A 71,436-nucleotide genomic window follows, 5' to 3' on the forward strand; every position below is an offset into this window, starting at 1 on the left:
CGCTGGGGGGACTCTGGCCGCCCTCCCTCCCTCCCTGGCCCTGGTGGACGGGGAGGGGCTGACAGGGGAGGAGCGCTCGGCTGGGAGGTCCTGCGGGGCGGTGGCTCCGTCGCTTACTGGGGGGCAGGAGGAGGTGGCAGCTGCTGGCTGGGGGCAGTTCTGGTCCCGGGAAAGGGAGGCGTGCATGGGGCTGCTCTGGTCCGCCCCTTTGCTCATTCCGCAGCAGGAGGAAGAGGAGGAGGCGTTTGGATTTATATCCCCCCTTTCTCACCTGCAGGAGACTCTAAGGGGTTTACAATCTCCTTGCCCTTCCCCCCTCACAACAAACACCCTGTGAGGTGGGTGGGGCTGAGAGAGCTCCGAAAAGCTGTGACTAGCCCAAGGTCACCCAGCTGGCATGTGTGGGAGTGCACAGGCTAATCTGAATTCCCCAGATAAGCCTCCACAGCTCAAGCGACAGAGTGGGGAATCAAACCTGGTTCCTCAGATCAGAGTGCACCTGCTCTTAGCCACTACGCCACTGCTGCTCAAGCATAGGGACATGGCGACTTCGGCCTGCGCTGCAAGTGTCTCGGCCATCTTGCGCTTCTTTTACAAGGGCCACGAATTTGTACCAGCTGCAATAAAGGCCTTTAATGCCAAGGTGAGCCAGCAATCACTTTATGGTGCCCCAATATGGATGGGTGTTTGGAATCAATCAGTTGAAAGGATCCAATCCTGCTTTCTATATGAGATCCTAGGTCTACCCCACTGCATACTCTATGCTGTCCTATGTTTAGAGCAGGGGTGTCCAACTCTGGCACTTCAGATGTCCATGGACTACAATTCCCATCAGCCCCTGCTCCATGGCAGCAGGGGCTGATGGGAATTGTAGTCCATGAACATCTGAAGCGCCAGATTTGGACACCTCTGGTTTAGAGACTGGCCAGCATCTAGAGACCAGAGCATGGCTGGCCACTTTCAGATTCTGGATTCACCTCTGCTTTAACCCAGAGGATACTAGTCTAACCAAGATTTAGCTACTTTGCAAGCTTCAGACTGGTGGGCTTGGATAGAGGAAAAAATATTATCTTTATGCCTCTCATTGGAATCTTTGGCTATGTTGCCTGCCAAAGAAATTCTGCAAACCCTAAAGCTGAGACTATTCAATCAGGAATATCAGAATCTAATTAGTGATTAGAACAGGTCTTGCTTTCCTCTTTTATTAAGAATCCCCCTTGGTGCAGCTAGCATGGCCAAATACTGCCCAATAGCCGCAGAGCGCTGTCGCTCCCAAGGGGATATGTTTTACCACCAGCACTTGTGCTAGGGAGATGTTTAGAAATTCCTTATCAGGAAAGAACATGTACTTGCAATGCAAGCCTTGTAGAAACTGTTTGTCATGTACTTTTATATCGTTCTTTTTCTAGCACAATTTGACATTTCTTGTTTACCTCTTTTTTGGCCAGCAAAGAAGGATGTATGGACCAACAGAAAATCTGCCTGTTACTAAATAACAAGTCTTGTGTTGTAACTGAAAAGGTCACAAGGTTCTTGTGTTTTGCTATGAAACAACATTCACAATTAAATACGTGAGCCCAATGTGTATTTTCAAAACAACTGATTCTTGGTTCAAACCACGCTGAGACAATATTGTATTTTAGATTATATATTTTATTAGTTTTGTTACTATATTATGTATTGTATAATAAGTTTTTTTTTACAATACCAATAAAAGGTATTTGGATTGGATTAAAATTCTTACTTATACTAATCTCAGCTCCTCGGGGCAGCTGAGCCTAGACCTGGGTATACCTGACAGCCTGTCCCAGGGTCTATCAAGAAAAAAAGCTCTTTCCGGTCTTGAGAATGGAGATCCCAACCTGGAACTGGACGTCTTCCAAGTGCACTGCATCTGCTCTACCCCCTTCATGGCCACTGCATCTGCTCTACCCACTTAATGGCCACTGCATCTGCTCTACCCCCTTCAAGGCCACTGCATCTGCTCTACCCCCTTCATGGCCTCTGCATCTGCTCTACCCCCTTCAGATGCACTGCATTTGCTCTACCCCCTTCATGGAGGCCAGAAATAATTCTCCCACCTGTCTGTTCTTTCATGCCTAATTTGGCACTAATTCCAAAAACAAGTATGCTGGAATCCAATGCTTGCTGGCATGCCAACAGCCTCTGCTCGCTTCCATTCCTACGGTATGCTGCAGTTTCTACCATTCACACTGAAATGGAGGAAGGGGCAGAGACCATCTTGGTCATCCCTGGAATGGGTAGGGCTCCATTCTCCAGCCCAGCATCACCTGCCTTCAGGTTAGAATTGTAGCAATGGCGTCTATGACCTCATAATTTAACTCTTATCAAAAAGGACTCAAAAGGGCAAGACGTGCCTTGCTGGAGGCTGCAGGGTTGCTCAGCAACTGACCAGCACCAACTCTTTCTATGGTAAAATTTCGTATGTCTGGGAAAATTTAGGGTGGGGAGGAGCCAGAACAGAATTTAGCTTTGGGTGGGGCAGGTTTTGTAATCGGGGTGGGGCAATCTGCTGCTGCCTCCCCTCCTCCATATCCACTCTTCTCTTCTATTTGACTTGGAGCTTCTCTTCACCATGGCGGCTTTAGTCTGTGCAAACCTCGTTCTCCATGATCACCACTGCTGGCTGTGATCACAGTTCTGCTTTTTCCTTTGTCTTGTTTCCGGTCAGCTTTACTGTAAAAAGACAAGCATTTTATATTTATTTGTTGATCGATTTCGAGGCCACCCTTCCCATCAAGACGGCTGACAATGGTCAAACAATGAAATCATCAATACTTCTAAAATGTTAAACACAAATTCTATTTCTGGCACCATAGACCAATAATCATAAAACCAAGTCAGGAGGGAGAGAGGCCAGCCAAGATGGATACGGCTGCTGCCCTCAACCACAGGCCCAGAGAAACAACTCAGTTTTACAGACTTGGAATTTAAAAAAAAAATAGAAGTAGGGAGTAGGAAAAAAATCCTGTTCTCCAAGTGGGCAGTAAATGTTTATGTGCAGAATGTATAAATTTGTTTTCTCTGGAGGGGGACTATGACTCCATCAGGGTCTCTGTACTATCTACAGTGATGGGCAGCAGCTTTCCACCAACCCATACCCACAGTTTCTTTGCAAGGGTAGCAGAGTTTTGTCAAAGGCTTTCACGGCCGGATTCAACTGGTTGTGGTGGGTTTTCCGGGCTGTGTGGCCGTGGTCTGGTGGATCTTGTTCCTAACATTTTGCCTGCATCTGTGGCTGGCATCTTCAGAGGTGTATCACAGAGGGAAGTCTGTTACACCCTGTTACATGCTGGACACAGTGTGTAACAGACTTCCCTCTGTGATACACCTCTGAAGATGCCCGCCACAGATGCAGGCGAAACGTTAGGAACAAGATCCACCAGACCACGGCCACACAGCCTGGAAAACCCACCACAATCGGTAGCAAAGTTGTTCAACAACTGCCTATGAGTAAGATGAATTAGAAAGGCAATTAAAAGTGTTGCATTTGTTATTAACATATACCTCTTGGAAGAGTTGGCCAGGTAGCAGTCATTTGCAAACAGGCAGCAACCTCTTGCTATTCAATTTCCATCCTTGCCTGAAGGAATATCATCATGATAGTTAAATACAAGTTTTTCAATGGGTTGTTTTCCCCACAGGCTATGATACTGTTCCAAGACCTAACAGCCACAGATTCTGTAGGGGAAGCCCTCAGTTTCCTCTTCTTCGTCATCCATAGTAACAAAGGCAAGTAATCTTTGATCATGCACTAAAGGCAAAGCAAGATCAATGTAGACTTAACAAGACAACGCACCCAGTTCTCTAGGCAACAACAAACCAATGAAGAATAAGAATAAGGAGCAAGCCTGCTTCTGGAGTCTCACGGGGAGTTGTGAAAATGGAAAGTTTACCCGCTGTTCAGGGGGGAACTGAATGTGAGCCGCCAGAGAGCCAGCTAGAACAAGTGCCAGAGTTGGCTGCTTTATCCAAAGCAACAGTAGAAGGGGAAGATGACCAACTTCCTGGGTCAGCACATTCCTACATCCTTTACGTTGGGAACTTGAACCCCAAATACTCAGGAGAAGTTATCTGCAGCATGATGAAGGACTTCTTAGGCCTGGCCAGCATCACCCTCCAGAGGCACAACATCGAAGTGATTCGGAAACGCAGGCAGGCCTACGCCTTTGTGCAGGTAGCAACCGAAGTGAGCTTGGAGCGTGTCCTAAAACAGTTGCTGCTCGCGTCGGAATCTGAGCACCACCTAGTCAAGGAGCTGGTGAAGAATGGCAAAAATCTGGTTGTGGGGCAGGGCAAGAAGTGTGGATTTGAAGCTGACAATAGCAGAGAGGTAAGGCTAGGACCCAGAGGTTGATTTTCCTGGACCTCGTGGCAGTATGAGTCTCTTGCCTATGGACAGCCCCAAGTTACGCACACATGGTCTCAGAAATCATGAAAGAGAATGTTCTATTTTATTTCCGAAATGACGAATGGACTTGTATCAAGGTAACAGCCCTGTGACCTGGATGGTCTAGACCAGGGGTCTGCAACCTGCAGCTCTCCAGATGTTCATGAACTACAATTCCCATCAGACTCTGCCAGCATGGCCAATTGGCCATGCTGATGGGGGCTGATGGGAATTGTAGTTCATGAACATCTGGAGAGCCGCAGGTTGCAGACCCCTGGTCTAGACTAGGCCAATATCAGTAGAACTCAAAAGCTAATCCAGGTCAGCCCTGGTTAGTATTCGGTTGGGAGACCACCAAAGAAATCCAGGGCCTCTATGCAGAGACAGGCAATGACAAACCACCTCTGAACACCTCTGGGCTTGAAATCCCTACAGCAATGATGGCGAACCTTTGGCACTCCAGATGTTATGGACTACAATTCCCATCAGCCCCTACAATTGGCCATGCTGGGTCACCATGACTCAACTGCAACTTGAGAGTACTTTAGTTTACACCAACAATGATCCTGTAGCAGGGCTGAAACTCTCAGATCCCACTGAGCCCTGGACAAGAGTAGGGGTAATATGACTTATTGTAGGGTTTCAAAAACACTAAGAGGGAAAACAACCACTCTGGCTTGGATGCCACCTGAAAGTTCTGGATGTGGCAATTTTTGCTGATTTCCATCCCACCTCTCACAGTTCACCCCAAACACACCCCAAACATATAATTCCTGGCAAGGAATGCCATCCAAGCAACAGGGCAGCCAGTGGGGGCTGCACCAGAAAGAGGAAAGAGGGGAAAATGCACTCTATGGATAGTATTTTAGGCAGACTCCAAGCACCTAGAAATATGTTACCATTGCACCAGCAGTCCATAATATATAAGAAAGTATTATGCAAATATTTTTCCTATAATGCTGAAGTGGGAAAAAACCAAGCAATCAAATCTGATTCCCTCTTTTGAAATTGAGTATTCTTTACTTGAGCATTCTCAGTCAACGACTGTGTAACGTTTCCTTTCAAATATTCTATGAAGGATAATCAACACCCTCTGCAATGTATTGTCAGAGGTTTTCATAGCCAGAATCAACTGGATGCTTCAGGGTGGGTGTTCCAGGCTGCATGGTTGCGGTCCGGTAGTTTTTGCTCCAAACATTTCACCTGCTTCTTTGGCTGCCATAAAGAGGTGATTGAAACGTTAGGAAGCAAAACCTGCCAGACCACAGACACACCACCCAGAAAACCTACAACACCTGGTCTCCCTCTACAACTCTGTTCTGTTGCTCTCACACAGTGCTAATGGGACGGGGCAAGTATGACGGTAGGCGGCGGCCATATGAGAGAAGGTGGACGAGATATGGTTATGCTCGTTCACTTTCTGACCTCCGACCTATCCCAAGGGACGAAGGTGGCTGGGTTCAGAGACACCCTGCTTCGTCTTTGGTGTTGATAAATGCCAGGTCCATAAATAATAAGACCGCTGTTCTCCGGGACTTTCTTGGAGTTCAGCAGATGGACCTGGCTTGTGTCACCGAAACCTGGGTGCGAGAAGGCGAGACTGTCGCCTTAGGTGAGATCCAGCCCCCAGGTTTAGCGTGCCTAACCGATAGCGAACACAGGGCCGGGGGAGTGGCATTGGCATTGTTAGTCCGAGATACCATCCCTTTTAGGGCTATCCCTGTCCCTGAGATCATTTGTATGGATTGTGACCGGCCTGGAGTGGTTGGCATTGGAGAGGTTGGCTGTCCTCCTGGTGTACCCGATTAAGCCTAAGCCCCAGGAGATGACCTGCCGCGGCTTTACTGGAGGTGGTGGCAGACTGGGCGTTGAGGTACCCCAGAATTATTGTTCTGGGGGACTTCAACGTCCATGTCGACACCGCCTCATGCAAACAACTCGCGGACCTGGTGTCATCAATAAGCGGCAGCTGGGCCTCTCCCTGGTAAATTCTGGCCCCCCCTCACGAGGCCGGTCACACACTGGATTTGGTCTTTGGGTCCGGGTGTTGATGTGGTCATATCCTCTACTGACAGAGTGCCATGGTCTGACCACTATGCCCTGAAGGCTCGGATGAGCATGCCGCAACACCCCCGTCTAGGCTGACGAGCGTGTTTATGCTTTCGCCAGCGGGCTGACTTATGGATCCTGATGGATTCCTGAATGCTCTGCGGGGATCCTGAACCCACCGGCACTCTCGATGGCCTAGCAGCGGACTGGAATGCCCGCCCTTTTCAGATGCCATCGAGATTATTGCTCCCCGGCGCCCTCGCCGACCCAGCTCTCGGCTGGCTCCGTGGTATACGGAGGAGCTACGCTGTTTGAGGCGGGAGCTTAGAGCTGACAGAAGCGAGAGTGTGGAGGAAGTCTCGTGGCGAATGCTTAGCGAACATCTTATAGGGCGCTTATGAAGGCCTATGAGATGATAGCGACGAAGGAGGCGAAGAGAGTTTTCTTCTCCCTCCCTCGCTTCCGGCGTCTACTGTAGCTCTCGCCCGGCACAACTGTTTCGCATCATTCGATCCCTTACCTCTTTATCAGAGGTTTGAAAAGCGATCAATTGGCCAATAGCTGTGAGGCTTTTATGAGCTATTTTGCAGATAAAATCAGCGTCGCTCCGCCAGGACCTTCACCACCCTTGGAGACAATTAGCGAACTGGAAACTCCCTTGCGATCTTCTGGCCCTTGCATGGCCCAGTTTTTCCCTGCTCTCGGAAGGCGATGTTGACAGAGCCCTAGCTGCTGTTAGACCTACTACCTGTCCTCTGGATCCGTGCCCCTCCTGGCTTATTAAAGCATGTCGGGAGGAGTCACGACCCCACCTGTTGGCTATTATCAATTGCTCCCTTGAGCAAGGAGTTTGTCCGGGTGTTAGGTTGAAGGGAGAACGATGGTCCGCCCACTCTTAAAAAGACCGTCGTTAGATCCTAGTGATCCGGCCAATTACCGCCCCGTTTCGAATCTTTCGTTTTAAGGGAAGGTAGTTGAGAGAATGATGCTGGAGCAGCTTCAGGGATTTCTGGAGGACGCACATCGGCCTTTGATCCCTTCCAGTCCGGCTTCCCGTGCTGGGCATGGGGCCGGAGACTGTTCTAAATTCGCTGTCCACAGATGCGCTCATTATGCAGCTTGACCCGGCCGGATGCGGCGCTGCTGGTGCTATTGGATCTCACCGCATGGCGTTTGATATGATAAAACCGCGACCTTTTGACCCACCGCCTGGCCGTTTCCGGAGTGCGAGGTACTGTCCTTCAATGGATTGCCTCGTTTCTCCGGGACGAGGAGTCAGCAAGTGTGGTCTGGGGACCGAGCTTCGAGGAGGTGCCAGCTTCATTGCGGCGTGCCTCAGGGAGCGTTATTGTCCCCGCTGTTATTTAACATCTATATAGACCCCTTGCTCAGCTGGTGCGGAGCTGTGGGCTGGAGTGCCATCAGTGCGCTGATGATACCCAGCTCCTTCTGTCGATGGAGGTGGGAGCAGACGCCGCCCCTGCAGCTCTGGCATTGTTTGGAGGCGGTTGCTGGTTGGTTGATGCAAGGCAGGTTAAAACTGAATCCAGCCGAGCCAGGAAGATCCACTGGCGATGTCGCCAGAGGGGGGGGGCGGAGGCTTTCCAGCGCCAGGTGTGGGAGGGGGCCTTATTGGCACCGGCCCCCTCAGTTCGCAGCCTGGGGGGCCACCTGAGATTCGTCTCTCTTTCTATGGAGACCCAGGTGGCCCATGTAACCAGGGTTGCGTTTTACCATCTTCCTTGAGCCCGGCGGCTGGCCCCCTTCCTCTCCGAGGCGGATCTGGCCGCAGTGATTCATGCAACGGTCACCTCCAGATTAGACTATTGCAACTCGGCTCTGGCGGAGGGCCTACCCTTGAGGCTGATCGGGAAACTTGAAACTGGTCCAGCATGCGGCGGCTTCGTCTGCTCTGGGTGAGGGTGCCTTTAGAGATCATATCACACCCGTGTTGCACCGCTATACACTGGCTCCCAGTTGAATTCCGAGGGGTTGTCTTCAAGGTATTGGTGTTAACAACTAAGGCCTTACGCGGTCTGGGACCCTCGTACCTTAGGGACGATCTGGCCCCTTATGTCCCACTGTCGGTCTCTGGGCCGGCGAGAGGCCAGCCCTACTGGAGATCCCTGCCCCCTCTGTAGTCGCGGCTGGCCTCCACCAGGGCCAGGGCTTTTACGGCCCCTGGCCCCTGCCTGAATGGAATGCTCTTCCTCCAGCTGTCGAGACCCTGCGGGACCTACAAAGAGTTCCGCAGGGCCTGTAAGACTAGGTTATTCCGCCCGGGCTTTTGGGGAGGCCGGCTGCTGATAGGTGCCCATTAATAACAACTAAGACCATGTTCCCCCCCCTCTTAGGGGAGGCGGGGAGCTAATAGCTGTACGCCATCTGTTTAATTGTTTTAACTGTTTAAATTAGGAGCGTTGCTTTTAACTATTATGAAGTTTTAGTATTTTATCTTGTTATTCACTTGTTGTACTATGATGTGAACCGCCCTGAGCCCCCTGGGGGAGGGCGGTATAAAAGTGAAACAAATAATAATAATAATAATAATAATAAAAAGTATGTCCTGCCATTCAGACCCTACCAGGGCCAGACCTAGCTAATTCTCACACATCTACAGTGAAACCTCGGTTTTCGTCAGTAATCCGTCCGAAAACAATCGGCGAAACCTGAAACTGACGAAAACCGAGGCAATTATTTCCATATGAATCAATGTAAATCCAGTGCCACACTGAGCAGGAAATTAGCAGCGAGGTCACATGGGCACGCTGACGAAATCTGAGGCAAATTTTTCATGGAAACAATCGACGAAAACCGAAACCGACGATAACCAAAGTCAATGAAAACCGAGGTTTCACTGTATATTGTGGAAACATGCAGGTTTGTTCAACAAAAGTTGTGTTGGAAGTTGAGTCTTTGCAGCTGTCATGGCAGAACCCACAGCAAAGTAGTTAGAAGGTTTCAGGCTGTATTACTTCATGCTGTGTGTGAACAGGAGGCCTTTTCTGTGGAAGTTGTTGTGTTAGTCTACTTGCTTGCCAAGTTTAACAAGCAGATGGTCACAAGCACACAAGCGCAAAGGCCAACAGGACTGGTACCCCCCACAAGGTACTGGAGAAACGAAAATGAAATCAGTCACTCCCAGAAGGATCTTAGCCTGTATATAAGACATTGGCCCGGTTAGTCCATTTCTGGCCCTCTCTAGGAACTTGTTTCTTTCAATGATGGCAAGGGGAAGGCCTTGAGTTTTATCCTGATGTACCCTGAAAGTGGAAGACTCTTTCCAGGAAAACTTATACAATTAGCACATAGAATTCTCGTTCGTCACCAGAAGTATTGGCCACAAATGAATTTCCAAATTCATATACAAATAATCATATAAGAATGAAGTGGGATAAGCTTCGATCTGTAGCCAAAAGAGAACCCACTTCTCTTTTGGCTACAGATTGAAGCTTATCCAGCTGACCCGCTTAAAATAATGGTCCGTTAAGGCTGGTATTTGTTGTGAGGATCTCAAAAATTTAATAAGTAAGGCAAGACATGACTGGAAGTATATCCATACAATTTATCCTGCATCCCCCTCAGAGGCGTATTGGGGGGAAATGGTGCCCTGGGCAATACCTGCTGGGGCGCACCCCCACCCCACCCTACGCATAGCCGGTGGAGGAGGGTGGTGGAGGACGGCGGCTGTACCAGGCAGGAGCAGCCTGGTGGGGGCAGCCCACGGCCAGCTCTCCAGGCGCCCCCCACGTGATCTAATGGATGGCGTCCAGGGTCAATTGACCCCCATGTTCCTTTGGCAGATATGCCACTGCCCCACGCCCAAATTATGCTGAACCTAATTGTGGGAGGGAGAAGCAAATGGTTTTACCCCATGCACACAATTATTGGGGGTTAAAGGCTGATTGGGAGAGAAAACGATATTGCATAGCCCAATCTTGCCAGATCTTGGAAGATGAGTAGAGCCAGTGGTTGGATGGGAAGAAGGCAATAGCAAACCATCTCTGCTAATTGCTTACCTTGAAAGCCCCTTGATGGAGTTGCTGTGTGGTGCAACTTGATAGCACAGACATACTTAAAGGCTGATTACTTGAAATTATCCCAGAATTCCACCTGATGAAAGCCTGGGTTAATTCCTGTCATTCGGTGTGCAGAAGTCAGAAACAGCCATTGTAGAGTCTTCACTACCCTGCTTGAGTGGCAGATCCACTTTTCTTGTGGCCATCGAGTGTTTTTAGGAAACCAGTGGGATTGGATGAGGCTTTTGCTTGGCAAAGTTTCTGATTGACTGCTGGGGATGTGATCGGCTGTGTGGATTGTTAAGTGTAGCTTCGGCAGCAGCTGCCACCGCAGCACAAGGATCTACACTGTTGCTGAAGTTAAGCTATGGCAATTGTTTTGTGGGTGTCTCTGCCTCCTGCAGCAGTTGTTTTGTGGCAGCGCTCTCCGTGCCATGTCAGAATTCCAAATATGCCTGGAGGCTCACAAAGATTAGGCACAACTCCCCCCCCCCCTCAGTCATAGACTATTACAATAAGGCTCTCCCTACATCTATGACATGTCAGGAGTGGTGCACCAAAGAGGGCCTGGTCCTAAACAATGTCTCTGAACTTGTTGCAAGGTTATCCACTTGAAGAAGAGTTGGATTTATATCTCCCTTTCTCTCCTGTAAGGAGACTCAAAGGTGCTTACAAACTTCTTTCCCTTCCCCCCCTCACAACAAGCAACCTATGAGGTGGGGATTTTTAAGATGAGAGAGTTCCAAAGAACTGTGACTAGCCCAAGGTCACCCAGCGGGCCTGTGTTGGAGTGCACAAGCTGATATAGTTCACCAGATAAGCCTCCACAGCTCAAATGGCAGAGCAGGGAATCAAACCCAGTTCTCCAGATTAGAGTGCACCTGCTCTTAACCAGTACGCCACGCTGCATGGTTTTATTCTGTCATATCTGCAGACTGACTCTAGAGGGAGCAGCTCAGAATCTCGTCTGGGAGGGTTGCAGGCACCTGAGAGGCGGAAGAAACAACCATCCAAGGAAACCCAGACTAACACTAGCAGAAAGTTTGCCCAACACACTTGGAGACTGACAAGCCGGCCGTCAGCTTTTCTGAGCAGCACTCGTTCAGACAGTGCCATTGTCCAGCAAGAGATTGTCGGCAAGGAGTGCCTGTTCTATGGTGCCTTCATGGGTAACGAGACACGGAACACGGAATTCAAACGCGGTGGTGGGGATTATTTGACAGTCACTCTGAAGCATCATGTGCGGAAATATGCATGCGCATTCCTCAACAGCGAAGGGGGGAGCCTTCTCGTGGGGGTAGAAGACAACGGCCTCGTGCTGGGAGTCCGCTGTGACCACAAAGATGAAGACAGGGCCCGCCTCCTCATCGACTCTGTTCTGAAGGGTTTCAAGCCACAGGTTTTCCCAGCGGCCTATACGCTGAGTTTCATCCCTGTTATCAAAGCTGAAGACACCGGCATTTTCCTAAAAGTTATCCGGTTAACTGTGCATCCTCCCAAACAGCATGCAGAACCTCTTCTTTACGAAACAGACCAAGGGGAAGTGTACATCCGGCGAGACGGTAGCATTCAAGGGCCTCTCTCGGGGAGCGCCATTCAAGAGTGGTGTCGACAGGTAAAAAATTTTTTTGCGTGGCTACTTACTTTTAAATTTTGGATAAGGTTATGCTTTCACTTAGATCCTGGCAGCATGTTACACAGGGCCTTAGCTGACCTGCAAGATTCAGAATGGTGGAACACAATCATGGGTAAACTCACCTTATTAGGTTTTTCCCTAGAGGAGTGGGTGATGAGGGAGCCCCAAGAAATATACAGTCTAATTAAAACTAGACTACTTGATCAGGAGCAACAATATTTAATCAGCCATGCAGCAACAGCGTGCTCCCCATTACACCTGGGTATCAATCCCGACATGGGCAAGATGGCCAATTATCTATTACAAATTTCAGATCCCGAACAACGCTGGGTTCTGACTACAGCCAGATGCAACGTCTTCTCCCCTGCCCTTTTACAAGGTCGGATTGAGAAACTCCCCCTACTGGACAGAGTATGCCCACATCGTCCTGCCATGGTGGAAACATTGGAGCATATTGTATGTTACGGTCCAAATATAATTTAGAGAGGGAAGCTCTAGTATCTTCAATTATGGGTAAAACCTCTCCCAAAGTTTGCATGGTAAAACTATTTAATAGTAACGATCCTCTCGTTTTTAGGAAAAACAGCTCACTATTTGTTGCAGGTCATGTCGCTAAGAGGGAAGCATATGTTATACCTTTTCTTGTTGTAATTTTATGTAGCACAAATATGCCTAATAAAGGTTTTTGTTGTTGTAAAAAAATTTTTTGCATGGTTTTTGCAGAATCGAGATTGCTTGCTTGCTTAACCAACCCATCCAGTTGCAAAAAGCAACATGACTGTGCTCTTATTTTCAGAGAAGTAAGCTGTATATACAGCCCAGGCTAGCCCAATCTGATCTGATTTTGGAAGTTAAGCAGGGTTGGTCCTGGTTGCGCTTTGGACAGGAGACCACTGAGGATGTCCAGTGGATAATCACCGGTTTGTCTCTTGCCTGAAAAGCCCTACGGGGTCACCCTAAGTTGGCTGTAGCTGGACAACACTCACACATTCGAGCTGTACATTGTTCCCTGTGAAAGACACTGTTCATTGTATCAACCCAGCACAAACGATTTAAAAACATCCCCTTTACATCAGTCAATTTTAAAGCCTTCTGTTTTTATTTTCGGAGCAAGGCTTTTGATAAACTCCAGGAAGTGAAATATTTGAAATGCTGGACCAAGGGAAGTTTAGGCACAGATTGGCATCTCAATATTTTTGATTTGTTGTCTGTCTCAAACGCTCACCCGCTGTTTGTACTGGCCGCTGTTGTGGAGGGGCCAATGGCTCATCTTTGCATGCAGGCTTGATGACCAATTCCCAGCACATCCACTTAAGGCAGTGGTTCTCAACCTGGGGGTCGGGACCCCTTTGGGGGTCGAACGACCCTTTCACAGGGGTCGCCTAAGACCCTCTGCATCAGTGTTCTCCATCTGTAAAATGGATAAATGATAGGGTTGGAGGTCACCACAACATGAGGAACTGTATTAAAGGGTCGCGGCATTAGGAAGGTTGAGAACCACTGACTTAAGAAGACCAGATGGTAGGTGATGTCAAAGTCAGCCCAAGACCCTGAGGTTGCTGTGGCTCAAAATAGAAAATATTAACCCTGAGTGACGAATAATCTGCTTGTAAGGCAACACCAGGTGTTCAGATAAGAAACTTGGCCCTTTGGATAAATATCCTCTATGGCTCCCATAGTACGAACACTGATAGCTAAAGAGTACAGGGGAAAAAAAATCTGACAACTTACTAGCTATTTAATCAGTGGAGTTTATTCAGTAGCTAGTGAGCCCCTCTGAAGTATACTAGGACTTGACTACTACCAAGGTGGGAAGGGGATGACTGTCCTTTTGTACATCCCCAGAAATGGACAGAGGAGATCAAGAAGCTAGAGGAGAAAATAGAGAATTTGTTGAAGGAGAAGGAGCTGCAGCAGCAAAGGCAACAGAACACCAGTCCACGATGCTGTGCCCTCATGTAACCACAGATCGTTATCAATCAGGTATGGATATCTGGATTCACCCCCCTGGGGGACTTATCTCAGTAGAGGGATGATCCCACCGGCATGTAGGTACCACCACTGCCCCACGCCTCTTAGTACTAGAACACAGTGCTGGATGTCACGCCAGAATCCCAGGAGCCCTACCACTGCAACAGTGGAGGTGAGCCAGGTGCATGGTCAGGGGAGGAGTCTATCTTGGTCAGCTCCCCCTCAGCCTTTGCCAGTGTTACGCCAGCGGGCCACAGTTCAGACTTAAGCACCCTTTTGGGTGGCATAGGTCCACTGCAGCCCATTGAGGCTTCTCAACAGGGGGGAGACTTCTGCACTTTGCGAGTCTCCCTGAGCTGCCAGCAAGCCCCAATGGGAGCTGCGGGGTGGCGCCATGGCTCGCCATCTCCCATTTGGATGAGGCTGCAAGCAACAAATCTCAGTTGGTCTATTTCTGGCCTCCTCCGCATGTCGGAACGGAAAGGTCATCTTTCCTGTCCTGCTGGTTCTGCAGCTAAACAGATCTGCACAGAAGGACTCGCTAAAAACTATGGCTCACAAATTCAGATGTTACCACAAACCACGATTATTGCACTGCAATTATTACACAGTAGTTAAACAAGCTAAAAAGCTTCATTTGAAATCCCAAGTTGGTTGCACGCACAGGCAACATTTGTTATGACTGTCTGAATTTATACATCACAACTGGAGCTCAGCTAATCTAGGAATGCTCCATTAGGCCTGTTCTACCAGAACACTGCAGAAAGGAGGGCTGCATCAGTACTGAATCAAGGAAGCCAAGAAAAAAGAACCCCAGTGCAGTGGGGAAGGAAATGTTATTGTGGGGGTCCTTGAGTCAAATAAAATGTATTTTCCCACTCTCTTATTCTCTCCCTCGTTTCGCTTCCTACAAGAGGACTGGCCAGGCAATTTGGGATCAATTCAGACAGGTATGCACAAATTGTGACAGTCTCCGTTCAAATGAAGTGATTGGCAGTCTAATAAGGGGTTCATAAGACTCCTAGTTTTGTCAAGTACAAGAACAAGGGGGTTGTGAATAACAGCAATAACAGCAATCAACAGCACGGCGGGTGGCTTAAGGTATGGCAGATCACACTACGGGCAGGTTTACTTTAGGGTACTCTCACGTGCAACATTCCCTGTAAGCACAGACACTGTATTGGTGCCATGCAGATTGGGAGGCAACCCAGCAGGGGGAGCTCTCACAGGTAGCTCAGTTCCGGCAGAGGTATGAAACAGTTAGAGGTACTATTGTTCACATGCATTTTTGCCTGGAATGATGACACTGCATCCCCCAATTACCTTTTTGTCCATAAAGTCACTATATCTAAAAGTAAACTGACAGGCCTCTCTGTGGACAGAAAAAGCTGCGAGCCTAGATAAGGTCTCTACCTTCCTCCCTCAGGTATGCAAAATAATGTGACACTGAAAGATCCTCCCCAAAAAGACCTTCGAGGAACAACCTGATAAGGATTCATTATGTTACATTCTAGAGAAGGGGTCTGCAACCTGTGGCTCTCCAGATGTTCATGGACTACAAATCCCATTAGGCCCTACCAGCATGGCCAATTGGCCGTGCTGGCAGGGCCTGATGGGATTTGTAGTCCATGAACATCTGGAGAGCCGCAGGTTGCAGACCCCTGTTCTAGAGGCAACAGGATGTAGCAGACAGCTCAGAATCACTTTTAAAAAGGGGGCTGAGGACAAAGCCTGTTCAAGCCTATGACAGCTTAGAAAACCCTGAAAGGAAGAGAGTTTTTATGGGGTAGGGCAGGATTGTCCCTCTCCCCCAACAATTCTTATCCAGCCTTGACAACCTGTTTGTTAGCAAAGAAGAAAAGACAACAAGAAGAGATGCTATACCAGTGGTGGCGAACCTATGGCACGCGTGCCAGAGGTGGAACTCAGAGCCCTCTTTGTGGGCACGTGCGCCGTCGCCCCAGTTTGGGCACTCGGCAGTGGCATAGCGCCAAGGGGGCGAGGGGTGCGCGATGCACTGGGCACGTTCCCCTGCAGGGGCATAGTGAGGGTGTTTCGGGGACGTGGCGGAGTATTTCAGGGCATTCCAGGGCAGGGTGGGGGTGGAGGGGTGTTGGCAGGGGCACAGGGTGCACGCATGCCCCGGTGGAGTTTCCCCTTGCTCCGCCCCGGCACTCAGTCTCTAAAAAGTCCGTCATCACTGTGCTATACTGTTAACTAGAAACAAACCCAAGAGAGCCATCAAGCCATCTGAAAGGCTGAGTGATGACCAGAACGGAGACTCAAGAAGTTTCCCCAAAATTTTAATGAACTGAAAAGGATATGGACAGACGGTACATTTGTATAGCAAAAGAAGTCCCCAATAATTTAGTGGTTCACACCGTTTACAAGCTATGTTGGCAAAAGGAGAGATTACGAACACTTGATGCCCCTCCACACACTCTTTTTTCTGTGTGTGGGGGACAAGCAAATACTGCAAATATATTACTGAACACCCCCTGCAGAAGCTGGCAGCATGTGTGGTATCTCACAAAACCCCTGGCATGACAGGGAAAAACAGGAAAGCCTTCCTTACAAAAATAAGGACTTCAGACCGTCCTGTTCAAGGCAGAGCTCTCAGTGAGAGTCTCAAAGGCATTGTCTGCTGAAGTCACTTTCTCACATATACAGCCCCCTTGATGCAAGGAGATCTCTCAAGTCCGGGAGGGGGATCTCAAATTTCTAAAGTGGGAAAATTTATACATTTTAATGTGTTAATTGCTTAAGAGCAACAATCCTAAGGTTTCCTACACAGGAAGCCTGGGGGGAAAAAGGTGGCAATGAATAACCAAACCCATGGCTTGGTTTTAAAACATATGCAGGTTTTAAGGACAGCCTCTCATCTCACATTCTACAAAGGATGGAAACGTCGCCATTTAACCTTCCTGTAACAGAAGTAACCAGAAAATGCCAATCTCTTCTTGGCAGAGCTCTGACTTCTTCAGAAATCCATGAACTATCCCAGTCTTCGGAAGTTCTCGTTTCAAAAATCACAAAGCGGGCGGGATGCTAGTCGCGGCAGGCTTAGCGCCACAGCCTCAACCAGACACGTGAAAGAACAGAAACAGGTTAAAAGAACAGCGGTGTGACATGATTCCTCAAAATTAAACATGATTTAAGGAACTCCATCCCAGCTATTGTGGAGAGAATGCCCACAGTGTCCACTATAAAGGGTCTTCTGATGGACAGCAAGGTGTATCCTGGTGGAAACAAGAAACAAAAAAAGGATTATTTACCTACCACCATAAAAGCATACAAGGAAACACACAATTTCACCATTAAAAAAAAAGCGTTCTCAGGAAGAACTCCCTGGATTGCCTCCTGCTGCTTCACTATTCATAGAATCTACCATAGTAATCAAGGCAGGTGTACAACAGGTGAAGACCAAAGTAATTACATCAGTGCGTACTTATACTCACAAAATGAGTAATATTTCAACCAATAATAAATTGGAATACAATTCTATTTTTGTTCTCTCAGTAACAACTCAAAATATTATTAATATAGTTCAACAGGTAAGCAGGTAGGCTGTTTGGCTATAAAACCTCCGGATTTGGTTTTTATTTCAATTATTCTTTTTCAAGCCATTATAATTCATGTAAAGTTTTTTCTTTCTCCTCTAGGAGTAAACCTATTTTCTTAAAGTTAATATTGCCCAATTTTCACTCCAAAAGGCTCTTCTTACAAAGGTTTGAAAAAGAATCATCGAAATCAAAACCAAATACAGAGGTTTTGTAGCCCAACAACCTAAATCCGTGGTGGCGAACCTATGGCACTCCAGATGTTCATGGACTACAATTCCCATCAGCCCCTGCCAGCATGGCCAATTGGGAATTGTAGTCCATGAACATCTGGAATCCCATAGGTTCGCCACCATGGGCCTACATGCTTACCTGTTGATCTCATAATAATATTACAGTTGATACTGAAAATTTACAAAGATAGAGCCAACATTCCAATTGTCAGTAGTTGAAATATTACTCGTTTTGTGAGTATAAGCATGCATTGGTGTAATTACTTTGGTCTTCACTATTCACTGAGGTAGGACACCAGGTTGCCAAACCCTGCTTCATCTGTACTTGCACCAGCACAACACAGCTTGGGACACGAGAGGTGGCATACTCCAAATTAGAAGGGATGAAAGGATCTAACTGGGCAAGAATAAGGAAGTCTTAGAGAGGGGTCGGCTCCCAATATGGAGCAGAGGGAGGGAGAATATAGGAAAGCCCAGAACATTAGAAAAGGAAATATTACCAGCAGTTATTCATGATTCACTGTTGTGAACTTCAGTTCCGTGATCTCAGAGTCTGGTGAACTGCTTCCACTTCTGTCACTGTACGTATCTCTGTGGAGTTCAGATTTCACGAGAAAAGGAAGGGTTTTGATCACAAATGCATCAAAACTGCCTCTGGCTCATTTGTTATGTTCATTCACGTCAAATGGGCAATCAAGGCATGTGTGGCCAAAACCTACAGCTTACTACAACCTGCAACACTCTGCCAAACCAATCACTAGACACAGATTTTCTCTACAAATTCACACATTTCATGTATTTATTTAGTAGATACCCTAAACAATGACTTTCAGATTGAGGCTTTTGAGGTAGATAGAACTGATATTAAAGTAATCAATAATTAACAAGGAATCACCACACTGAACGGATGAAAACCAGTAAGCCAGTATGGAGGTGTGGTTGGGGTGCCAGACTAGGATTGAATTCCCACTCTACCACAGAAACACATTGGTTAATGACCTTAAGTTGGTCACACGCTCTGTCTAATGACCTTAAGTTGGTCACACGCTCTGTCTAAACTACCTCATAGGATTGTTGTAAGTAAAATGGAGGAAGACATTATTTGCTTTTGGGCCCCAGCGTGGAGAAAGGCAGGGTACAAATTCAGAAATCAAGACAATTCATATCACATTATTTCCCATTACTATGTATGGGTGTGAAAGCTGGACAACAACAAAAGCTGACAGGAAGGAAAAGTGAAGGAAAGGAAGGAAGGGAAAGGAAGAAAAAAATTCATCTGAAAAGTGGTGTTGGAGGAGAGTTTTGCAGATGTGGTGGACCACCAACAGCTCAAATCAAGCCTGAACTTTCCCTAGAACAGAGGTCTGCAACCTGTGGCTCTCCAGATGTTCATGGACGACAATTCCCATCAGCTCCTGCCAGCATGGCCAATTGGGGTTGATGGGAATTGTAGTCCATGAACATCTGGAGACCCACAGATTGCAGACCCTTGCCCTGAAGCTAAAATGACTAAACTGAGGCTGTTGTTCTTTGGTCCCCTAAAGGGAAGACAACAGTCTTCTGGTGAGGTCCATGTGTGTAACAAATGAATCTGAATTTGTGTATATGATGTTACATTTGTTTGAGTTTTGAGTTATTGGTTAATTGTAAGATATCAATTAACGGGAATTATATTCTTTATTTTTAAGATCAATAAAACAGTGCTGTTCAAAGAAAAAAAGAAACCCTCATCATTATGTAAAATAAAACAGCAGTCCAACAGCACCTTAAAGACAAACCAAATGCATCCCACAAACTTTAAAGAGCCAAAGCTCATTTCATCAGAGGTGCCGCTAGAGTCCTGCTTTGTTTTGTTGCTACAGACTAACATGGCTGTGCATCTGGAATTACTGTAATTAGGTAGGATACTGCTCTCTAGCATCAAGGAAAACAGATACTGCATAACCTGAAAGCATTTGTGCCTAGCACGACATATCATATTTGAGTACCACAATCAACAGCGTGGAAATCACCTGCCAGCTAATGACACACTTGGCCAGGCAACTTATTTGAACTCACCTGGGGGAGAGTCTGCAACCTTTCTGCAGATAATGTGTGAGTCTCCCTGCAGATGCCAAGAGGAGGCCAAAATATGGGGGAGATGGCTTGATAGGTCTGGAAAGGAACTCTGGATGATACTGAACACCAACGAAAAATGGGTGCTCTGAGAAAGAAGGCAGTAAATACAGCAATAGGTGAATACTGTTAGAAAACTCAGGCCAAAGTGCATTATTCTATATAAAGCAGGTCCTAACATCTGTCTAATACTGACAGGCATCTGGGTTCATTTCTGGAATTTAAGGAAAGAACACAAAGATTCGAAGTATCATCTATATGCAAATTCTGAAACAACTCTCTTCACCATTGGCTGCTGCAATACTTGTCACTAATTATTTATAAGCATGGAACAAAGAGCAACGCTTGGAATATCCAAAACTGTATTTTGGAAAACAAAGCGAAATAAACTTTTTAATAGTTCCAAGTAGGAAGCAGCCATTCCTGCCTTTGTTGCAGCTTATGATCGAGCTGAGAGCAAAAAGAGATGAGTTTTCATCAAGTTTGCAAAAAACTCCCCATATTAGCTCTTACGACTCTCTCATACAGGTTCAAGACTTCTCACCGTTTTGTTTTCTGTGGAATGTCCAGTGAAGAAGAGTTAAATCAAATGCTCACTAGCTGCTATGGGACATTTTTGCTGATCCCAATAAATGCATTATCCTATTATCGATTTCCCATCCCCTGGTTTTTAACTCACGCTCTTACCTTCCAGCTCGACCACTTCCATTCGCTCCCCTTCTACATCCTGGCCCACAAACTTCATGCCTTTTTCTTCAAAGGCATTCTTCAACTCTGGATTTACCTATGGAAAGGAAACTGGTATCACATGCTCTCTTGTTCCTAGAAAATTCAATGTGGGGGGTGAAGGGAGCACAAGGACAAGGAAGGTCACAACGTGACTGATGGTACCTCAAATCTGTGCCTGTGCCTCTCTTCTAGGTGGTCACCATCGCCATATAGTTTCCCTAATCAAGAAGAAAATACAACCTTAACTTACAAGAAACCACAGCTGCTCTAATTCCAGCTTCTAGGTTCAAATTGTGAAGTCCCTGTCATTATATGCTTCTGTGAAACCCCAATTCTGTTAGTATCTCAGCTGATCATTAGTTTATGCCGCTCCACCCCTGGAGGTATTCTGCTCTTAGTTTAAGGCAGAAGACTGTTGTCTTTTCCAAGAGAGAATCTGAGCTTCTGCACCACACGCCTCAGCAACAAGTTCTAGCAAAGCCCACCAATAACCAAAAGGGGAGAAAGAAAAAATAGGGATCTGGGAAATGTCATACTCATGACTGAATTCTTTGTTTGGAAGACTGTTCGCCTTTTGCCAAGCCTCATGGTTCCACCCATTTGACCAGGATTATGTTCCGGCATGTCTATTACCTGGAGGGGATAATGCGAAGAACAGTGCATTGTAACCGAAAAGCAGTTAGGGAGCAAACACTGCTGAACTGACATGGGGGGAAAACAAATCAACGTGCTTTTTTGGCATAATCAACTTCTAAGTAAGTTGATGTTAATTGCTGATATTCCACAAGGGGAAAATAAGATCAGTTGCGGAACAGCTGAGTAATGGTCTTCAACCATTTAAGTCCCAGAACCAGTCCACATGCTCAATTATATTTTTATTGCATTTTTGGCATCAATATTATAAAGCAGTTCAGATCTGTAGCATTGTTCTATTCTGATCATTTACATTAGAACTATGGTTCTCCAACTTAATTTTACATCCACCAGTCATAGCATAGAACAATTCACATTCAAGCAACAGTTATTCTCATGATAAATTCCTTTTCAGGCAACCTAGCTCATTTCATATTTGATTCATATTTGATTAAAGGACAGCACTGAATAAGGAATCTAAGCTTCTTATGAACTATACCTCTTTATATTTAAGAATTGTGATGCAATTGTACCAATAGTTTAAGAACTTATGTCAAAAAGATACATTTGAGTTTTTGAGATGATAGTAGATTATTTATTTGACCATAATTGTTTATGTTTTCACTATCAGCCAGCCGGTGTGCTGCGCAATTTCCTGGGTTAATTACATCCACCAGTCATAGCATAGAACAATTCACATTCAAGCAACAGTTATTCTCATGATAAATTCCTTTTCAGGCAACCTAGCTCATTTCATATTTGATCTCCTAGTTAAAGAACAGCATCGCTTGTTGCTGTCGTGGTATGCAAGAAGTAAAATCAGCCTACCACTGGGTGCGTAGTCTTGGGGTCAAATTCTGTTGAGTTGGCATCTGTATGTTAAAGACACACAAGTACATTAGAACATTAAAATCAGATTGCACTTGCTGTACAAACCCAGAGCTTTAATACAAACAAACAAAAAAACTATATTTTCTCCATTCACAAGAAGAGGCATCTTTCCTGTCCATCTCACGTAAGGTAGTAAGGCAATGAACGCAACATGATGGAAGCCCACAAGGTACCACTGGACGACCTAAAACTCCCCTCCCAGCATACCATAAGCAGGCAGATTTCCTCTTCAACTCCTCTGCTCCTGTCTTTACCTGGTGTTCAACTGCCCTGAAAATTCCATGACTCCAGGAGGATGCTCAGACCTCTTCAGACCAGTGTGTGTATGTGGGTGTATGGGTGTATGCAGATACCCCCTCCCGCCCGGTTCCCTGTCTGTGGGTGGGCTGCCATTGCTGCCTTCCCAACAGACACTTGAACACACGCTTCGGAAAGAAGCTGCCAGAGGCACAAAAGAACTGTGGATTAAGAATCTGGATCTTTCCCCCCTTTCTTTCTCTCTCGCTCTTTAATGGACTCAGTTGCTGTCAACACACTATGTTAGGTGCCCATTCATCGGACCATTTTGGGGAGCCTTTTCCTTTGGTTAATTCTGAAAGCTTTGGGGGGGATGGCACACCTAGAGATCTTCTGAGTATGTAGATACCCTTGCCTTACATGTGGGTAGCCTGACATTCGCTGGAAAAATAGGGGTAGTTCCTCTTTATGGCTAATCCTTGTACATTTCAAAAGTGCAACTTTGTTTATGCTAAACCAGAGCAAACACCCATTGTTTGTGACAACAGGCTGGATCCAAAATGTTCTGGTTCTGCTAACAATGGAGGCACATTCCACTAGCAGAAGAGGCATATTTCACTGGAGGAAGGCTCCTTGTACTGAAGCAAATCTCTGGAGGAAAGTTCCACCAGTAATGAAATGCAATCTATGGATCCAACCCCTGTGTATATTAGCATCCTTAATGGCCAAGAAGGTTTCTACCCATCACTGCTGTTACCTTTCCAACCCAGGATGTTGCGTGCAAACTCCACAACTGCTAACTGCATTCCCAAACAGACCCCTAAAGAAAAAAAAGAAGAGGAAACCATATAATGGAGGCACACAGACAGCAACATTAAGGACATTGGTTTTACAACAGTGGCGGATTCCCTCATCCTGTCTGCAACTCCCCAGTAATACTCCTGACAATTATATATATCAGGGTTAACATAAAGAAGACAAATGCACAATGCAAGAGGTCACTGATCCTGTGCCACGACTACAGCAATCTTGATGCTGAAAGCCAGGGGTGTCCAGCTCTTGCCCTCCAGATGTCCATGGACTACAATTCCCATCAGCCCCACCAGACCCTACATGGAATTGTAGTCCATGAACATCTGGAGGGTCAGAGTTGGACACTCCTGCTGTAAGCAAAACAAATATTGCCCCATATCACCCACATCCTACTATCCCCCATCAACATAGTGTCATACAAAAGGCCCCAAGAAATCTGTACCAATAGGCACCAAGATGATATACCCAAACTTCACACAACAGGGAGTATGTCCTTGTGATTGAAGTATGCATCCGGGGAAGAATAATGTTCCACTTCTACTTTTTCTGCACATTTCTACATATGTTGAGAACCATCGTTTCTCTCACCTAAGAATGGTTTTTTCTGTTTTCTTGCCCAAGAAATAGCTTGTATCTTCCCTTCTGTCCCTCGGACACCAAACCCCCCTGGTACCAGGACTCCGCTGTAGAAAGAGAAAAAGATCGGTGAATACTGCATGTTTCAACCTTAGCTCCCTGAAGGGTATTTCAGTGTGAGACAGGCATTTTTAACATTCATTCACCCAGCTACATAAGTATAGTTATACTTCAGAGGACAGGGGGTGAAGAAGAAAGAAGAGGAGGAGGAGTTTGCATTTATATCCCCCTTTCTCTCCTGTAAGGAGACTCAAAGGGGCTTACAATCTCCTTTCCCTTCCCCCCCCCCCCCCACAACAAACACCTTGTGAGGCGGGTGGGGCTGAGAGAGCTTCGAAGGGCTGTGACTAGCCCAAGGTCACCCAGCTGGTGTGTGTTGGAGCGCACAGGTTAATTTAGCTCCCCAGATAAGCCTCCACAGCTCAAGTGGCAGAGCAGGGAATCAAACCCAGTTCTCCAGATTAGACTGCACCTGCTCGTAACCACTATGCCACTGCTGAAGTTGGATAAACTCAAAACATCAAACCCCAAGTCTCTGCCAAACAGTGGCAAAGCAGACAGAGGGGGCAGCATTTGGAGCACAGACATAGGAGGACATGGATAGAAGCTTAATGGCATGGAATCTCTTGCTGCCCCTTGAACTCATGATGTAACACACATACTTTGGGAAACCCGGGGGAAGGGGGAGTAGTGTTAAACACTCTTCTACTTGTCCCTTCCCCCCTTCCCCCACTTCCCAGCACACACACCTCTTTGCAGAAATCTTTCTAGTCTTGCTTGGAAAATCTTTTCTTATATGTACAGTTAGTTTAGGTAAACATATCGAAGCCAGATAATGGGCACTTCTCCCAGAAAGAGATGGAAGTTCAAAGTCAGGCAGTTACGTTCACAATGTTCCTTTTCTTCCAGGGGACATCTGTCCCGGGCCATAATTCAAGGGCTCAGCAGCATCGGTTTACAATCCATTTGAGCCAAAGTACTCATGCCAAACAAGAATCAGAGGTGGCAAAGGGGGAAAACTTGAGGGGAAAGGAGGGGGTTTAGAACTGAGCATTTCTTATTTAAGGGATTCATGTGCCATCTCTGAATCAGGCCTGCTATATTCCACAACTAATACTCCCTTGCCTTCCTTCTCATTAATCTGTCTACGTGACGTTTTCTTCTCAAGTCTACAGAGCTGTTGATTCTTAACCCCCTGTGTAAAACTCTATGTTTATATGCTGCGGCACTGGTTATTGCCGAACCTGTGAACCGCCTCGAGCCCTTCGGGGGTGAGGCGGTCTACAAATAGGCTGTGAAAATATTTACTGACCCCTCGCATCCTGGACATAAACTGTTTCAACTCTTACCCTCTAAACGTCGCTACAGAGCACTGCACACCAAGACAACTAGACATAAGAACAGTTTTTTTCCCGAATGCCATCACTCTGTGAAACAAATAATTCCCTCGATAATGTTAAACTATTTATTATATACTTATTATATAATTACTGCACTACTTTTTTCATCATTCCTATTACCCATCTCCTCCCACTTATGACTGTATGACTATAGCCTGTGCTGACATTTTATTTTATTTTATTTTATGATTTTACATTTTATGTTTTCATTACTACTGATTGTTTCCTGATTGCTTACTAGACCTATATGACAATCATTAAGTGCTGTACCTTATGATTAAGTACTGTACCTTATGATTCTTGACAAATGTATTTTTCTTTTATGTACACTGAGAGCATATGCACCGGAGACAAATTCCTTGTGTGTCCAATCACACTTGGCCAATAAAGATTCTATTCTATTCTATTCATATAATAAATAAATAAAATATATAAATAAATAAAATCCTCCCACATTTTAGTCTCCTATCAGCATTCCTTGCCATTTACACAAGGGAAGAACATAGTTTATATCCTTTTTCATTCACCTATAGCAGGTGTCCAACTTGGTGCTTCAGATGTTCATGGACTACAATTCCCATCAGCCCCAGGCTGTGGCACGTGTAGCTTATTTGGGCCATAAGACAAAGGCAAGACCAGACTGTCCTTTGAGCACTATGTTCAAATGCACATGGAGTCTGTAGGGAGCTCTGGGCCCAGCAGGAGGCAGGTAACGAAGCCTGCACCGATGCCAGCCGCTATCCTGAAAGTCAGTGTTCCTGTCAGAGGAAATCAATGTTACAAATGTCCTTACTCAGCACTGCAGAGTTTCTGCCAGGCCTCATGGTATCGAACTGGCTCCTCCTGCAGTGTAGCCGGCTCCAAGTCAGCAGAATCAATGTACTAGGAAGAGATCCATAAGGAAACATGAGAGACTGCAGCAGAATCAGAGGAACCTAGAAGACCCTGGAGGGGTATCCCTTTTTGTTCATCACTGATTTTATCCATCTCTCTTTATCCCACCCTACCTCCAAGGACCCCAGAGCAGACTGCACGGTTCTTCCTTACTAATTTTTCATTATTATAAAGAGACTGAACACTTCCCAAAGGATTCTCAGCTGTTATCATTTGCTGTTTTCCAAAGCTACATGTGAAAAGAAGGCCCTGAAATCTGTCCCAGTCATAAAGGTTGGGTGAATTTTTGTGTTTCACTTTAGCGCCCAAACAAATATGTCTGTAGGAAAATAATGGAAAGTGTTAATGGTCACATGATTATTTTGCTAATGAGCGTTCAGAGCCAACTGGCAAAGTATGTGTGAACTATGCTGCGCCAACAATTAATCCTATACTCGTGCATTTTAGCAACTCTGAGCAATGGTTGGTCTTGACAAGATCTAATAACCCACAGAACTTGCTCTGTGACCTCACAACAGCTTTAGATTTTCCTCCTCCAAACAGCAGCCGTGTCACGGCTCAATACAAACTGCTTTGCCATGTTCCACACTTCAAAAGTATTTTCTTCCCAGGCTTCTAAGCTAATTGTATGTCGCAGACACAGCAATTCAGACACCATCTTCCAAGCCCAGGTCATTGATGCCAAGTATAACCATCACTAGAAACGGAAAATAAGAACAGAAGAAGCTTCTGGGTTTATTTGCTGCCATACTGTCAAGATTACATGCATCCCTCATTAGACCTGAACACACGGCAGGAACGTCAGGGGCAGCCTAATAGTGGGGGGCGGGGACGAATTCACCTCTGGAAGCAGAGCAGGTTTATGCCAGCTGAAGTGCCCTCCCCGGGGCATTTACCCCAGCAAAAGGGCAAATCCACTGGTGTCCATCCACTGAGTCACCCTGTGGCAGCTGGCCACAACCTGTTAGTACTCCAACGCCACTACCATCTGGGTGGTGGGGGCATTCCGGGAGCATTCCAGGGGGCAGGGCCAGCCTTAGTCAGCCTCCACAGCCCGATCAGTCCCCCTGCACTGGTGAAGTCACCAGCAGAGATATGGCATGATTTTTGTGGCATATCTCTACTCACCCCAATGGGGGCTGTGAGGTGAGGGTTTTCTTAAAAACATTTTCAACCTTCCTGCACTGCAAGAAAGTCCTTTGGAGCGGGTGGAGTGGCAACAAAGCGGAGCCATCCCCTGTCCACCCGCTCCGGATTGGGCTGTAATACTTGCAGGGAGCAAAATGACTCAAGGCTTTCAGTTGGTTGGACTGCGCTTCAAAGTGTGGAGTGTGAGACTCCTCCTCTTTACATAAGCAGGACCATCTTGATTGGTCTTGTAACTTCCCAGGAAAGGTTTTCCTCTCCTTATTTTAGGATATAACTGAACAGAAACAAAAATCTCCTTTAGTTAACACACTTGCAGAGTGATGATGTGGAGCAAAGAGAACTGTAATTGGGGATGGAAATGAATCTTTCTCTCTCCGAAAGGGACAAAATTAGTTCGCACAACACTGCCAAATAAAGAGGTGGGAGAAGTAATTTGCTTCAGGATCATTTTCACTAACAGAGAACTCATCTTAGAATAACCTTTAATGGCACTGTACTGAAACCAGCCATTATTCAGCCTTTCAGCAATTCTTATGTAACCAAGGCACATGTGTTCTAAAGAGGTTATAAAACTGAATTCCTTTTGGTAAAAAATAGAGCATTTTGTTACCAAGGAATATCAAGCTTATCTTACAAGGAAAAGTCTATTGCTGCTTTCAGAAATCAACCCCTTCAAAAGGGAGTGACCAAAAAAAACTACCGCTATGAAGTGGAGCAAAACAGAAAATGTTGGCACCCTACCAACCGCTGCATCATCACAACAAAGATGAACAGCTCACTGCTGTGTTTAACTTTTATAGCTAACGTAGCAACAACTGAGATACTGCAGAAGCTGAAGAAAATGCCCACCTTGATCTCAAGCTTGTGATTGATAGCCAAGGCAGAATGTTCCAAAGCTTTAATGACTGAGGCATAAGAATCAGAGAACTTGGTGTATTTGCCAACAAGAGCAATAGAGCAGGTCTCCAATAAACGATCGTATCTGTATCGACAGCAAGAAAAGAACACAATGCACAGTACAAATTTAGAGCCCAGGCATACCAAGTTAAAACACTGAATGAGCGATACCGGTCAGTGTGATCCTGAAAGATAACACAGCGGTACGGTCTGAGACAAGGACCTCCAACAGGTAGCTTATGTATCCCCTAAAAGACCCAGGAGAAAAAACTGTGGAAAGATCTACAAAAGGTTTTTTAAAAAACAACAACTTTATTTTGTAGGATTTTCCTCTGCGCTGTTAGCTAGTAGTTTAATTTTTGGTACCCTTGAACCACTGTTTCTTGTAAGCCTCACAGGCACCATATTGGTGCCATACAGATCGGGAGGCCGCCAGCAGGGGGAGCTCTTGAAAGCAGCTCTGTGCCACTCAGTGGTAGGGAACTTCTGCACAGTTAGAGGGACTATTGCCTTGACCACCAGAAGCACTTTTATACCAAGTCAAACCTTCTGGTCCAGCAAGATGAATCCTATCTACTCTGACTGGCATCAGATCTCCGGGCTCTTAGTTAGAGGACTTTCACACAAGCAGATTACTTTTAATGGGAGACACTGGAGACTGAACCTGGGACCTTCTGCATATTAAGCAGATACTCCACCACTGAGCCACAGCATCCCCCCCATCCTTCCAAGTGTGCCAATTAGAGTGTTGTACTAGGATCCAGGTTTCACTCCCCACCTTCCCATAGAAGCCTGCTAGCTGACCTTGGGCCAGTCGCACTGTCAGTACCACTGCTGGAAAGCTATAAAGGAACAGCACGCCTTGCTAACCGTTCCACTGCCACTTCAGGAAAAGTGAACAGCACGCAGGCCAACAGAATTAGTTCCCTGCAGAGGGAGCTCACCTATCTGCCATCTCTTTCCATTTCATGAGCATCCTCCTAGGCCGCCTCTCAATAGGAAGGTCGAGTCTGTTTTGAAAGTAATCAACCACCCCTTGCTCCTCCAGCAGTAGAGGCACTCGGTAAATGGAAGACACATCATGAACGCAAATGACCTGTTCAGTGAGAAAGAAAATATTAGGTCTTGCTACATCATGTGATTCACAAAATAATGTGCTGCTTACTTCTCAAGCTTTGTTCGAAATCCTCAGTTTGTTCTCTCGCTCTCTGTCTCTCACTCATACACACACACACACACTCACTCACCAGTTTGTTGGACCATCTGCATATTTACATGACAACTAATTGGAGTTTTATCAAAGCCTGATTTATGAATGCTGTCTTAAGTTTATTTCACCAGAGCCCTGGAAAAGCTGAATCTCACTCCTCTGGCAACTGGAATTAATTTAGGGCAGGTTTGAACAAGTGGGGCTCTGACCTCTTAAGGTTCTGACCTCTTAAGGTTCAGAAGAAGTTATCACAATCCACAGAATCTAACTATGCCATATATTATGAGTTTCAAGGTTTTGGCACAGGTTCAGAGTATGTACTACATAAACCTCTGGATTAAACTAAAAAAAAGACACCTTGTCCTTATTCTTGACTCGAAGAAGAGTGAGACATGCTGTCCCACTCCCATAACCGAACACAGACAATTGATATCTAGTAAAAGTGACCCACAATGCTGACAGCATCTTGAACAGTTTTACCTGCTCAGGTTCTACATGACAAAACATGGAAATCTTTTCTTTTACTGAGGTGTCTAGAGGAGTGGAGCATCTGCAGACAATCTAGAAAAGAAAAGGCAAGAAAACTGTAAAACAAATGGCACCAACTTTTTACAACCCTTCATTAGACATGTTTCTAAAAATAAAACACGAGGTATCTTTCACATTTATGCCTACAAATCTTTCTGTCCCAAGTCTCAGAACGGCCAAATGTTTCTGTAACAATCCAGTGTGTGCCATTTCTCTCTCTTGGTTCAGTGCTTACCAGATCTGGTGAAAGACCAAGACCCCGGAGTTCCCGGACACTATTTTGGGTGGGTTTTGTCTTCTGTTCTCCTGTAGAACTTGGCTAGTAAATGAGCATGCAAAAACATAGATCAGTGGGTCAAATCAAGGTCTTCTAAAACGCAACAACATGTTCAGATTTTAAACATTTTTTAAAAATCTAATCCTTATTTAAAGAGAAATGTGAAGCAGCAACAGCCAAATGAAGCAACATTTTACACTAACCATGCACATGTGTACATAGTTATCCCTTCTGCATCACAGGAGTTAGGAGTGAGGTCGCCCCCCCCCCCCCTGCCATCTGGAAATCTGCATTAAAAAATTTGGTCCTCCCTTTTTCTCTTATTTTAACTTTTAGAAAGAAGTAGTGTATATTTATGGTATTAAAAGATAAAATATGTTGATATTATACTACATACAATTATTATGTGTTTCTGAGTTTCTACACTTTTTCTGTGTTGCCTGCTGGGATTTGATTGTTGTCTGCGCAAAACTCCCCCAAAATTCACATTTAATTTCTTATTGCCAACCTGTGATATATACAAACCACGATTGGGAATGTTGTGACGTGAAAGGGATAACTGTACATACAGAGGTGCATATACATATACACACACACACGTATATATGTACATATACATAAAAGGTTAAGTTTCCCCTTCAGTCATATCCAACCCTGGGGTACCACTGCAAGCAGTGATTTTATAGGCAAGTTGCTTTTGTAGGGTAGTTTGCCTTTGCTTTCCCCGGCTATTCTTTACCCCCCTAGCTATATGCTAGGTACTCATTTTACCAACCAAGAAACGGATGGATGGCTGAGTTGACCATGAGCCAGCTGCCAGGGTATCTGGCCCACTGGGGGCTCGAACTCCTGACCGTGTGAGTGGCAGCGCAAGCACTTAACCACCACGCCATGCGGCTCCTTATACACACGTATGTACAGCTCTCTCTCTCACTCACACACCAACATTCACTCTGTATCCAGGAGACAGTCAAGCTCTACTCAATTTAACCTCTAAGACCCAAATAAAACATGATGATACCTGCTTCCATGGCTGTTCATTAAATGTATTATAATCACATAATTTCAAGGATCCCACTCATTGCATACTCGACATTTGACATCGAAGGAACCAATAGTAAACTCACCACCTCAGTTCCAGGGAGGATACACAAAATATGCCATTTGTTCTTCCAAACTTCAACATAATGGTTAGCAACAGAAGAACTGAATCAAGTGGGGTAGCCATACGCTACAGCGTCACAAAACTTGACTCCTCAAATTACTTCTCTATTGAAAATCCACACCATTTAAAGCAGGGGTGGTGCTCCGGACGTTCATGGACTACAATTCCCATCAGCCCCTGCCAGCATGGCCACCCCTGATTTAAAGCCAACTAGTTTTTTTGTCTTTCACAACATATAATTTGCCTTTATGACTGTGTCTCATACTGTTATTAACTTCAACCCCTTCCTGCAGTTTCCAAGGACACAGTTCTAATAACACAGTTAGCACTCAGTTAACACAGGATTAACACTCACTTAACACAGGATCCCAGTAAGCACAGGATTAAACAAATCTGATAGTTTTCCTGAGCTATTTCCAAGAGGTCACAATTAGTCAATGACATTTTTATACAGCTGTGTTCTACGATATCCCAAATGCTAAAAGGTAGACGGGCCTTGTGTAACCAAATACAATGATCTACAATGAACACAAAGGACAAAATGAAAAGCTTCCCTGAGCCTTACCTGGGGTACCAGACTGACATGAATATTGCAGAAGTTCTCTCGCCTTACTTTGAACTGGAACTGGCGGAACGCCTCGATGAAGGGCATGCTTTCGATGTCTCCGACTGTTCCTCCAAGCTAAAATAAAGGTGTCGAGAATTAAGCACATACTCTGTCCTTGGGTCACACAGCCCATCTCAATGTCACTTTGCGGAACCATCAGCAGTTAATCTTAAGATTATAACATGCAACACAACACAGTTTATGGTGTTTTCTGTTTCTTTTCAGATAAACAAGGCAATTCAATAGTAATGGAGTTCCTGACGCTTCCACACTCCTACTTTGGCCCATCTTACACCCCTCCCTTTCAATCCTCTCTTAGTCTGCAAAATCTACGTGGTGTTGGAAAGAGTCATCAAGTCAAAGCTGACTTTTGATGATCCTGTGGGGGAGGGGAGGAGGAGGAGTTTGAATTTGTATCCCCCTTTCTCAAGGTGGCTTACAAGCTCCTTTCCCTTCCCACAACAGACACCTTATGAGGAAGATGGGGCTGAGAGCGGTCCAAAGAACTGTGACTACTCCAAGGTCACCCAGCAGGAATGTGGAAGTGGTTTGCCATTGCCTGCCACTGCACGGGCTAAGAGAGTTTTGAGAAAACTATGACCGGTCCAAGGTAGCCCAGGACAGTATGCTGCATCCAGACAAAGCGATTCCCAAGAGATTAATCTGTCCTGAACCCTCAGGGAGTAACAGACCCTGGATAGAAGAGATACCAACCTCAATCACACAGACTTGAGGCTCCACACCATCTTCATCAACAGGGATTCGAGCCTGCCTCATTACCCACTCCTGAATTGCATCTGTAATATGGGGCACAACTACAAAACGAAGACAAGACAATATCAGGAATACAGTGTGATGGCTTTCTAACCAAAACACATCACAAAATGATTATTTTTACATTTCTCTGTTATTAGGCGTCATTTTCTTCATATGCCAACAAGGAACTTTGTAGCCCTCAGAACAATTCATCCCCCAGAGATTTGCTGTAACTTCCATGTCAGATGATATCAAGGATTGTTCCGCAGCATATGACCCAGCCTTAAAATCCACTATATGTGGAAACAGTGCTGCCTTTGAAACATGGATTAAGAAGAAGAAGAGTTTGAATTTATACGCAACTTTTCTCTCCTGTAAGGAGACTCAAGGTGGTTTACAAGCTCCTTTCCCTTCCTCTCCCCACAACAGACACCTTGTGAGGTAGGTGGGGCTGAGAGAGTACCTAAGAACTGTGAGTAGCCCAAGGTCCTCCAGTTGGGTGAGGAAAGATGAAATTAAATATTGAAGAAAGAAGACAGCTAGAGAATACAGGCAGAAGGTTCAGTAAATGGGAAACAACATGCGCTGAACCAGGTTTACACTAAGGAGAAAGTATCGAGTCAGACTAAATTACAGAACTTTGATTAGTTACTGACTATGAAATCCACTGTGTCACTTAGGCCAGGCTTAAAAGTCTGTGGTAAGATGGATTTTCAGCTAAAACAATTTTAAGATTGCCCTACATGTTCTTCATTCTGCAGAGAAAGCCCTGTTGGTAAATATCTCATTTGTGGGGGAAAGGATCAGCACAGAGAGATACTGAGACTGCTCTACTCCAGAATATCTGATTTAGAACTCTCTCTGCAGGGCGTGGGATGTAACAAACTCCCTGCCTAGATTCTGCAGACAAGCAAAAGACTTCTCAGAAATGCCTTTTATCTATAAACCGCGGGGTGGCCAAGCCCTCTGTGGTTTAAAAACTATTGACTTGGTATCTTTTAGTACTATATACAATGACTGCTTTAATGGCAATTCTTTTTTTCCCCTCATTAGCAGGAATTTGTAAAATGTTGTATGCTATAGAAACCCTGTGAGGACTAAGCAAGGCAAGGCAACACTGCCCCCTCCCCCGGCAATCCGTTATAAAATAGAATCACAGAGTTGGAAAAGACCACAAGGGCCATCAAGTCCAACCTCCTGCAATGCAGGAACACACAATCAAAGCATTTTCAACATATGTTCATCCAGCCTCTGTTTAAAAACCTCCGTAGAAATGTAAGAAACAGCATGCTATAAATCACTGTAAGTAAACAAAGAACAGAACACTGACATTCAGAGACCCAGAGGAATGAACAGTACTCACAAAGGTCGAAACAAAGTGGATCCATTTCCAGTATTTACCTTGAACAGTTTTGCCCAGATAGTCTCCTTTCCTTTCTTTGTTGATGACAGACTGATAAATTTTCCCTGTTGTCAAATTATTGTCTTTGGTGAGACGGATATCGAGAAAGCGTTCATAGTTACCAAGGTCCAGATCCACTTCCCCTCCATCATCCAACACGAACACCTCACCTGCAGCAAACAGCAGCACATGAGGATGAGCAGACTGGCTTGGAAACAATAATTACCCCCTCCTCCTTGCTGCCCCCCTCCCTGCATCTGCTAAGACCACTCTGCTGAGGAAGAAAAATATTAACAACATTATCTGAACTCCCTTGAGGATTTTGTTTGTGAAGCTAATCCATACAACAAAAGCCATAGGCAGAGATGAGTAACGTACTTCAGTGGCTAAACACCGCCTAGAAATAAAGTGTAATAAGATGGGGGAATATGATGATTTGAAACAATTCTGTGCCAACTTTCACCTGGAAAAAAGTCTGGTCACTATTATTATTATTATTGTAGATTTCACAGCTACCAGATCTTTAGCTGGCTGTTGGCCTTCATTACAATTCGAGCCTCACCCAGAAGCCCAGCGTGCCGATTACGACTGGGATGATGATGATGATGGTAAATTTCACAGCTGCCTCACCCAGAGGCCTAGGAAGTTGTAATGTATCGGCATAGTATTCGTGTGGATCCCAGCAGGGCTGCCTTCTGAATTTGACAGATGTTAATTCTGTCAATTCGAAGATGTTTCAAGTGCTGCCCTAGTGTTTTTGGGATGGTGCCCAGTGTGCCTATTATCATTATTGTTATTATTATCATTATTATTTTATTTATTTTTTCGATTTATAGACCGCCCCATCCCCAAGGGGCTCTGGGCGGTGCACAACATCCATATATATACAGTAAATAGAGGTTCACAATAGTGACCACATAACAATCAACACATTAGCTAAAATCAAGTAAAATCTATTAAAACAGCGATCAACATAACAATAGTAGGCGTCCTATACCCAGTTCATTAAAATCTCCCCAGAAAGAAGGTCACTAGTGTTTTTGGGATGGCGCCCAGCGTGCCAATGATGATGATGATGATGATGATTATTTCGATTTAGTAGACCGCCCTACCCCTGAAGGGCCCAGGGCGGTTTACAAGCCAACCAAACAGAATACATTACCGCTAAAAACAATCGAATAATCTCAATTAAAACAATAAATACAATAAAAACAATAACCTTTCCATAATTAATTAAATAGATGATGTCCGGTACTAAACCCCGGGAAGGGACTGGCAGATGTTCAAATAAGCCAATGACACATAGGGCAATGGAGTGCCTAACAATTTCAAATATATACAGACATACAAATACACACATCTCCAAGGTATGAATGCTATTTGACTCTTATTACAAATTATGTCCTCAGAATTACTTTATTTTAAAAATGAAATGTTACATAAATACTATATAGAATTCTGTATTTCACATATTACATACCGTGCTCGTAAGGAGAGAAGGTCCCTGCATCAATGTTAATGTACGGGTCAATTTTAATGGACGTGACGTGCAACCCGCATGATTTGAGAATTGTCCCAATGCTGCTGGCGATGATCCCTTTTCCAATCCCAGAGATAACACCTCCTGTTACCAAGATGTATTTCATTTGTTTTACTGCCTGGAAAAAAAAGGGAATTAAAAAAAAAACCCTGTAAAATATCTCTGGAGAAAAATAAATATAACCATGTCTCAGCCCTTCCCCCCAGTCAAAACACGGCAACTGTTTGGAATGTTCTAAAAAATAAAAAGTAACAAAAAGTAACATTTTAAAAAAACTGTAAAACATCTCTGTTTGGAGAAAAATAAATATAAACATGTTTCACACCCCACCCCACTTAAATCAGAATAAGGCAACTGTTTGGAATGCTCTAAAAGGTAACAAAATAGACAAATTAACATCAATCACCCATAACCATCACAATAAACCTTTTTGGTTGCAAGTTTATGCCAAAATATTTGTACTAATTCTGTCAAATGAAACCTCCAATACAAGCAACTGTTTTTCAGACTTGATTCTTCTCCTTAATCTCCATCATCTTTTTTAATCAGAGTCCACACTACAAGTTTAATTAACAAAAGTTATCATCCCTACATTACGCCTTCTGAAACCATGCCTGAACCTTGAAACTGGATTTACACCTGTTCTTCCCGTTGCTTATCCCTCCTTCCCTTCTCTGTAATTTTGAACGTAACCTCTCCTGAGACAAGAAGGGCTTGTATTTTTGCTTACACTGTTCAGCAAAGTGTCATACATACTCCGCTGATTTATAGCCAGTTACAGTGAAAACCAGAATAGCTAAGTTGTCCACCCGTCTACAATACAATAAGGAATAGTAAAGCAATATGGATATATTTTGACTGAGAAAGAGCAAGGTCTACAAACAGACGAACAGCACAAGTTTCCCAAGAACCAAACAGACAGGAGGGCATTTAGATTTAGAAAAAGGGCAATTTTATAGAAACCCTGCCAAAAGGAATTGAAAATTCAGCTGGGATGGTCATCAGCTACTTGGAAACTTCCAGGTTTGAGAGGAAATTGTGTTACTTCAGACCACAGTATCAAAGCAAATATAATAACCTGGGATAAGAAAGCATTCTTCCAAGAGCCCAGCAAACAGAGATTTACTGGAATGAATTGGCAATTTGGCTGGAATATTATGTCATGCCTACTCAAAACAACATCTGTCAAGGAACAGGAGCTTACTGCATTTAAGAAAGGTGGCCAGTTTCAGCTAAATTCCTAAACAAAGGGAACAGGACCCATTGAGTTAAATGGGACTTACCCAAAGTGACAACCAGAACAAAGTCACTATGCTCTACAAAAAAAAGTCACTATGCTCAATTAAAAAAAGACTACAAAAATAAGCAAAAAGTTGCTAACAAACATGTAAATCTACACTCTGGACATTTTTTTTACTATTTGCACAATGATGGTGTGAGACCAACGTTTTGGCAGCAGATTCTCACACACGACTTTGATTCTTGCATTTCATTTCTATTCATTGTTAGAATAAATGTGCACATTTATTAGAAGCTTTTTGCATATTTTTGTAGCCTGGGCATAGTGACTTTGGGTTGTTACTTGTGTGCACACTGTACCCTATTTGCTGTTGTTAAACTTACCCCAAAGCAACCATGCTTAAAGTCTATTATAGCAAAAGTGACAAAAGAATCTTGTAGCACTTTTACTAACACAGGCTTAAGACAGTATTATGTTTGTGTGAGTCAAAGGTCACTTGGTCAGCTGCAACCGCATCCAAGGGAAGCTGGCTGACTCATCCATGGCTCCATCCTGATAAATTCATTAGGCTCTTTTGCTGTTCTGAATACAGCTGACTTATCCCTGTAAACTTTATGGCCCTAGATGTATTTACTGTCTGGATTTCACAGAGTCTACCATAAAAGGCATTGCCAGCTTTGAACACATAAGAAGACTCCCATAGTTGCACCCCAGAAGGCCAATGCATAGAATATAGCAGTTGAAGATACTCCTTCACATTGCCTCCGATTTATTGAAGTACACTGCTTCCGAACATGGAGGCTCTATTCACACAACTTTTCAGCATCTGCATTTCAACATTACCCATATTATACATGCATGCATAATTAATTATCTATATGCACGCATAGTATAGCTTTTTATTCAAACATTTATTATTATTATTATTATTATTATTATTATTATTATTATTATTATTATTATTATTATTTATTGGGTTTATAGACCGCCCTCCCCCGGAGGCAAAGTGCAAAGTGGGGGCGGAGGATGGAGACGACGAGGCCAGATTCAGACTGCAGCCACATGACAGTTCACTCCACCTTGGGGGTGCCACACAATCGGGACCCTCCATGGTGCTGAGGCGGGAAAGGAAGGAAAGCGGGTGGGGTGGAAGCATCGTGTCCCCCACCCTTCATACTGAGGGTATCTCCCTCCTCATCCCCCCAGCAATGGGCAACGCAAAACAGCCTTGACAGGCGCCTGCCAGGACGACCCCCCCCCCCCGGACAGGCCACAAGCCTCCCCCCCTCATCCTCACGCGCGCTTTATTAACTGCCCCTGCCCCCCCCCCGCCACTGTCCGCGCGCCCGCCGCCTACCGGCTCGGCGCGCACGCGCACAAAGCCCCACCGCCGAAAGAGAGCAAAGGGCCTTTGAGGACGATCTGCGGCTGCCGCCCAAACGAACCAAGCGAAAGGAAGGAGGGGAGGAGCGCGGGTGAAGCCGGCGCGCGCGGGACAACGCATGGCACAGAAGGCGGGGGGAGGGGGACGGGAAGGAGGAGCCAGCGGCATGACCGAACGCGCCTGCGCGTGGAAGCCGGGAGCCGGCGGACGGATAGTCCCGGCTTTCTCTCATAGGGTTACCTCTAGGGGTGGGGCTTGTTCTAGGAGGCGGGGAAGTGGGCGGAGTCAGGATGAAGAACGTGCGCGGGAATGTCTGGATGAAGAAAGGCGCGTTTTCTGTTTTGGAGTTGCCGCGGTGCGAGTGTGTGTATGAAACTTTCAATAATATGAATGGCTTCCATTGGTTTAATACAACGTGATTAATACGTCATTATGTGTTTCATCAGAGGCTGGCATGGTGTAGTGGTTAAGGTGTCAGTCTAGGACCTGGGAAATCCAGGTTCGAATCTCTTCTCCTGCCTGGAAACTTGCTGGGTGGCTTTGGGTCAGTTGCAAATTCTCAGCCCTAACCTTGACTAGTATTTGGATATGAGACCTCCAAGGAATACCAGGAGTATGACACACAGGCAGGTAATGGCAAATCACTTCCAAAGATCTCTCGCCCTGAAAACCCTACAGCGTTGCCACAAATCAGCTGTGAAATAATGTAAATTGTGTCGGTTTAATATAATGTATAGGTTTAAATAATTATTTTACTTGGCATATGATAGGAAACTATCTGGCTTCTCTTCTCAAAGTTACCATTGAATCCACCCGTAATCCTCACACGCATTAGGTTGTTTATCACCATCTTGATACAGTTAACAGTTGTAATTTGTTGGATAGTTTTAATGGTTTAAAGTTGTCACATAAAGTGTTGTGAGCCCCCTCAAGCCCAAAAGGGGAGGAATGGTATGCTAAATCTAATAAAATAACAATAAAATTTTATTTATTTTATTTGTATTGTTGTGCTGTTGTTTATCATTGGCCTTTCTCACAGGGCCTCAAGCAGATAGTGAGTCACTACAGTCAACAAAATGGGACATTCAGTACCCATTGCAGTAGGATTTTAGGAGTGTGGAACCACCAGAAAGGACTGAAGCATATTCACGTGACACATTAAGCGATCCAGAAATTACATAAACCGGATCGTGCAGTTTCCAAGCAAGTTTGCAAAACCATTTTGTGCAGAGCAATCCTTTTGCCTGGACAAAAAAGTCCTCTTGAACAGTTCAGTTTTGCATAGTTTGCAGAGAGCCAGGAGAGTCGGAGTTTGGCTGGCTTCCTTGGGCTGGCCATTCCAATAAGGCAGGAGCCACAATGGAGAAAGAACATATATGGGCAGTTCTTGACTGGCCATTCGCTGGTTGGCACCTGCAGAAGCCAACCTACTTTATCAGTGTATGCATCTAATAGACTACAATGCCCAAATAATATTAATAGAAGTTTGTGCAAATTGGAAGTTTATGTATAAATACTGATGACAACAGGAAATCATTAATTCGTGGGGTTGCGATAAGTTGGAAGTGATTTGACGGCACTTAATAGACACACTTGTATGTATTGGTGTGTAATGATGATAATCAAGGCCCAACGAATTTATGGCAACCCCTCATGGGGTTTCAAGCCAAGAGATGAATTATTCAGGCTATACTGATGTGTATATTTTTGTAATGTGTGAATATTGTCCCTCTACATTCATCAGAGAAGAAGAAGAAGAAGAGTTTGGATTTATATCCCCCCCTTTCTCTTCTGCAGGAGACTCAAAGGGGCTTACAATCTCCTTGCCCTTCCCCCCTCACAACAAACACCCTGTGAGGTAGGTGGGGCTGAGAGAGCTCCGAGAAGCTGTGACTAGCCCAAGGTCATCCAGCTGGCTTTTGTGGGAGTGTACAGGCTAATCTGAATTCCCCAGATAAGCCTCCACAGATAAGAGGCCAATTTGCTGGTGGTCCCTAGCTCCTCAATGATGCAGCTGGCCTCTACCCGGGCCAGGGCCTTTACAGCCCTGGCCCCTGCCTGGTGGAACACTTTACCACCAGCTATCCGGGCCCTGTGGGATCTTGGAGAGTTCCGCAGGGCCTGTAAGACCGAATTGTTCCACCGGGCTTTGTGGGGGGCAGGCTGCTGATGTGCACCCCTTCCCCACTTTACACTTTGGGCCCCTTAATACTTATGGGGGCCCTCCGCTCCCTTGTTTTGTTTCTTTCCAGGGTGGGTTTATGAAGTTCTATGCTGGACGCCAATGTAATCTTGTTTAATCTGCTGTTTTAATGTGGCTTTAATGTAATTGTTTTATTGTGTTGTTCACCACCCAGAGCCCTTCGGGGGAGGGGCGGTATACAAAATCAAGTATAAATAAATAAATAAATATTAACAAACCTTATTATGTATCGTTAGTATTAATTAAGAATCTCCCCATACTGCCTCACTAGGCTCCTCCGCTCCTTGGAGGAGAACCTGCTTAGGATCCCTGGCCCAAGAGAAATCTGGCTGGCCTTCACAAGGTTTGGTGTGCAACATTGTCTTTTCACTCTTGACATACTGTCGTGCACTGATTCGTTCTGTTTGGCCTCCACAAGGGCCAGGGCTTTTACAGCCCTGGCCCCTACTTTGTGGAACAGGCTCCCCAAGGAGACCAGGGCCCTGTGGGACTTACAAAGTTTCCGCAGGGCCTGCAAGACGGACCTGTTCCGCCAGGCATTTGGCCAGCCGGGTTGAGGAGAACAATACCCAATAACATCTAGGCCTCCTGTGGGCGCAGGGACAGGGTGGGAGGAGGGGCAGCATGCCGCCATTTGTTCATATATGGTTCCTGAGTTTTTCAGAAATTTAAATACTAGATAGTATCTGGCATTTTAACACTTAGATAGAGGTGACCTGGTTTTAATGTTATGATTTTAATCATTTGTTAATTGCATTTTTATTTGTTGTTCACCGCCCTGAGCCTTTCCGGGGAGGGCGGCTTATAAATGCAATAAATAAACAAATCAAGAGCCAGTGTAATGGTTAAGAGTGTTGAATTAGGAGCTGAGAGACCCAGTTTCAATTGTGTTACTGTGTGACTTTGGGTCAGTCACACACTCTCAGCCTGACGTACCTCACAGGGTTGTTAAGATACAAACGGAGGAGAGGAGAACGACATAAGCTGCTGTAGGTCCTTTTGTGGAGAATGGTGAGGTTTAAATGAGAAAAAATCAATATGAATATTTGTGTGTCCCTAATCTCTAAATAATATGAATAGTGCATTATTGTGTCTGTTTTATTCAGCAGATATAAATATCTGTATGTAATCTGTCGGATGGAAGGGAAGGCAGTGTGGTGTAGCCAGAGGTGGGATCCAGCAGGTTCTCACAGGTTCCCGAGAGTAGGTTACTAATTATTTATGTGTGCCGAGAGGGGGTTACTAATTGGTGATTTTGCCACGTGATTTTTGCCTTAGTTACGCCCCTCCTCTCAGCAGTAGCGTGCAGAACTTGAAGCAGTCTAGCAGGAGGTGCACCAGCATGCGTGGCAGCCTGCGCCTGCGTGCATCCGTTTCCCGCCCAAGGACTGGCACAGCGGCTGTGTCCTTGCCACAGCCCCACCCAGGAATGCCCTGCCCCCGGAATGTCTGGCCACGCCCCCGTCGTGCCACGCCCAGCCCCATCGGCGCTACGCCACAGTTTGAATCCCACCACCATGGGAACCTGTTACTAAATTTTTTAGATCCCATCACTGGGTGTAGCCCAATCTTGTCAGACCTCAGAAGCCAAGCAGGGTCAGTACTTGGATTGGAGACCACCAGGGAAGATGCTGCAGAGGCAGGCAATGGCAAGCCACCTCTGCTTCTCATTTGCCTTGAAAGCCCCTTGCCAGGGTCACTCTTATAATGATGGGACAGCCAAGAAAGCCAATGCAGTTCTGGGCTGTATCAATAGGAGCATGACGTCAAGATCGAGGGATCTCTGTTCTGCATTGGTTAGACCTCATCTGGAATATTGTGTATCATTCTGGGCACCGCAATTCAAGGAGATTGACAAGCTGGAACGGGTCCAGAGGAGGGCAACCAAAACGGTAAAAGGTCTGGAATCCATGCCCTACGAAGAGGGACATAGGGAGCTGGGTATATTTAGTTTGGTGAAGAGAAGGTTAAGAGGTGGCATGATAGCCATGTTTAGATATTTGAAGGGATGTCATGTTGGTGAGGGAGCAAGCTTGTTTTCTGCTGCTCCAGAGACTAGGATCAGGAGTCATGGGTTCAGGGTGCAGGAAAAGAGATCCCACGTAAACATCAGGAAGAACTTCCTGACAGTAAGGGCTGTTCGACAGTGGAATGAATCACCTCGGAGTATGGTGGAGTCTCCTTCTTTGGAGGTTTTCAAAGAGAGGGTGGCTGGCCATCTGTCAGGAGTGCTCTGATTGTGTGTGCCTGCATTGCAGGGGGTTGGACTTGATGGCCCTTGGGGTCTCTTCCAAATCTGTGATTCTATAAATCCCATCCAAAGTGGGGAGGGCAAATTGTGCCACAGAAATGGTGCATGCTGATGCTAGTAGATTTGCCTTCCCTGGGGTACTTAACCCCAGCAGAGGGGTAAAAACGCCATCGTCATGCACCATGGTGCCTAGAAGTGGTGCCCAGTGCTGCAGTAGTGCTCCCACACCCTGCTGCCAGCCATATTGGTGTGGCGGGAGCAGTCAAGGGGGTGGAGCCAACATCAGTTGGTTTCTACCCTGGCTCTCAGACTGGCATGCGTCCATAGAAACCAATGAAGGGCTCTGGCACTGGGGTTATTTTTCTTGTTGTTTGCCTCCCCACCCAGCTAGATTGTCCCCACACAGGCTTATGGTTGTCAGTTGCAATTTGGGGAGGTTTCGTCTGGAGAAGCAGCAACTGAGGGGGGGGACATGGTTGCTCTCTTTAAGTATTGGAAGGGCTGCCATTTAAAAGAGGGCAGGGAGCTGCTTGTTTTGGCAGCAGAGGATAGGGCTTGCAGTTATGGGGAGAAAGGTTCTGACTGGATATTAGGAAAAGAGTTGTGCAACAGTGGAATCAGCTGTCTAGAGAGGTGGGGGGGCTCCCCCTCACGGGCAGTCTTTAAACAGCAACAGGACAAACACTTGTGTGGGATGCTCTAGGCCAGGGGTGACCAACCCATGGCATTCCAGATGTTCACGGACTACAATTCCCATCAGCCCCTGCCAGCATGGGCTGGCTGATGGGAATTGTAGTCCATCAAGGGCTGATGGGAATTGTAGTCCATGAACATCTGGAGCACCATAGGTTGGCCACCCCTGCTCTAAGCCAGGGGTCTTCAAACTATGGCCCTCCAGATGTTCATGAACTACAATTCCCATCAGCCCCTGCCAGCATGGCCAAGTGGTAGGGCTCATGGGAATTGTAGTCTATGAACATCCGGAGGGCCATAGTTTGAAGATCCCTGCTCTAAGCTGATCCTGCATTGAGCAGAGAGTTGGACTAGATCAGTGGTTCTCAACCTTCTTAAGGCCGCGACCCTTTAATACAGTTCCTCATGTTGTGGTGACCCCCAACCATAAAATTGGTATATACAAAATATAAAAAGACCATTTTCCGATGGCCTTAGGCGACCCCTGTGAAAGGGTCGTTCGACCCCCAAAGGGGTCGCGACCCCCAAGTTGAGAACCACTGGACTAGATGGCCTGCATGGCCCCATCGAACTGTATGAGTCTGTGACAGGACTTTACTCACAGGAACTGAGACCTGGGGCCTTCATCCTAATTCATCTAACATATATGAAAAAGAATCAGACCCAATGCAATGCAATTCTAGATAACAGCAAATTGTAGATGAGAGCTTATGAAGTCCGGGCTGGGTGAGGCAGATGGGAAGCGCAGGGGTAGGCTTGATACTTCTTATCCTTCACTTTTTGACACGTTTGCAGAACCTTGGAAATAGAGAACTTGTGCGTGTGCACTTGTAACCTCTATTTGTGGGTTCTGCGGGGCAGTACTTGGAAGGAGTTGCAAAGAACTAAATTTAAAACAAAACAGTATACTTCTCTTAACAAACAACACTTTTAAAACATTTAACATTTACACTTTACAGTCCTGTTAAGTTTGCATTTTCCAGTCCTTATATTTACAATCTACTGATATTGCCAAGTCCAATTCTTCTTTGCTGGTTGTTGGCTTTTGAAGACTTCAGAGGCTTGGTGAATGGGATTCAAAATGATGAAGGTTCCCAGAAAACTCTCACCATTTACATACACAAAAAACCCTGAAACAATAAACTCCAACATTTACAACATAGCAAAAATAAACAACTACCTTCCCACTAGTTCCCAACAACATTGCAGTTACCTTAACAAGGTGTTAAGGGCTTATACAAATCAAGGTCCGAGTCTGGTAGCCTTGTCTCCTCCAAACTACATGAGCTCTGCAGCCTCCTGCTGCTTTGAGTCTCTACCCCTTTCTGGGTCAACCCATTCTGAGCATGGGGGTTACACACTCTAATTGTTTTAACACACTGGAATACATTAGCTCAGAAGTGAAATTTGGATTACTGGCCATTGCTCCCCCTGACTTTCTGCAAAGGATCCTTGAGAATCCTTTTATCTAGATTTGAGTCCAGTAGTGCCTTGAGGTCATTTTTCCACCGAGAAATTGCACTGTTGTTAGCATGGGAAATAACCTGGTGCACCTGAGAGTTTTGCATTGCCCCCGGTGCTGCAGCGTGTCTGCCATGCTGTTTCCCCAGCGGCGCCCTGCAGCATTGGCTTTGCTCCACGGTTTTCAAAAACCGCAAAAATGGAGGTTCTCTTGAATTGTCCTCGTGTTGCTCCGGTGGCTTCTGCTGCCATGGAAAATTCAACGGCAGCAGCGCTGGGGCCGCTTTTCCAGCCTTGCCACTCTGGCCTGCCCCACCAATCAAGAGAATTGCGGCCCTCCACCCCCCCACTGCGTAAAATCCTTGCATGTGTGCTTTCATTGCAGAAAAAAACCCTTGCTTTTGAGACAGAAAAGTGGGATGTTCAGGCACTGTGAACAGGAGGACAGCGATTCTCTCGCACGTGCAAAGATTTTAGACGTGTGTGTGTGTGTGTGTGTGTGTGTGTGTGTGTGTGTGTGTGTGTGTGTGTGTGAGGGTGCCGATTTTCAGTACCTGCGTTCAGATTTTAAAATAAAATAGTGAAAGTAAGTGGGGAGAATGTGAGATCCAGCCAATCAGAACGCAGGAAGTGGAGGCTGCCCACGCATGTGTGCAACAGCTTGCGGAAGAGCTTGCGGTGCTAATGGAAAAGCCCCGGGGGGACAGCTGGGGCTTAACGCACCGGCCCTGACTTGAGTCCAGGAAAGAACCGGGAAGCCGTGGGGGGCTAGAAGCAGGGTGAAAAGCACCGTGGCAGGCAAGCTCCCGGATCTACCACAGGGCATTTCAACCATGGAAAAACGGCCTTAGACACCAACAAGATTTTTGGGACATAAGCTTTGCAGAGTCAAAGCTCCCTTGGTCAGATATTGGCCCTTTCCGCACAAATCCCTGAAAATGTTTCTAAAATGTTTTTAATCCCCCCCTTCCAATGATGAATGCTTGCAACTCACCCCCTCAAAACGATTCCTGGCCGCCATCTTTTGACCCGCCCCCTTTTTGAGTTGAAAAATCAGTGCTTCCAAGCTTCATAGCCTTGTGGTACGAATCACTACTCCTCATAAAGTTGATGCTTTAAAGTTTGCCCCCCCCTTTAAAAAAAAACCAAGCAGAAATGCTCCAATTTTTTTAAAGTATCATTTGTGGCAGTCTTTTCTGTCTGAGCCCCACCACACTGTGTCAGAATTCCAAGGGTGCCCACAGTTTCAAAAAAGTTGGTGCCCCTCCACCATGTACATGGCAAGATAAGAGAGCAGCAGTGGCATAGTGGTTAAGAGCAGGTGCATTCTAATCTGGAGGAACCGAGTTTGATTCCCAGCTCTGCCGCCTGCGCTGTGGAGGCTTATCTGGGGAATTCAGATTAGCCTGTACACGCCCACACACCCCAGCTGGGTGACTTTGGGCTAGTCACAGCTTCTCAGAGCTCTCTCAGCCCCACCCACCTCACAGGGTGTTTGTTGTGAGGGGGGAAGGGCAAGGAGATTGTAAGCCCATTTGAGTCTCCTACAGGAGAGAAAGGGGGGATATAAATCCAAACTTCTCCTCCTCCTCCTCCTCCTCCTCCTCTTCTTCTTCTTCTCTTTTTGTGAAGATGCAGTGGGTGGGTGAGACCACTAGATGGCAAACTTAAACCACTTAACATCGCTGGTGTCAGGTTATAGCAAAACAAAGAGGTCACCTCCAGCAATAGTGTTATCCAGGTGCAGATAACCCGGTTAGTCATGCTAGTAGTGTAAATCCAGATAGGAGCCAGGAGGATTAGCCGATTAAAGCCACTGGTTTTCTGTTGGTCAGACTTTCATGTCTAATCTAAGAGCTGTGGAATGGAAAATCAGTAGAAGATGTTATGCTCCATCTTAATCTTTCAACACAGCTCTATTATAGACAATGGCTATTATTCTCCACTGTTGCCATTTCTTTGTCCTTTGAGCAAGGAGCTCAGGACATCATGTTTTATTCTCACAACAACCCTGTGAAGTAGACAAACCATTAGGAGTTAAAACTTCTAGATGAGGTTCCCGCAGCCTGAAAAACCCAGTGATTAATTCAAGGTCACCCACTGAGGTTCATGTGGATATTCTCACCTTTGCCCCTTCTTCTCCCAAGATTGTGATCTTCTGCATGCTAAATTGGCATCAAGATTTACTGAACTTAATGGCATGTCAGACCAAGCAAACTTTTCTATTTATAAAACTTGGTGACCATTCTCCTACACAGTTACACCCAAAGCAGTACACAAATGATTAAAACAAGACTTAAAAAGGAGTTATTTTTCTATTTGTTTTAATGCCTGGAGCGATAGACCCTGAAATTGACATGAAATTGATCAGGTCTGGCTGAGTAATGCTAGAGATTGGCAACCCTACTCCCCCCCCCCCCCCCACACACACACACACTTGCCCAGCTGACTCTGGCCCTTTCCACATGTACAGAATAATGCACTTTCAATCCACTTTCAATGCACTTTGCAGCTGGATTTTTAATGTGCGGAATAGCAAACAATTGTGAAAGTGTATTATTCTGCATGTGCGGAAGGGACCTCTGTCTCCCACTCCCCTTCCTTCCAACTTTCCCTTTCTCCTTCCTACCGTTTTGATTGTGTCTCCGATTTCTTCCTCTCATTTCTCGGCTGCTGTTTATACCCCTCTCCCTTCCTGCTGTCTCTTCCCTGCTTACAGCCCCCGCACTCTCTTTCCCAGAGATTATATTGTATTATTGTTTTAATGCTATTTTATTGTCAGCCGCCCTATGCCTGTAGGGGAAGGGCAGCCTGAAAATCAAATAAATCATGCTCCCTGCTCTTGTTTTTGCTGCTTGCTCTGTGACTCTCAGTCGTATAGCAGTCTATAAATAATAGCTAATAAATAAAATAAAAATTCCTCTCCAAGTCTAGATCAACAAGACACTTTAAGAACATAAGAAAGAGCCTGCTGGATCAGACCAGAGTCCATCTAGTCCAGCACTCTGCTACTCGCAGTGGCCCACCAGTTGCCTTTGGGAGCTTACATGCACGATTTGAAAGCAATGGCCTTCTGCTGCTGCTGCTCCTGAGCACCTGGTCTGCTAAGGCATTTGCAATCTCAGATCAAGGAGGATCAAGATTGGTAGCCATAGATCGATTTCTCCTCCATAAATCTGTCCAAGCCCCTCTTAAAACTATCCAGGTTAGTGGCCATCACCACCTCCTGCGGCAGCATATTCCAAACACCAATCACGTTTTACGTGAAGAAAAGTTTCCCTTTATCAGTCCTAATTCTTCCCCCTCAGCATTTTCAATGAATGCCCCCTGGTTTTAGTATTGTGAGAAAGAGAGGAAAAATCCTCTCTGTCGCTTTAAGGATTGCCTGTTTCTTGTTGCTCCTGCCTGTACCCTCAGATCAACATCTGAGTCTTGCTCTTCTACAATCTGAAATGCAGTGCAAGACAGGACCTTTTTGGTGGTGACCCTGCAGCTACAAATGTGATCAGAAAGGAACTGGGGTGTCCATTGGCCTCTCTCTGATACCTTGGGTTGGCGGTTGCTGTGAGCAGTTCAGATGCTCAGTTGACTTTGCTCGGACTGAAACTCTGTTTTCTTCTCTCTCGTATTTTGTTTTTATGTTATTCAGATGGGATCATTTAGGTCTCGCCCGTGGAGATCTTTTCCAGTTGAAAGGTGATCTATACACATTTTAAGAAACTAAAGAAAGTTAATATTAAACTTGCCAGGAATGGAGTCGTGGCTTTTGCGGCTGCCACGCCGGTAGCTCTTTCGCACCCTTCCGACTCAAGTCCGTCAAGCAAATTGCCAAGTCTCATTGGCACCCAACATACACCCTGCTCTTGTGCAGCCTGATTTTCAGGGAGCTATTTTTAAAAAGCACCCATTTTTTGTCATTGTTTTTAATGCAGCAGGTTCAAAAAATACATTCAGAAAACAATAGATAAATATCTTCATTCTACTAAAGAAAAAGAACAAAACCCTTATCACAAGCTCCCAAATTGGTTGCAGCTGCAAAACTGGCACAGGAACAGAAAAAGAAAAAAGAAATGCTGTACTTCCACTTTTCAATGAGCAATCTTCTACATCTAAAATGCAAAACAAAACAGAGCACAGAGCGATCAGCAAAGCCCATGTCAGAATCACTGAGGCTGCGGCAATATTTGCAGAACAGGAGCGACGGTTGCCAACTTTGGTTTGGGAAATACCTGGACATTTTGGGGGTGGAACCCAAGGAGGACAGAGTTTGGGAAGGGGAGGGACCTTGGCAGGGCATAACATCAGAGAATCCACCTGCTGAAGCTGCTGTTTCCTGCAGGGAAACTGATTTTGGTCTTCTGGAGAACAGTCGTAATATTGGGAGATCTCCAGTTGTAATACTGGGAGATCTCCTGGAGTGGGCAAGTCTAAATCAGAGCTCGGTCTGCCCTGGAGGCCGAACAATTACCTACTTGCAACCCAAAACAGCATGTTTTTTTTGTTAACCAAAACCATGACCTAGCTCAGGGGTCTGCAACTTGCGGCTCTCCAGATGTTCATGGACTACAATTCCCATCAGCCCCTGCCAGCATGGCCAATTGGAGAATGTGGTTGCTGGGGCTGGCAGGGGCTGATAGGAATTGTAGTCCACAAACATCTGAAGAGCTGCAGGTTGCAGACCCCTGACCTAGCTGATCCAGCATTCATTCTGCCTCCCAATTTTCCAAAGTGGAAAGGTAATGCCCCACCAGAATGTCTAGCATAGAAATCATAGAAACATGGAATTGCCAAGGTCCTCTAGCCAACCTCCTTGCAAAATACATGAAGTAGTCCCAGAGGGCTGTTGAGAGTCAGTGTGTTCTGTTCACTTGAGCAGAAGATAGTCAGAAAGCACCCTCCTTCTGGCATGGAGTCAAGTTGGGTGCATTCACACCAGTGATTTAGCAGACCAGGAGATATATCCCAGGATGTCTGTGGCCCCTGCTGACTACAGAAGAAGAGGAGAAGATAGGGTATATTTGGATTTATACCCCATCTTTCTCTCCTGAAAGGTGACTCAAGGCCGCTTACAAACTCCTTCCCTTCCTCTCCCCACAACAGACATCTTGTGAGACAGGAATGACTGAGAGTTCTGAGAGAACTGTGACTGGCCCAAGGCCACCCAGCAGACTTCACGTGGAGGAGTGGGGAAACAAATCCAGTTTACCAGATTAGAGTCCACCATGCCCAACCACTACACCACCCTGGCTCAGCAGGTTTTATTGCTCCCTCTTGCATGGACTCCCTGAAAATACAAAATCAGCAGGTAGAAAGGTTGTAGTCTCGCTCTGCTTACAGGGATTTCATAGGTGATATTTTTCACCTTCCTTTCCCCTCATGTATGGAAACAAATTTCCCAAACGCAGCCAAACCCAAGAAAACCTATTCTTTTAAATTTTATTTATTTTCATTTCAGCAATGTGCCACCTCTATTACCACCTTCTTTGAGCTGTTGCATCTATGCGCACTGAGATGTTGCATCTATGCGCACTGTGAGCGTATCTATGCTCATCAGTAGTTGTCAGAGAGCTCGTGGCCACTGGCAAGGAGCTGCTATTCCTACACATCCACACCAGCCCAAAAAGCCAAGGTTGGGACATAATCAAAAACCTTGTGCCTCTGAAGATGCCAGCCACAGATGTAGCCAAAACGTTAGCAGCAAAACGACCAGACCGTGGCCACACAACCCAGAAAACCCACAACAGCCAATTCCAGGGTAGCTACACAGTGACCTCAGTTTGCGTTTTGCCTTGAAAACTCTGCAGGTTCTCTTAAAACAGTGGCAACTTGGATGGCCCTTTCCACCACCGACTTAGATTGCACTTTAACGTACCTTGTGCAAACACGTCAGATAAAGATAAGGACAACTGCAGACGCCTGGTTTTGCACCGAAATGATGCCGAAGAGCGAATTAGACCCCAAGCAGATGAAACCGTGCCGCGAGACCCATTTGATATTGCAGATGCAAATGGATACTTCCCGGAGTCTTGATCAAATTAAGCAGCAGGCCAAATTAGCCCACGATTGAATTAGCCGGGAGGCAACGTTATTCCTCATGCGTGTCACAGAAGTAGCTAATCGAATTGTTTTAAGATCCTCACCCCCCCCCATACGTCCCCCCGAAACGCCACTGTGCTTCTAGTAAGAATGTGCGAATTATCCGAAATGTCCCTTTTGCCACCCTCTTCTCTGCAGATCCGAACGGATAAACAGGTCGATTGATCTGCTCTCTGTAATGGAAGATTTGCCAGAGAGCTCTTCCAATATGTGACATTGCAGTTCCGTGATTGGAATGCCTGGTGTGTGTGGGGTTTTTTTTAGTCTCACAAAGATAACTGCGGCATTGGGGGAGAGGCTCAGTTAACTCTCTATCTACACCCCTACAGAGACCAAAAAAAACCCAGGCATTTGTATCATACCTGCCTTTTCTCTGTACTGAGGCTTAAGAAAGTTGTGCGTAGAAAGGAATCTGTAACACTGGGAAGAGGTGCAGCTGACTTGCCTTTGGCCCTGGTAGGGGAAAAAGACAAGTTATAATGCCTATCTTCAACGTAAGGAGCAGCAGTGGCGTAGGAGGTAAAGAGCTCGTGTATCTAATCTGGAGAAACCGAGTTTGATTCCCAGCTCTGCCCCCTGCGCTGTGGAGGCTTATCTGGGGAATTCAGATTAGCCTGTGCACTCCCACACACGCCAGCTGGGTGACCTTGGGCTAGTCACAGCTTCTCAGAGCTCTCTCAGCCCCACCCACCTCACAGGGTGTTTGTTGTGATGGGGGAAGGGCAAGGAGATTGTCAGCCCCTTTGAGTCTCCTGCAGGAGAGAAAGGGGGGATATAAATCCAAACTCCTCCTCCTCCTCCTCCTCTTTTTCTTTTTCTTCTTCTTCTTCTTCTTCTTCTTCTTCTTCTTCTTCTTCTTCTTCTTCTTCTTCTTCTTCTTCTTCTTCTTCTTCTTCTTCTTCTTCTTCTTCTTCTTCTTCTTCTTCTTCAGTAATGAAATTTTCCCAAGTTCTCAACAACATACCATGAGTTAAACCTGTGGGGATATAAACATTTACTATGATCCAAGAAGACTTTCCTAGGTGAATGTTAATGGCTTGTGCTATGGTGGGGACAGCTTGGTAGAACTGAGAAGTTGATATATTTGGAAACTAGAATAGTTAAACCACCGGAAGGGCATCCATATTTTTTTCACTCTAGAAGCCCTAAGACAGTGTGAGAGATATCCATTAAGGGATATAATGCCTATCTTTCCCCCTAATCCGACTCTCAGCAGTTGGGGTTGCAACTGAGACAATGATACAGAGGGAGGAGAAGAAGAGTTTGGATTTGTACCACATCTTTCTCTCCTGTAAGAGACTCATGGAGGCTTACAAGCTCCTTTCCCTTCCTCTCCCCACAACAGACACCTTGTGAAATAGGTGGGGCTGAGAGAGTTCAAAGAGAACTGTGACTAGTCCAAGGTCACCCAGCAGGAATGTAGGAGTGAGGAAACAAATCTGGATCACCAGATAAGCCTCTGCCACTCAGGTGGAGTTAAACCACCTTTAACCCAATGCCACAGTCTCAGCCCCAATCCAGACCAGGTTTTCTTTAAAGCCATATTACACTGGCAAAAAGGCACACCAGGAGTTCCACTTATGCACATGGCCAGCGCTGCATACTGTTAGTGTACCAGCCTGAGGTTGACACCATTTTTGAATTGCTTGATTTTGCTCTCCTGTTCACCCTTCCATCATTAGTGATGAGTTGCAATCCCATCTGACCAGAGGTGGGATCCAACCAGTTCTCTCCACTTCTCTAGAAGTGGTTACTAATTTTTTATGAGTGCCAAGAAGGGGTTACTGAAGCAACCTCCCTGCCCAATAGGGACTGGAGGTGCGTGTGTGTGGCGGCGCCACTGTTTGAATCCCACCACCATCTGAACCTGTTATTAAAATTTTTGGATCCCACCACTGCATCTGACTCTTCCCTACAGTAGTGACAGCGATACACTGCTCCAGGCATTGGTCTCTTAAGATCAGCAGCTGCCACTGAATGTGTCATGGAAAGTGGATGTTTCCAGGCCTCACCTGGAAGTTGGCAACCTTGACCAGTAATACATGCTCACGATCCATGTGGTTCCTGGGCTCCCAACCCTTGTGTGTTTCTAGAACACAAGTCAGTATGGGCTGCTGCATCATTTGAAGTGTCTTCTCACATATGAAGAAGAAGAGTTTGGATTGATATCCTTCCTTTCTCTCCTGTAAGGAGGCTCAAAGGGGCTTACAACCTCCTTTCCCCTCCCCCCAACAAACATCCTGGGCGTTGGGTGGGGCTCAGGGGTGTAACGAGGCAAACTGGAGCCCTGGGCAAAACCTGTTGGATGTCCCCCCCCCCAATGGGCGGCCACCCCACCACAACCAAAAAATTTTTTTGCACCAGGATATTGGTGCCTGCAGGGGATACATTTTTAGACATATGGGCACCAAAACTTCAGCATATCATCAGGAGACTGTCCTTATGCTACCCACAAGTTTGGTGCAGTTTGGTTCAGGGCGGACAAAGTTATGGACCCTCAAAAGGGTAGCCCCCATCTCCTTAGCTCCCATTGGAAAGGTAGGGAGATGAGAAGGGCTAAGAGCAGGTGTGCTAAAAGGCAGCTGTACTAAAGAATTGTACTAAAAGGTGGTGCTAAGACAGGATTATTACAGAGGTGTACTAGAGTACTGGAGATACTAAAAGATGTACTAAGGTGTACTAAGGTGTGCTAAAGGCAGCAGCTGTACTTCAAAAGATTGTGCTTCAAGATTGAAAATTGCTAAGACAGCTGTACTAAGATTAATACTAAGGCAGGTGTACCTAAGGTTGTACTACCTACAGTGTGCTAACAGGCCGAAGTGTGCTAAGGTGTGCTAAGGCAATTTGGGTGTACTAAGGTATAATACTAAGGCAGGTGTGCTAAGGTGTGCTAAGGCAGGTGTACTAAAAAGGTGTACTAAGGTGTTGCAAAAGGAAGGTATACAAAGGTGTACTAAGGTATTGCTAAGGAAGGTGTAATATTAAAAGGGTGTACTAAAAGGTGTGCTAAGACTGGGTGGTTGTACTAAGGTGTGATAACTAATGCAGGGTGGTACTAAGGGAAGGTGTACTAAAAGGTGTACTTCAAAAGGCTGGGTGCATTGCTATAGAGTTGTGCTAAAGGCAGCATTGTATGCTAAGATGTATTGCTAAAGGTGTGCTAATGCAGGTGTACTAAGGTGTACTAAGCTGTGCTAATGCAGGTGTACTAAGGTGTACTAAGGTGTGCTAAGGCAGGTGTACTAAGGTGTACTACCGTGTTTCCCCGAATATAAGACAGTGTCTTATATTAATTTTTGCTCCCAAAGATGCGCTATGTCTTATTTTCAGGGGATGTCTTATTTTTCTGTGTTCTGTTCGTCGAGGCTTGTTCTTCCAAACAAAAAAAAACTTTGCTGCGAGTCTTACTTCCGAGGGATGCCTTATATTTTAGCACTTCAAGCAAAACCTCTCACTGACCGTGCTTATTTTCGGGGATGTCTTATATTCGAGGAAACAGGAGTAAGCTTTGTGCTATTTTAGGTGTACTAAAAGATTGTACTAAGGTGTGCTAAGGCAGGTGTGCTAAGGCAGGTGTACTAAGGTATACTAAGGCAGGTGTACTAAAAGGCCATGTACTAAGGTGAGAGCTAATGCAGGTGCCTAAAAGGTGTACTAAAGGGTGTGCTATTACAGGTGTACTAAGGTGTACTAAGGTGTACTAAAAGGTGTGCTAATGCAAGATTGCACTAAGGTGTACTAAAGGTGTACTAAGGTGTGCATTATTTAATGCAGGTGTACTAAAGGTGAACTAAGGTGTGCTAAGGCCAGATATTACTAAGGCAGGGTGTACTAAAAGGTAGTATATATAGGGGTACTACAAGGTGGACTAAGATGTTATTGCTAATACTGGTGGCTGCTAAGGTGTACCAAAGGTGTACTACAAGGTGTACCCAAGGCAAGGTGTATATTATAGAGGGTATTGGGTGTACTGAAGGCAACGTGCTGGGTGTTGTTGAGGCAGAGTGTACTAAGGTGTACTAAGATTGTGCTGCTAAGGCAAGGGTGTGCTTCAGGAGTGCTAGGGCAGGTTTACTAAAAAGGTATCTACTAAGGCCTTGCAGGTGTAGCACTAAGGCAAGTGTACTAAGGTTATTGCTAATGCAGGTGTACTAAGGTGTACTACAAAAAAGGTGTGCTAAGGTGGCAAGCAGGTGTACTAAAGGCAAGGTGTACTAAAGGTGTGCTAATGCAGGTGTACTAAAGGTGGTACTAAGATTATTGCTAAGGAAGGTGTACTTCAAAAAGATTGTAATGCTTCAAAAGGCAGGTGTACTAAGGTGGACTTAGGTGTGCAAAGGAAGGTGGACTAAAAGATTGTGCTAATGCAGGTGTACTAAGGATTGTGCTTCTAAGGAACTGTGCTAAAGGCAGGTGTACTAGATTGTGCTAAAGGCAGGTGTGCTAAAAGGTGTACTAAGGTGTACCAAGGCAGGTGTATTATAGGGGTATTAAGGTGTACTAAGGCAACCAAGGTGTGCTAATGCAGGTGTACTAAGGTGTACTAAGGTGTGCTAAGGAAGGTGTACTAAGGTTTACTAAGGTGTGCTAATGCAGGTGTACTAAGGTGTACTAAGGTGTGCTAAGGCAGGTGTACTAAGGCAGGTGTACTAAGGTGTGCTAAGGCAGGTGTACTAAGGTGTACTAAGGTGTGCTAATGCAGGTGTACTAAGGTGAACTAAGGCAGGTGTACTAAGGTGTACTAAGGTGTACCAAGGCAGGTGTATTAAAGGGGTATTAAGGTGTACTAAGGTGTGCTAAGGCAGGTGTACTAAGGTGTGCTAAGGCAGGTGTACTAAGGTATACTAAAGCAGGTGTACTAAGGTGTGCTAATGCAGATGTACTAAGGTGTACTAAGGTGTGCTAAGGCAGGTGTACTAAGGTGTGCTAACGCAGGTGTACTAAGGTTTGCTAATGCAGGTGTACTAAGGTGTACTAAGGTGTACAAAGGCAGGTGTATTATAGGAGTATTAAGGTGTACTAAGGCAGCCAAGGTGTGCTAAGGAAGGTGTACTAAGGTGTACTAAGGTGTGCTAAGGCAGGTGTACTAATGTGTGCTAAGGCAGGTGTACTAAGGTGTACTAAGGTGTGCTAAGGCAGGTGAACTAAGGTGTACTAAGGTGTGCTAAGGCAGGTGTACTAAGGTGTACTAAGGTGTGCTAACGCAGGTGTACTAAGGCAGGTGTACTAAGGTGTGCTAAGGGAGGTGTACTAAGGTGTACTAAGGTGTACCAAGGCAGGTGTATTATAGGGGTATAAAGGTGTGCTAAGGCAGGTGTACTAAGGTGTACTTAGACAGGTGTACTAAGGTGTACTAAGGCAGGTGTACTAAGTGTACTAAGGTGTACTAAGGCAGGTGTATTAAGGTGTTCTAAGGGAGGTGTACTAAGGTGTACTAAGGTGTACTAAGGCAGGTGTACTAAGTGTACTAAGGTGTACTAAGGCAGGTGTATTAAGGTGTTCTAAGGGAGGTGTAATAAGGTGTACTAAGGTGTACTAAGGCAGGTGTACTAAGGCAGGTTTACTAATGTGTAGTAAGGTGGACTAAGGCAGGTGTGCTAAGGTGTACTAAGGTAGGTGTACTAAGGTGTGCTAAGGCAGGTGTACTAAGGTGTATTAAGGTGTACTAAGGCTGGAGTATTAAGGTGTATTAAGGTGCACTAAGACAGGTGTACTAAGGTGTATTAAGGTGTATTAAGGTGTACTAAGGTGTTTTAAGGTGTACTAAGGCCGGTGTATTAAGGTGTAGTAAGGTGTACAAAGGCAGGTGTGTTAAGGTGTAGTAAGGCAGGTGTATTAAAGTGTGTTAAGGTGGACTAAGGCAGGTGTATTAAGGTGTTTTAAGGTGCACTAAGGCAGGTGTACTAAGGCAGGTGTACTATGGCAGGTGTACTAAGGTGTACTAAGGTTTACCAAGGCAGTTGTGTTAAGGTGTATTAAGGTGTGCTAAGGCTGGTGTACTAAGGTGTATTAAGGTGTAGTAAGGCCGCTGTATTAAGGTGTACCAAGGAAGGTGTATTAAGGTGTATTAAGGTGTACTTAGGCAGGTGTATTAAGGTGTATTAAGGTGTACTAAGGCTGGTGTATTAAGGTGTACTAAGGCAGGTGTATTAAGGTGAATTAAGGTGTAGTAAGGCCGCTATATTAAGGCGTACTAAGGCAGGTGTATTAAGGTGTATTAAGGTGTAGTAAGGCAGGTGTATTAAGGTGTAGTAAGGTGTACTAAGGCAGGTGTAGTAAGGTGTAGTAAGGTGTAGTAAGGCAGGTGTGTTAAGATGTGTTAAGGTGTACTAAGGCAGGTGTTTTAAGGTGTTTTAAGGTGTACTAAGGCAGGTCTATTAAGGTGTAGTAAGGTGTACTAAGGCAGGTGTGTTAAGGTGTAGTAAGGTGTAGTAAGGCAGGTGTATTAAGGTGTATTAAGGTGCACTAAGGCAGGTGTATTAAGATGTTTTAAGGTGTACTAAGGCAGGTGTACTAAGGCAGGTGTACTAAGGTGTATTAAGGTGTACTAAGGCTGGTGTACTAAGGTGTATTAAGGTGTAGTAAGGCCGCTGTATTAAGGTGTACTAAGGAAGGTGTATTAAGGTGTACTAAGGTGTACTAAGGCAGGTGTAGTAAGGTGTATTAAGGTGTACTAAGGCAGGTGTATTAAGGTGTACTAAGGCAGGTGTATTAAGGTGTATTAAGGTGTAGTAAAGGCTATATTGGTACCAAGGAAGTTAATGATAAGGTGTGATAGGTGTAGTAAGGCAGGTGTATTAAGGTGTATTAAGGTGTACTAAGGCAGGTGTAGTAAGGTGTAGCGTGTAGCTGAGCAGGTGTGTTAGAATGTGAAAGGATACTAAGGCAGGTGTTTAAAAGGTGTTTTAAAAGATGGCACTAAGGCAGGTCTATTAAGGTGTAGTATGGTGTACTAAGGCAGGTGTGATAAGGTGTAGTAAGGTGTAGTAAGGCAGGTGTATTGAGGTGTATTAAGGTGCACTAAGGCAGGTGTATTAAAGTGATTTAAGGTGTACTAAGGCAGGTGTACTAAGCCAGGTGTACTAAGGTTTACTAAGGTGTACTAAGGCTGGTGTACTAAGGTGTAGTAAGGTGTAGTAAGGCCGCTGTATTAAGGTGTACCAAGGAAGGTGTATTAAGGTGTATTAAGGTGTACTTAGGCAGGTGTATTAAGGTGTATTAAGGTGTGCTAAGGCAGGTATACTAAGGTGTACTAAGGTGTGCTAAGGCAAGTGTGCTAAGGTGTGCTAAGGCATGTGTACTAAGGTATACAAAGGCAGGTGTACTAAGGTGTACTAAGGTGTGCAAAGGAAGGTATACAAAGGTGTGCTAAGGTGTGCTAAGGAAGCTGTATTAATGTAAAGATCTCAGTGGTGCTGAATGTCTTCACAGCCGTTTGGCCTTGACTGAGTTCCCTGGCACGGGCGACGGGCCAGAATCCGCAGCAACCACACTGTTAGAGGGCTTATCTCATAACGTGAGATGAGAATTCCGTTCCCATGAGAATGGGACTGGAGACACCGGGAGGGGGATGGGACAAGGGGGTTATATTCTGTAGTTTAAGCGGGAGGCCCCATTCCAGTCATGCCGTGTGCATGAGCTTTCTAAGATGTCTGAATAAATGGTCTTTCAACCAAAAGCCTTTTATTTCTGCCTCGTTGGAATTCCTTACATTATGACTGGAATCCATCTTTATTTTTCTTTTTAACACTCAGTGGATCTCTGGTGTTTTAACATGCAGAAATTGAATATTCCTGAAACTGTGGAAGGCGCGGTAGCCCCCATAGAGGGTTCCGAGCCTTCCCTTCCTGATTCTGAGGAACCAGTGGGAAGCGGGTCCGCTGGTGACTCTCTCCCATCCTCGCTCCAGCATGAGTCTTCCCCTACTTCGTTGGGATGAGGGATGCGGATGTGACCATGTGGGATTTGCATGAGTCTCATTTGGGGCGCTTGTCTATGGATCGAGCGCCTGTGGATCGGGGATCTCTACCCGCTTCCGTGTGGATTACAAACCCCAGATGCAACCTGTTTCGGAAGAGATGGGTCTGACTACACTTCATGCAGCCACCCAGGAGTCAATTGAGCGATTCCTTGACTCATACTTCGATGATGTTCCCAGGATCCCCAGTGGCATAGCACCGGGGCCCGATCCCCAAGTCCACAGTCGAAACCGGGCGTTGGCGAGATCAGGATCGGTGATCGGGAGGGGTTTCCGTGTCGGTTCCCAATCTGGATTTCCAGCCCGGGCCTGTAGCAGTTGATGTGCCAGAGGCCCCATGGAGCCGCCGGAGCCGTCGAGGAGGACTGGAGGAGTTACCATCGGAGAGGAGGAATCTGAAGACCTGACTCCCCATATCCAGATTTATTTCCCCTCCCGTCCCAAAAGAAAGTTGGGACGATGGAAAGTGGGCTGTGACTGCGATGCTAAAGAGGCATGGGACGGGAACGCAGACTCTGGGAGGAGGAGCAGCGAACAGCTGCAAAAGATCGTGAATGCCTGCAAAGGGGACCCGAGAACAACAACGCTAAGGGCGATCCCAACCTTCGAGCTTTCGAACTGAGGGCCAAAGAAGCGTTGTAACGGCGAGTATCAGCAGAACTTTATCGGTCCATGACAAGGTCTTGGATCACTCCAAGCTGGATCTGGAGGCCCAGCGAAAAGCATTAGGGCCATCAAACGCGAGAAGCCGCAGTTGACTCGCGGCCATTCAACGTGATGAACAAGCAAAACTGGATCGCATTGAAAAAATGGCCTTTACATGCGCATCAAGATGCCTTAACTTCGCCAAAGAAAGAGAATTGGCTGCCTTGGAGCAAGAGGCTGAAGAGGCAGCCGGATGCGATGGCAAGAACCCGGGCTGGTGCTTACACCTTTACCAGGCCTACCACCGGGCTCCCCCTGCCATGGGGTCGACGGCTGCAAGGTCCTACTTCAATCCCGGGCTGCCTCCTCGCCGGAGGAACGACGGTGCAAAGGTCCAGCTCTACCTCCTCAACCGGCGGTAACTCAGCCGGCCCCTGCTCTCCCAGCCCACCGCCCCAGCCGTTGCAACCACAGCCCCAGCGGCTCCATAAGTAAGAGCTGTTGAAAGAGGGATATTATAGGCCCCATCCCTGCCCGTTTCTGACGGGACCGGGCCTCTAAACTCCCTACTTCATCCCTGCAACTGGACGCACATATGGAGGAATCTCGATGGATTTGGGTATCGTTCTGAACGCGGAAAAAAGATCACGGGACATCGGGTCCATCTTTGGATGGGGTGGCTGCTGACTGGTTGTGACTCTTTATGAATTGCAAGCTGATGATACTTTCGCACAGTGGCGGATTTCTCCAAGCCTTACGTGGCTCCGCTTCCCAAGATCCGGATGCTGAAAAGCGAAGCCATTACCTGGTTTACCATAAAGTGCTACATTCAGCAGGGCACCCGTTCTTTTGCCGAATTTGCCCGGTGAATTTCAGGCGGCGGCTACTAAACTTCCTCCTGACTGGCCTGAACGCATGAAATGTGAATACTTCTGAGGCTATGAATACCAAACCGAGACAGTTCTCCTCATCCGCATCCCGCTGCGACCGATGCGGCTGAGTGGATCGATCTGGGATCAAGCAAGTAGCAGCCCGCCTAGAATGCGCCGTGCCGGGGACTTCACGTCTGAAAACCACCACGGTTGCGCCTCCCAACAACTTCGCGCAAAACCAAGCCCAGCCGCCTCCCACGGAGACCACATCTGAAGGCTTGCCGCCGTCGTTTGGGATTATGCCTCTATTGCGGTGGTCCTGGCCATCTGGCTGCCAGCTGCCCTAAAAAAACAGAAGCCCGGGCCGTTCGGTCTCCACGCACCCCCCTCTGCCAAGCCTCCCACGGAAGTCTGGGCCTCCCCCCCGGAAGGCTTCGTCCCAAAAGCCGCCATCGAGGAGGACTTCGAGTAGTGGGGAAGTGGCAGTTTGCCTATCTTCGCCCATGGACATAGAGTCCTACCCAGATTGGTGAGTGAAGGCAGCGCGCCGCATTACTAATGTCAAGCCTCTTTAGCCAACCCTGCCAAGCATACACGCATTATTATGTAGCCTCCGCCCTCGTTGATTCTGGCTGCTCCCACTGTTTTAATGTGGCTTCGCAGGTAGCTGAGGAAGCTTGGCTTAGACCGAATTCCCCTAGTGAAGCCCATTCCGTTTACTCAAATGGATGGCAGCCCACTTGGAGCGGAAGGCCCGCCTCGATTCAAAACGCAACCTGTTTTGCTCCATATGCGCTGACCATTGGGAAAAAATTAGTTTCGCTTCTTTTGCTCCAGTGCGGCCAAACACTCCATTGTCTTGGGCATGCCATGGTTGTTATTTTCATTACATGAGCCAAATATTATTTGGAAAGAGTTTAATTCTAGAATTCACTGACCCCCCTGGCAAGGGGAGCACATGAAGTGGGGAAAACTCACCTCCAAAATGACATTGAACCGGCTGGCTATTTCCACCGCCTTACATACACGCCGGTGACTTTTAATCCCAACCGATATCCTGCATAAGCTTATAAAGATCTGGCCAGGGTGTTTCAGGAGCAAGAATGCGATCAGTTGCTCCCCTCATAGGGATACCGCATTGCAAAAATCATTTTGAGCCCGGAGCTCAACTGCCCAAGGGTAGAATCTATCGCGATGAGCCCCACAGAAGAAAGAGGAGCTCCGTGCTTTCTTTGATAAGAATCTGGCTCGCTGGATTCATACGACGAAGCCACCAAACACACCCATGCCTCTCTGTTCTGTTTGTAAAGAAAAAAAGATGGCTCCTTGAGACTTCATTGTACTGATTACCGTGGATTAAATGCTGTTTCCATGTCCAATAAATATCCTTTGCCCTTAATCAAAGACTCCTTAGATGCACTGGGCAAGGGGCCGAATTTTTACTAAGTTGGATTTAAGAGAGGCCTATTACAGGGTCATCAGAATTATGCGAAGGCTATGAACATTTAACAGCGCTTTAATACTTCAAATTTTAGGACAATATGAATACTTATCAATGCCATTCGGTTTGGCTGGAGCCAGAGCTTTTATGGCCCTAATCAATGAGGTTTCGCAAGATTTGTTATTGTATAAAGGGGTGTTACGTGCTTACCAGTAGATGATGTCTTGATTTTATTCACATAAACTATGGAAGAGAGCATGAAGCCCTTGGTTCGAGAGGTGTTACAACGTTTATCGATAAGCTCTCTCTCAGCGAAATGATGTCAAAGTGCTGCTGTTTTCATCAGTCCTCCATAGACTATTTTAGGCTATCCGGATCTCACCCGGACGGCTTAAAATGGATCCCGCAAAGTGAGTATGTATTACTTCAATGGTCCGTCCCCTACCAAATAACAGAAAAGAATTGCAATCCTTCCTTTGGTTTTGGGTGGCTAATTTCTATCGCAGGTGGATTTTATACCCCAATTTGCTAAACTGGTCTCCTTCCGGCTCACAGATCTCTTAATTTACTCACGCAAAGGCAAGGATTCACAGGCTGCCAAGCCCGGGGCTCCCCTCCCTTGGTCTCAGGAATGTCAATGCGGCATTCCATGCATCTGAAATCAGCTTTCACTACACGAACCCATTCTGAAACACCCGACCCTCGACCTTCTCTTTCCATAGTTTCGCGTGGATTGCATCCGGACAAAGGCATGCTCAGCGCAGCCCTCTTGCAGCAAAATAAAGAGATGAGTAAACTTGTGCCGTGTGCTTACTTATCCAAAAAGTTTTCTGGCCCTGAACTCCAACTGGACCGTAGGGGATAAAAGAGAGACTGCTGCTATCAAGGTGGCTTATGCACTCCAAGCGTCACTTCGAAAGCTTGAGGGGCCAAACACCTTCCAAGTTTGGTGGGATCATAAAAAAATTTGGCGCCCTCTCTACCCTGCTCAAAATAACCCCAGAAGCTGCAACGCTACGTTGATTGATTTTCTCCCGCTTCTCCTTCACCGTCCATTTTTTTTCCCTGGAAAAAACCAATAAACTGGTTGGAGGCGCTTGCTCGCCTCTCCCGGGGAGGGGGGGGGCGTTCTTCGCTGACAGGAGATATCCCACGCGACCGCGGCTCTCTCCCCTCCCAGCTGGGTATGGCTGTCACTAGGTCACAGACTCCTCCGCTTCCTCCCTCCCCCTTTGCCCATTCCCGTGCCAGTATTGCCTCCCCCTTCCTCACGTGGGAACTTCGAGGAGGCTGGGCTCAGCGAACTTCCAACCGGAAGGAAGGAGACTCCCAGATGCTTTTGGAGGATAAGGCGCTTTGAAACTGGGGGGGGATGTTAGCACGTGCCTCCCCCCCTCCGCCAAGCAGGTTCTCCAGAAGCCTGCCACGATGCCAGGTCGGCTGGACATTTTGGCTTCATAAAAGCGCTACATCTGGCCCATGCGCCAGTTCTGGTGGCGGCGCGCCAATGCTTAAAGACATTGAGACTTATATCAAAGAGGATGTTCGGTCTGCGCTGAGGCCAAGTCCATTCCGGGAAAGCCTGACGGCCTTTTAAAACCTCTCCCTGTTGCCTTCCGATCCCTGGGAGGTTATTTCAATAGATTTTATTATGGATTTGCCGGAAAGCCAGGGGAAGCACTGTTTTATGGGTAGTGGTGGACCTGTTCTCCAAACAAGCACATTTTATCCCCTGCACCACCATTCCCTCTGCCCCTAAATTGGCGCGATTGTTTATTTAACATAATCCTACTCGCCTACACTCCGCCCCCTCCAAGGTGGTGTCCGACCCATGAGCCCCAATTAGATCTCCAAATTTTGGAAGGCTTTCCTGGGCTTGTTGGGAACCACCCCGGCTGATTGCCGCCCCCTACCACGTTCAAAGTGGCGGTGAATCAGAAGGGGCGAACAGAACTCTAGAGCAGTATTTCACGTTACACTAGCTACCATCAAGACGAGGTGGTGCGAGTTAATCCCATTTGCAGAGTACGCTTACAACAATGCCATTCCTTAGTAGCACACAGAAAAGCCCCTTTGAAATTGTGTCGCAGGCGTTCTTTCCCACCACTGCCCCAGCTGCCCACAGAGGCGCTACATCCTCCAGAGTTCAAACAATGGATTACATCCCTGGCTGAGGGGTGGAAGACCAGATCAGACTACTCCCTGCAACAAGCCAAGGACTCACAAAAGTTTCAGGCGGATAAACGCGTTCTGACTTCCCTCTACGTGTGGGGGCTTGGGTTTTATTGTCTCACCTAAGAATCTTAGAGACGTTCACAAATATTCAAAACTGGGCAAGAAATTCGTGGGTCCGTTTAGAATTACAAAAGTGATCAATAACGTTCACTGCTTGTTTAGAACTGCCTAATTCCTTAAATGTATCCATCCCTTCTTTCATTCCAGTTTGCTCAAGGAGGCTCCCGCTTCCGATGCCTGTACGACCCTCTGGAGAGACCCGCGCCGACCATAATTGATGGCCACAAGCACTTCCTGAAAGTGGCGCTATTCTGGACTCTCGCTTTAATCGCTTAATGCGCTTGCAATGCCGTTTCCTGGGTAGGATATTCCTCCGGCCATAATCAATGGGTCTATTAGGAAAATATCAATACCCCCTCATTATTTCTGCCTTTCGCCGTGCTTTTCCACTGAAACTTGGAAAGGGTTCTTTCTTAGGAGAGGCAGAGTGTAAAGATCTCAGTGGTGCTGAATCGCTTCACAGCAATTTGGCCTTGACTGGAAGGAGTTCCCTGGCGCAGGCGACGGGCCAGAATCCGCTGCTTTCAACCACACTGTTAAGAGGGCTTATCTCATAGCGTGAGATGAGAATTCCGTTCCCATGAGAATGGGATTTTGGGAGACACCCGGAGAGGGATGGGACAAGGGGGTTATATTCTGTAGTTTAAAGCGGGAGGCCCCATTCCAGTCATGCCGTGTGTATGAGCTTTTCTAAGATGTCTGAATAAAATGGTCTTTCAACCCAAAGCCTTTTTTATTTCTGCCTGGGTCCAAATTCCTTACAATTAAAGGTGTACCTAAGGTGTACTAAGGCAGGTGTAGCCTAAGGTGTAGTAACTACTTGTAGGTGTAGTAAGGCAAGGTGTGTTAATGCAGGTTGTACTAAAGGCCAGGGTGCAGTAAGGTGCACTAAGGCAGGTGTACTATAGCGGAGTGTAGGTGTAGTAAGGTGTACTGGCTACAAGGTGCAGGTGTAGTGCTAAAGGTGCAGTAAGGCAGGTGTACTAAGGCAGGTGTACCAAGGCAGGTGTTTTAAGGTGTTTACGCGTACCATGCAGCAGGTGTAGTAGCGTGCAGATTGTACTACTAGAGCAGGTCTATTAATAGGTGTATTAAGGTGTACTAAGGCAGGTGTATTAAGGTGTATTAAGGTGTAGTAAGGCAGGTGTATTAAGGTGTATTAAGGTGTACTAAGGCAGGTGTATTAAGGTGTAGTAATGCAAAAGGTTGTACTAAAGGCAGGTGTATTGCTAAGCGCAGGTGTATTATGGCAGGTGTATTAAGATTGTATTGCTAAGGTGTACCTAAGGCAGGTGTATTAAAAGGTGTATTAAGGATTGTACTAAGGCCGCCAGCAGGTGTATTAAGGTATTAAGGTAGTGCAAAAGGTGTACCTAAGGCAAGGTGTACTAAGGTGTATTAAGGTGTAATTGCTAAGCGCAGGTGTATTAAAAGGTGTATTAAGGTGTACTAAGGCAGGTGTATTAAGGTGTACTAAGGCAGGTGTATTAAGGTGTACTAAGGCAGGTGTATTAAGGTGTATTAAGGTGTACTATGGCAGGTGTATTAAGGTGTATTAAGGTGTACTAAGGCAGGTGTATTAAGGTGTAGTAAGGTGCACTAAGGCAGGTGTATAAAGGTGTATTAAGGTGTACTAAGACTGGTGTATTAAGGTGTATTAAGGTGTACTAAGGCAGGTGTATTAAGGTGTAGTAAGGCAGGTGTATTAAGGTGTAGTAAGGTGTACTAAGGCAGGTGTATTAAGGTGTAGTAAGGTGTACTAAGGCAGGTGTAGTAAGGTGTAGTAAGGTGTAGTAAGGCAGGTGTAGTAAGGTGTACTAAGGTGTACTAAGGCAGGTGTAGTAAGGTGTATTAAGGTGTACTAAGGCAGGTGTATTAAGGTGTATTAAAGTGTTCTAAGGCAGGTGTATTATGGAGTATTAAGGTGTAGTAAGGCAGGTGTAGTAAGGTGTATTAAGGTCTACTAAGGCATAACTTTGGACTCCCTGAACCAAACCTCAGCAAACTTGGGGTGTAGCATAAGGACCGTCTCCTGATGATTCACTGAAATTTTGGTGCCGCTGCTCTAAAAGCTGCGCCCCCTGCAGGCGAAAAATGGAAAACCACTAAAATACCTAAAAACAAACCCAGCATTTTGATGCCCCCCACAAGGTGATGCCCTGGGCAGCTGCCCACCTTGCCCAACGGGCATTACGCCAGGGGTGGGGCTCTGAAGAACTGTGACTCGCCCTGCTGGCATGTGTTGGAGTGCCCAAACTAATCTGGTTCACCAGATAAGCCTCCGCAGCTCAAGCAGCAGAACGGGGAATCAAACCCGGTTCTCCAGATTAGAGTGCACCTGCTCTTAACCACTACGCCACTGCTGCTCCTCTGGTCCACCAAACTTGAGAGCCGCCGACAACCCTCCAGAATTCAGAGAAACTTGTTTTCGCCTTTTCGGAGAAGAGATTATTATTATCCACATCATCTTTCATTATTTGCAGTCCTCCCCAGCGCAGTGCAGCTGTTTCTGCACATTGCTCATTCTTCAGCACAAAATTTTTAAGAAAAGATTCCTCACCCCCCCCCTCCCTTGCACCCACCCCCGTGTCAGTCCTCTTGAAGATGACAATACACTCAAATGACTCCAGTCGAGATATTAGCCAGAATTAACATTTGTAAAGGGAATCAAGAGACAAAGGGAAAGCTGGAGAGGAGGGAGAAAATGAAATGGAAATGTAAAAAAAGAAGAAAAACCTCATTATTGAGCGATAATATGAGACGGAGGCCGAACTCCCTTTTGGCGAAAGAAGAAAAGAACGAGCAGGCATCGACTGTCATCCACAGTTGGTCCGGGGAATAAATTTGCCCACTTTGAATTGGGGAGTGGGGGCGTGATCCGGCATGAAGCCTGAAGTCGGAGGCAAATCCACCCTTGGGATTTGGCTGAGAGGGGTCTCAAACTCCTGGTCTCCAAAATGAAGCGTAATCAGACTTGGAAATCAGAACACAATGCGGAGCGCTCTGCGGAAGGAGCCAGGGCGGAAATTCTGCTTTGCATGCAGAAGACACCAAATGCGATTCCTGTCATCTCCAGTTAAAGGATCAGGAAGAAGGTGGTGGGACAGACCTCCCACCTGAGATCCTCAACAGCTGCTGCCATTCAGAGCAGACAATACTGATCTTGATAGACCAATGGTCTGTCTCTGGGTAGAGCAGTTTGATTTGTCCTTGTTAACTGAATGTGGAGAAGCATCTGCTTGGTTTGCAGAAGGTCCCAGGTTCAATCTCTGGCATCTCCAGTTAAACAATCTGGCAGTAGGTGATGTTAAAGGCTGCCCGAGACCAGGGGCATACCGCCCAGGGGGACATAGGTGGTCAAATGTCCCTGGGCTGCGGCCATTTAGTCACGGAGGGGGGGGCCCAGAAAATCACTCAGATTTGTGAGTTGGGGCATGTTCTATAATGTTCAGATTTGTGAGTTGGGGCATGTTCTATAATGTGATGGTGACTTTGAGATGACCTGGTGCAAAAAAAGCTGTTTGGTCGTGGTGGAGGAGGGCGGCCGCCCATACGGGGGAGGTGGGGCAGAAAACTCAGATTTTGCACCAAGCTACATTTTCCCTGGATATACCTCTGCCTGAGACCCTGCTCCCAGTCAGAGCGGCCAATGCTGATCTTGAGGGTTAGGGCTGCCCACTTTCAAAGGTGGCTAAAGACCTCCTGGGATTACAACTAATCTCCAGGCACCAGAGACCCCAGTCTTCTGCCCCCTGCCCCACCCCCGCAACTCTTGCTATTTTTGAACCCAGTGCTGGCAACTCTCTTGATAGACCACAGGTCTGGCTCAGAATAAGGAAGTTCACAGGTTCAAGTCTTCCGTAAAAACTTCCTGGAAAGTAAAAACTTCCTCTTTGTCAGGGGTCTCAAACTCGCGGCCCTCCAGATGTTATGGACTACAGTTCCCATTATCCTCTGCCAGCATGATGCTGGCAGGGGATGATAGGAACTGTAGTCCATAACATCTGGAGGGCCGCGAGTTTGACACCCTGTGCTTTATGTGTACAGTGTGAGAACTTCCCTATTGGTCCTTCCCTCGCTGAGAAACCTATTAGTTTGCAGGAAAGGATATTGGGATGAGCCCAGAGCCTTCTCATGATCTTCTCAGGCACACGAGGGAGTGGTGGAGCCCAAGTTTAGCATACACAAGTTTCAAGGCTCATCTTCCAATTACCGGGTTTAAGCTGGTCTATGAACGCCTCGGGGTCGGGGCGGGGGGAAGAATGGAAGGTGAGAAAATGGGCTGTACCATCACAATGGAAGGATGCCACATTTCTAATACTTCCCTTTGACATCCCCTCTTTTCTTTCTAAATAAAATTATATAATGGGTGTCAACTAATGTTTAATCTCTTACTTCGTCCCCATATGGTTGCTGCCACCAGGAATATAAATTCTAACCCCCCTTCATCACTTTCTGTCTGGTAGTGTGAACCGTCTTTAAAGGCAATATGGGAGGACTATGTGGTCCTGAGAAAATAGGATGGGATTTCAGGTTTCTTCAAACAAATTAAAATTTTAGGATGTTGTGGGGTTTCCGGGGCTGTATGGCTGTGTTCCAGTAGTATTTTCTCCTGACATTGCGCCCGCATCTGTGGCTGGCATCTTCAGAGGATCTGGAGAAAATACTACCAGAACACGGCCATACAACCCAGAAAACCCACAACATCATAGTGACTCCGGCCGTGAAAGCCTTCGACAAATTAAAATTTTATTTATGACTGTTGTGTAACTTCAAGGCTTCAAGAAAAATATATGATAAAATAAAAGAGAAAATGGCTTCTTCTGAGGTCACTTTCACTAAACATCAGTCCATGCTGATCTAATTCTGCTCTCAATGTTTAGCTTATCACCAACTTCACTCTAATAGGTTTCACACTCAATCTCTGTTTAGATTGAAAGGGAAGGCAGGGTTTGGGGACCTGAGAGGGGTAGAATGCCATTGAGTCCCCCCTCAAAGCTAGCCATTTTCTCCAGAGGAACTGATATCTGTATTTGGAGATCAGCTATAATTTTGGCAGCCCCAGGCAAAAACCTGGATTTGACATCAACAAGTTATCCAACACTCTCCAATATGCTATTGCATCATAGCCAAAGTCACTCCACCCCCTTGGCCTGCTTCCAGGAGCATCGGGTAGCATCCTAGTTTGACCCCACTAGTTTTCCACAAGGCCATATTCATGCAGGCAGAGTTTGAACATGCAATTGCACACCTGTAGTCTGCCCTCAGCACTCTGGTGCCTCAGCAAGCAAGAGTCGGGAAAGATCTTTCTCTGCCAGAGAGCTGCCACTGCTAGTCAGAGTAGACAATACTCTACTAGCTAGACCAGCGATCTGACTGTCAGGGTGCTTTGGATCTTCTTACATGTTCTTCCAAAAAGCTGTGAACTTTTCTCTTGGTATTCCCTGGTGTGAGTCTCAGCGGACTTTGCAAACTGATAGCCCCAATTGTCCCCTTAGGAGCTGTGTAATCCACACACTGCTGCCACAGGCTGTAAGTGTCCGGATTTCAGGGATGAGAAGAAAAACTGAAACAAGAACCATCTGGACACACGCCTTCTGTTGTCTGCACCGGGCTGTTCTAGCCCTCATTTGGCATTTGCCACAGTTCCTCCATATGCTGTTTCATATGCCTGGCATAACTGAGGAAATTGGCTCAGGAAAGCTCTCTTTACTGTTGCGTAGGCAGACACCATGAATGGTCCTTCACTGCCATTACCTTACAGACAACTCTTAGGTGCCCAGCTGGCTATTTATTTTCTGTCTGGGATGTCCTTTTATTTATTCAGCTGTTATGAGCTCTGCTCCTCTCTTCGGCCCAGTTCCACAAATGACAGCCATGGAAGTGAAGGAATCCATCAAGAAAATGAAGAGTGGAAAGGCAACTGGACCTGATGACGTCCTAGTCGAGATCTGGAAGATGCTTAGAGGAAATGTTGCCACGTTCCTTGCATCACTTTCCTAGCATTACTGGAGAAAACAAATTTCCGGAAGCTTGGACCACAAGCACAACTATACCCATTTGGAAAAATAAAGGAGATGTCTGTGAATGCTCCAGCTATCGACCAATCAGGCTACTTTGCCATGCCATGAAAATCTTTGAAAAGGTACTGGATCAGAGGCTCAGGAACCATGTAACAATCACATCCAACCAATGCGGTTTTGTCAAAAGAAGCTGAACTACTGATGCCATATACGCCGCAAGATTATTAATGGAAAGACACAGGGAGAAAAAGAAACCATTGCACATTTTTATACCTCGAAAAAGCATTTGATCGTGTGCCACGTGCACTTATATAGCAAGCACTCCAGTCACATGGTATTCCTGAAGAGTATGTTTGATGGGTACAATTACTGTGCTGTAAAGCCACCAGTCAAGTTCAGTGTCCAGCAGGGATTTCACCACCATTCACTATAACTGTTGGCGTTCATCAGGGCTCAGCACTTTCACCTCTGCTATTAAATCTCTGCATGGATACAGTAACAGCTGATTTACAAATGTCACATCCTTGGACACTGCTTTATGCAGATGATGTGGCTCTTGCTAACCAATCATGTGCAGCTCTTCAACATCACATGAGTGGAACAACAGATTAGCTGATTATGGATTACGGCTAAATTTACAAAAAACAGAATACCCTGAACGTGGCCCTCAAACAGATGGAACAATCTAAATTAACAGCCGGGACTTGAAGAAGACCACTCAATTTAAATATGTCGGATCCCTGGTCTCAGCAGATGGGGATACCCTACCAGATGCTCGATCTAGAGTTGATGCAGCATGGATGAAGTGGCGGCAAACCACAGGAGTCCTGTGTGACAAAAGAATACCTGAACATCTGAAAGCAAAAGTGTACACTGTAGTTATCCTCCCTGTGCCCCTGTATGGAACAGAATGCTGGCCAACAACTTGGAAACATGCGCGGACTCTTCATGTGATGAAAATGAAGATGCTTGGCCTGACTCTTTCTGATCGTGTCACAAACAAAGTCATACGACAAAGACTTGGAATTACAGCAATTGCAAAGAAAATGAGGGAAACACGGCTCCAGTGGCACGGGCACATTATACGCCTGGAGGA

At 46.0% G+C, this 71,436-nt stretch overlaps 2 protein-coding genes across 3 annotated transcripts; one reads left to right on the forward strand and one right to left on the reverse strand.

Annotated features, from left to right (window-relative positions):
• Positions 1-541: 541 nt before the first annotated feature.
• SLFNL1 (schlafen like 1) lies at positions 542-14,084 on the forward strand. The gene is made up of 4 exons (XM_048501634.1): positions 542-643; positions 3,929-4,354; positions 11,414-12,094; positions 13,961-14,084. The coding sequence occupies exons 1-4, from the start codon at positions 542-544 to the stop codon at positions 14,075-14,077; spliced, it is 1,326 nt and encodes a 441-aa protein (XP_048357591.1). The 3' UTR covers positions 14,078-14,084.
• Positions 14,085-16,373: 2,289 nt separating this feature from the next.
• CTPS1 (CTP synthase 1) lies at positions 16,374-38,517 on the reverse strand. 2 transcript variants are annotated; one of them, XM_048501206.1, is made up of 19 exons: positions 38,356-38,517; positions 35,699-35,872; positions 34,218-34,388; positions 32,775-32,875; positions 32,019-32,135; positions 30,247-30,330; positions 29,964-30,044; positions 29,218-29,369; positions 28,226-28,358; positions 26,127-26,215; positions 23,886-23,980; positions 23,242-23,304; positions 22,185-22,228; positions 21,260-21,356; positions 20,886-20,941; positions 20,682-20,778; positions 19,938-20,082; positions 18,380-18,470; positions 16,374-17,325 (listed from the first exon to the last, which is right to left on the reverse strand). In XM_048501206.1, exons 2-18 carry the CDS (start codon positions 35,862-35,864, stop codon positions 18,386-18,388), a joined length of 1,776 nt encoding a protein of 591 aa, XP_048357163.1. In that variant the 5' UTR covers positions 35,865-35,872; positions 38,356-38,517; the 3' UTR covers positions 16,374-17,325; positions 18,380-18,385. The 2 variants fall into 2 exon arrangements, with proteins under 2 accessions (XP_048357163.1, XP_048357162.1); XM_048501205.1 differs by having other exon boundaries at positions 35,699-35,876.
• Between the last annotated feature and the right edge of the window lie 32,919 nt (positions 38,518-71,436).

The sequence above is a fragment of the Sphaerodactylus townsendi genome, linkage group LG06, assembly GCF_021028975.2.
Source record: "Sphaerodactylus townsendi isolate TG3544 linkage group LG06, MPM_Stown_v2.3, whole genome shotgun sequence".
NCBI classification, from domain to species: domain Eukaryota; kingdom Metazoa; phylum Chordata; class Lepidosauria; order Squamata; family Sphaerodactylidae; genus Sphaerodactylus; species Sphaerodactylus townsendi.

Bases quoted from the DNA above. Each gene is read 5' to 3' on its own strand.
- SLFNL1 (XM_048501634.1), top strand. From the start codon at position 542: ATGGCGACTTCGGCCTGCGCTGCAAGTGTCTCGGCCATCTTGCGCTTC. The intron at 644-3,928 runs GTGAGCCAGCAA...CCCGCTGTTCAG, and splicing joins TAAAGGCCTTTAATGCCAAG to GGGGGAACTGAATGTGAGCC. The intron at 4,355-11,413 runs GTAAGGCTAGGA...TCATATCTGCAG, and splicing joins AAGCTGACAATAGCAGAGAG to ACTGACTCTAGAGGGAGCAG.
- CTPS1 (XM_048501205.1), bottom strand. From the start codon at position 38,502: ATGCGTTGTCCCGCGCGCGCCGGCTTCACCCGCGCTCCTCCCCTCCTT. The intron at 20,083-20,681 runs GTAAGAGCGTGA...CTTCTTTCTCAG, and splicing joins GGAAGTGGTCGAGCTGGAAG to AGCACCCATTTTTCGTTGGT. The intron at 18,471-19,937 runs GTGAGTTCAAAT...TGAACTCCACAG, and splicing joins GGTTGCAGACTCTCCCCCAG to AGATACGTACAGTGACAGAA.